At 34.5% G+C, this 72,089-nt stretch overlaps 7 protein-coding genes across 7 annotated transcripts; 1 reads left to right on the top strand and 6 right to left on the bottom strand.

Annotated features, from left to right (window-relative positions):
- Window positions 1-4,842: 4,842 nt before the first annotated feature.
- Window positions 4,843-5,744, bottom strand: K441DRAFT_718472 (uncharacterized protein; the record flags this gene model as incomplete). Its single annotated transcript, XM_067654008.1, has 1 exon — window positions 4,843-5,744. A coding segment is annotated over exon 1 (811 nt), but the record flags the coding sequence as incomplete, so codon positions are not given.
- Window positions 5,745-36,743: 30,999 nt separating this feature from the next.
- Window positions 36,744-37,481, bottom strand: K441DRAFT_659394 (uncharacterized protein). The gene has a single exon (XM_067648522.1). It carries the CDS (start codon window positions 37,337-37,339, stop codon window positions 37,127-37,129), a length of 213 nt encoding a protein of 70 aa, XP_067504445.1. The 5' UTR covers window positions 37,340-37,481; the 3' UTR covers window positions 36,744-37,126.
- A 1,277-nt stretch (window positions 37,482-38,758) lies between these two features.
- On the bottom strand, window positions 38,759-40,220 carry K441DRAFT_92064 (uncharacterized protein). Its single transcript, XM_067654544.1, has 2 exons — window positions 39,724-40,220; window positions 38,759-39,676 (listed from the first exon to the last, which is right to left on the bottom strand). Exons 1-2 carry the CDS (start codon window positions 39,990-39,992, stop codon window positions 39,109-39,111), a joined length of 837 nt encoding a protein of 278 aa, XP_067504444.1. The 5' UTR covers window positions 39,993-40,220; the 3' UTR covers window positions 38,759-39,108.
- On the bottom strand, window positions 39,929-40,947 carry K441DRAFT_92078 (uncharacterized protein). Its single transcript, XM_067654545.1, has 5 exons — window positions 40,927-40,947; window positions 40,558-40,872; window positions 40,409-40,498; window positions 40,020-40,283; window positions 39,929-39,961 (listed from the first exon to the last, which is right to left on the bottom strand). The coding sequence occupies exons 2-4, from the start codon at window positions 40,827-40,829 to the stop codon at window positions 40,274-40,276; spliced, it is 372 nt and encodes a 123-aa protein (XP_067504443.1). The 5' UTR covers window positions 40,830-40,872; window positions 40,927-40,947; the 3' UTR covers window positions 39,929-39,961; window positions 40,020-40,273.
- A 697-nt stretch (window positions 40,948-41,644) lies between these two features.
- Window positions 41,645-44,777, top strand: K441DRAFT_92034 (uncharacterized protein). The gene is made up of 3 exons (XM_067654543.1): window positions 41,645-41,940; window positions 41,995-44,687; window positions 44,745-44,777. The coding sequence occupies exons 1-2, from the start codon at window positions 41,856-41,858 to the stop codon at window positions 44,484-44,486; spliced, it is 2,577 nt and encodes an 858-aa protein (XP_067504442.1). The 5' UTR covers window positions 41,645-41,855; the 3' UTR covers window positions 44,487-44,687; window positions 44,745-44,777.
- A 2,374-nt stretch (window positions 44,778-47,151) lies between these two features.
- K441DRAFT_659389 (uncharacterized protein) lies at window positions 47,152-47,968 on the bottom strand. The gene has a single exon (XM_067648521.1). The coding sequence runs from the start codon at window positions 47,778-47,780 to the stop codon at window positions 47,223-47,225; it is 558 nt and encodes a 185-aa protein (XP_067504441.1). The 5' UTR covers window positions 47,781-47,968; the 3' UTR covers window positions 47,152-47,222.
- A 1,176-nt stretch (window positions 47,969-49,144) lies between these two features.
- Window positions 49,145-49,780, bottom strand: K441DRAFT_558920 (uncharacterized protein; the record flags this gene model as incomplete). The annotated part of the gene is made up of 1 exon (XM_067643427.1): window positions 49,145-49,780. A coding segment is annotated over one exon (636 nt), but the record flags the coding sequence as incomplete, so codon positions are not given.
- Window positions 49,781-72,089: the final 22,309 nt, after the last annotated feature.

Raw genomic sequence — 72,089 nt, 5'->3', positions numbered from 1 at the left:
TCTAATAATAGAACGCCCCTAGCAGTATATCTTTATAGACTTTTATAAACTACTTACGGACCGTAATAGATATAATATAATTATAATCCTAGTTAACTGCTTTAGCAAGCGCCCGTTCTTAATCCCTATTATAAGAATATTAATACTAAAGAGGCGGCCTAACTATATATCTACTACATCTACCAAATTTATAAACTACTAGATACTATTATATCCGATTACGGGCCGTAATTTATATTAGCTTTCTAGAATAAGTTTACTTAAATCTTAGGCATTAAGCTAAAGCTTTCTATGGTATACTATCCCTAAATAGATAGTTAGACGGAAATTATAAATTAATACTTAAACCAAAGACTTCGGCCCTTTGTTAACTACTTCTAAGATAATTAGGCTAAACTATTACCCCTAATAAACTACGCCTAAGTAACCCTACCTTATAAACTCTATAGGATTTACCCCTATCCAACTAGAAATAGGCTACTTACCCTATATAAGCTTTAACTAAAAAGGACCAGAAGGACCCTAGACTATACGCGAAAAATTATCTTATAAAAAAGCCTAGTAGTACGTTAAGCGCTTAGAAGAAGCTTAGATAGTAGCCTATATAAATCTAGAAAAGGCCTAGAAATTAATATAATAGTAGGCAAATAAGTGTAGGTAAGAGCCTAACTTTACTATAGGAGATATAGTCTAGGTTATAATAAAGAACTAAAAGACGGAACGACCTAGCCGTAAGCTAGACTATTAGATAGTAAGACTATATAAGATCTTTAATAAAATAGGTAACTTATATGAGGTTAAACTCCTAAACTTAATTAAAGTTTACCTGATCTTTTTACTAGATAAGCTATGGAAAGCTATAAATAACCCGCTACCTAAATAAAAGAACGAGCCCCTACTACTAATTTAAGTTAATAGCAATAATAAATAGGAAGTTAATAAAATACTAGCCTATAAACTAATATAAGGGACGCTATAATACCGTATCTAATAAAAAGGCTATAATTTAGACCTAACCTAGTACCCCGCCTAGAACTTTATAGACTACCCCTAAAAGCTTAAAGAATTCTATAACTAATACCCTAACAAGCCTAGACCTTTAAAGTACCTAAATAAGTAAATAGAGTGCTAGTATAGTAAAGATAATAAGCTGCCTATTAAGCGTAAGGATAAGAATACCCCATAAATATAATACGGATATATAAAGCCTAAGGGCAGGCTTTTTTAGAGGGGGGGTAATATTACGGCGCTGGTGGAAAATAGTAGATTGTAGTGGACAATCGCAGACAGTTTCTTACTATTTTAAATAGTCGCAGTTACGTAACTAGATAATCGCATAAAACCTTAAGCGGCGCTACCCTTCTTCCCTTTTTCTTTCTCTAGCTTTAGATTCTTGTTTATAGACAATCCAATTATATAGGCTTACGCGACCCTTTTACTATACTTGTGCCTTAATTAACTAAGTCGCTAACAAATAGATAAAGAGGTTAAACTAAATATTAGAGCAGTACCTATATTATTATATTAACTATATATAAAACAATTGGTTAACATTATTACTAGTTATACAATTTATATACAATACAATACCCAAAAAAATTAATGATATTACTATTTAAGGCAAATTATAATTATATATTAAAGATATTATTAACACTGTAATAAAGAAAGAAAATAACTAAAATAACTAAAGAAAGAGTTAAGTTAATAATACTTTACAAAAATCTCTAAGATATAGAAAAATTAGTATAGCGAAAAATGCAGTAATATTATAATTAAAAAAAGATCTAAAGGACCAGATTTTAAAGGGGGGATAAAGTATAGCTATTATATAAATTTTTTAATAGCAAAAGACTAAGCCAAAAACTAAATTATATTAAATTAAGACTATTTAAAATCTTTATAAAGATTTTAGAAATTATATATAAGTTAAACTTACTACTAAAGATAAAGATTTACCTAATATACTATGTTACTATATTAAAACCAGTATATAGAAACCTAAAATTACAAATTTATAAATCTAAAACCTATAGAGGTTCGGAAGAAGACAAATAGCTAGTTAAAAAAATACTTAATTATAAGCTAATTAATAATTAAAACTTTTATATAATTTAATAAAAAGGCTCTAATAAAACTATATAGGAACCAAAGGAGAATTTAAAATACTAAGGAAAAGATTTAGAAGTATTACTACTAATTAGATAAGGCAATTTTAAAAAAGAGTTAAAGGCAAACAAATTAGTTAAAAACAACTAATAAATCTTAAAGGGGAAAAATACCACCGTTAGTATATAAGCTGTTTCCACTTTAATTTAATTAAAATCTATTTTGGCCTCCCTATATTTAAGCTTATAAAAACCCTATTTAATTAAATAATACTCCTTAAACCTTACCTTTTTATAAACCTTTATAAGACGGGTTAACTAAGCAAATGTAAATAGTTAAAACTTAAATATATAATATTCAGCCTTTAGAGCCAAACATTAGGATTCTTAAGCAGTAGTAGTTTTAACGGATAAGTAATAAAGTTCTTTATATATAACCACTAAGTTATTCTTAATCCTTTTAGTAGCAGATTAAATATAAAACCCTATAATAGATTAAATAAAGAAGTAGAAGACTTTAAAAGGCAAAAAACGCATACTTAGTATTAAAGACTAAATTAATATTATAGAATAAGCGTATATTTACTTTTATACACTTAATACTGGACAAAAATTAGTGACTAAAGGGAGCTATAATTATAATATAAATAAAACCTTTCTAAGCACAATAAGAATAAAAAGGTATAATTTTGCTAAAAGACAATATCCTTATAATAATATAATTACAACAATTAGTGGAAGAAAGTAGAGTTGCCTTAGGTATAATAAGTAATAATAGTTAACAAATTAAATTAGAAAACACTATACCTCTAATTAAAGATTTAAAGATATAGTATATCTTTCAAAATAAAGCTAAAGAGAAGGGGGTAAGTATTACAACCCTTATTAATAGACTAGTAGATATACTACTAAAGGAGATATAGAAGGCACTAAGTGCTATATAATAAGTATTTAAGCCAATTAAACTATAGGACAAGGAGTAAGTAAGTAATATAAAAAACAAGTATAATCTATAATCTATAAAATCTGTAATCTATAAGATCTATAAATAGATTAATATACTAATAGGTTAATAGACTAATATACCTTAGATATTTTATAAAAGTCTAGTTATATACTTAAAGGACTACAGTCCCTACCTTAAATAGTTTCTCTCTCCTTATAATAAATCATTTATAATATAATTGGAGTTATATGTTAGGTAAGCACTCTACTAGTATAAGGGTGCAAAGAGACTTTAAGGAATATTTAAAGGAATAATATAAATTCTATCTAAATCTAAGGTATATAGCTCTTGCTAAGAATAAGACGTTATGTAAAAAAGAGAAAGGGATAACGAGAGAATTATATAATTAAATAGTTAGGGGTCTTAGTGGTTAATATATACGTATATACGCACGCGGTCTTTAACAGACTTTAATAAAATTTAATTAATCTAGCAGAACTTAGTAGAAGTTAATTAAGCTAGCAGAATTTAGTAGAATTTGGTTAAAGCGTTAGAATTTATCTATTAAGTGTTTTACTAAGACATTCCTACTATAACTAGGCTAGTCCCGTTATAATACCCCCCCTATTAGCTAAAGGTCTAAAACAATTTATAATTTTATTATGTGTTATATTTTTATATTAAGTAGTAGTATAGAGTTTTACTAGTTCTAATTATTAAATAGACTAATTAGAATTTTCCATCCCTAGAATAGAAAATCGCTATTAGCTTAATTAAGGTAGTAAGTAAAACTAATATCTTTATAGAGGGTCTTAGCAAGGCAAATCTAACTAATTAGATAACTTTAACTAGCGGTTAAAGTTCCTTAATATCTTGCGTATTATATAACCGTATTATAAATATTATAATATATTTTAAGTTCTTTTTAAATTCAAGCTTCTTGCTATTATATTTCGTGTATTTATATTAGGTAGCAGTTATTTACCTTTATATTATATTTATCTAGCTAGAGTATACTATAAAGGATAGTTCTTATAGAATTCTTTTACTAGGGAAGGCGTATTAGTTTTTGTATAATTACAGCACCTGTCGTACTAACCGCGTGCCTACGCGTTTGGTACGCTAGGTACGCGTTTACGCGTTTAGTGCACCAACCACCCGCTTACGCGTCTGGTGCACTTACAAAGCACTAAATAATTAGGGGGAGACGCATTAGTATATAGATTACGCAGTCTGCTTTAATACAAGAGACAGTCACCACCATCCAAAAGAGTATACGATACTACACGTATTTCATGCCCCTGGCTCTCAGGGGGCCTAATAAGTGGCCGAAATTGGCTCGTGCACCACCAACAAAAATGTATACATTTTAAGCTCAATATTGAGTCATCTGGCCGTCTGCTCTACGTACATCGTGTAATCTTTTAGTATAATAATGGTACATATGCTGAATACTCTTTTGGTCCATTTCCTCATGAAATATCCGTTCAAACCGTGTAAGGCCTGCCTTCTCTGTTAAACAGCGCTGCTTATGAAACTTTGCCTTCAATGGATGAGCTTCAGACTCGAGGATTGATAGATCTGGTGAGACACCTGGTAGTGTAATTACTGAATAGCCATTTCGCTTCAGCCAATCTCTCGTACCCTTACTCGTATGCGAAGAGTCTGCATCTTGACAGAGCGTTAAACCTTGAGAATGAAGATCAGGCATAAGCTGAGCTAGGATTTTCTTGGTGTATACAGCCGTAGTCATCTTGCCAACAGAGTTTGATACTTCGTACGTAAAAACCCTGCGGTAGTTGTACCCAATCGCTACAAATACGTTTAGAAGCTTAAGGTGGTTCTCCTCGCGTGCCTTTTCCTTCTCATCCTTTGTAGTAACGTGTTTGCGGTGAACATTCTCTGGTGTATAGCGGTACTTTCGGCCGCGCCTTCGTTTGATCTTCTTCGTGGTTTGTGGGCCAATACCGAAGTGAAATTCATCCGAGAAAACCACATCTTCAAAGTCCTTTGAATGAGGCCTTGTATCAAGCTGTATATCTACCCAATTAAGGCGCTCCTTTGCCTGCCTTGGGCTCAGCTCTTTTTCCTCAGCGCATACAGCAGTAATAAGATCTTCATCGCGTTTGCAGGCTTCACGGATAGCCCTAGCCTCGACCGTACGGTAGCCTCTTGGCTTGAAATGAGGGGTATTAGGTAGTGTAACACTTGCAGATTCTGCAATATCCTGCCACGGCTTGCCCTTTTCGTCGATAGATACCGTAGGATCGTCTAAATAGGCACCGATTGCGGCTGTATCTTTGCGTGTAACGTATGGCTTTCGACCACGAGGATCAGGTCCGGCATCCTCCTGATTATGAAGCGTTCGGGCTTGCTTTGAGCGGAGTATTTCGCTCTGTGTACGCTCAGGTATCCCAGTAATTTCGCGTACAAAATCTTTAGGAATCTGGATTCCTAGCTTCTGTTGAATAACCTTACACCATAGTACACCACATCGTGATGGCGTTTTCGGATGAGATAGAGGCTGTAAATGAAGCATCTCTGGTGGGGGTGTGAAATGACGAGCACGAGATTTGCGAGACCTAATAATACGACCCATATTGAAGAAGATTGGTACATTATTTGCCTAGGAAAATGGGTGAGAATCTATGTATTTATGTTCTTGTTGACGTGTGTGGCTTTTTAACCGCACGAGCCAATTTCGGCTGCTTATTAGGCCCCCTGAGAGCCTGGATACGACTCACTTATGCTATTAAATTAGTATAAATACTAATTAGTGAGCGCGCACAGATTAGTAATTACTTGACACCTCCCCTAAGCGATACTTAATAGCGACTACCCGTTTAATCCCAGTACGACCTACTAGAAGGTTGGAAGGTAAAGGATTATAGACTATTACTAACTCTGTATACTTATTTAAGTCTTAATACGGTTTACTAGAAGTTTATAAACGCGAATATAGACCTTTACGGAACCCCCTATCCTTAAACCTTAAACCCCTATTCCTACTACACCCTCCTTTAATACCTCCGACCTTTTTTTAGACCCCTTATAAAGACCCCTTACCCTTCTGTAAGCCACTACGGACCTATTAATTATCTTTACGGACCGTTATAAGACCTTATAGAAACCCCCTACCCTCTGCGAACCATTATGGACCTATTAACCGCCTTTACGGACCACTATAAGACCCTCCCCACCCGCTACGCACTATACTACATAGTATAGCAGACATAAGTAAGCAAATTAATAAAGGCTAAGAGAAGTAGAGTTAGGGAGTCAACCTTACGTCTATAAACAACGTTAATAACTATATTAAGTTTAAAGTCCTTAAATACGGACATTATAAGCTTATAAACGACGACCTATAGGAGCAATATAAGGAAGACTTTGCAGACTTTACGGAAGCTACTTTTAAGGCTTACAGCATTATACCTATCCGTAACCTACAAAACCTTTTACGTTACTAAGGTGTATAGGTTAAAAAGGACAAATAAGTCACTATTACACGGTCTCTATATAATATACTACGTAAGGAGGACTAAACGGAATGGACTAAAGAGTAGATTTTAGATTATATTAAAACCAGCAACCTCTTTACCTCCTTTAAACTTAATAGAATCTCTAGCCTTATAGCTAACCTATTTAACTAAATTCGTTCTATAAACCTAAGTAGTATTAGAATTAATCTTACTGGCTAAAGTATACCTAATACTTAAGTTACGGACCACAATACTACCGTAACCTAAATTACGGACCATAATACCCCTATAAACCAAAATACGGACTAAATTACCCCTATTATTTAAGCTATAGATCCGTAAACCATATATCCGCAAACTATATATCCGTAAGCTATATATCCGCAAGCCACAGATCTATAAGTTATAGATCCGCAACCTATTTAAGCGAAGATCTACGGTAAGAAGCTAGCTAACCTAGCTAAGCTCTATACTAACGAATCTAAATATAGCGGTGAAAACGACAATTTTAATTTTAAACTAACTATCTTTACAGACCTTTATTAGAAGGCCGATATTCCCAAATAGGAGTTTAGCTAAGCCTACTCTACTATACTGCGCGGCCTAGCCCTTAACTACTACTACACTAATTTTAAGAGCAACCCTCTTAGTGTCCCTTTTAATAAGCTATGCGAAGCTATACGTAACTACTTTAAAGGACCGGAATATAAGCGCGATATTCTTACCTAATAGAATGCAACTGTTGGTCACACAGGGTGACTTACTAATAACGACTACTTGAGTAGGTTACAGTGATGTTTGTTAATAAAGCTTATTTATTAGAATGAGGAAGGGCGAGGAGCTTAAGGCTCCTCGCCACGCTAGTGCCGCGGCTACACGTGACCACACGTAATATATTCCCAACACTAGCAACTCTTCTTTTATAGTTGCCATTTATATATAAAATACCGCTTAACTAGCGTAACAAATATTAATCCTCCTTACTTACTATTGCCATTGTAATATAAGTCTCGCTGTCCGAAAATTTGCTACTTATAGCGGCTCGTATAAATGCCTCCAAACTAAAGCTTATAAATTGCTATTTAGTGAAAATACTAAACTAAGGAAAAGAAGAGAAAGGAAAAAGAATTGTTTAAAAGTAGAAGTAGGTGGATATCTTATAAAGGCCGCTAAGACGCTAGTGGTAAGCGAGCTAATAGCGATTTTCCATCCTGGGGATGGAAAATCCTAATTAGCTAGTTGGAATTAGGGTCTGTAGAATGTCGCAGGTAGTATACCCTAGTACCGTTATCTACCTTACTAAGTTCTATAAGAACCTTCTAGCAATTCTTCTTTTATAGATATAGTGCTGTAGAAAGGCAGTAAGGTATTAATTTAGCTGCAGGTAGAAGTAGCAAAAGTCTATTTAGGTAGTAGTACGGTACCAGCGGCGGTAGTAATAGTGGTTAAGTATAGAGCTTGTCTATTAGTTGGTTGGTTAATTGTAGGCGTATAGGCATGATTATTTAGTTGGTAGATCGCAGGCGTATTAACGCAATTAGTATTGTAATAGTAGGCATAGCGGCGCTATCGGTTTGTTAATAGTATATAGTAGTACGGTGCCAGTATAGGGTCGGTTCCGTAGGCAGATCGGCACAGAATTATAGATACTAGCAGTTCTTTCTTTTATAGGTTGCCTGCGTGACTATGCCGTTCTAACTGCTCCCCCCCCCCCTATATTACTCTCTCTTCACGGTACCCTCCATAAGAACTTCCTGTCTGGATCACGCTGGTAGCTACCTCTATAGCTACCTTAGGAACTATAGAAGTCTTAGAATCTTTATAGAGGAATAGATAACTATTGCTGCTGATTAAAGATGCTATTTGCAGATCTGGGTTGTTGCGGAGGTTGTTACGGAGGTTGTTGCGGAGGTTGTTACGGAGATCGCTGCGGAGGTTCTTGCGGAGCTTAAGGTATGGGTTGAGATACGGCAGCCTTAGGAACTTGAGGTGTTTAATAGCCTGAGGTTATCTATAGTGGTTGCTGCGGAGATTCTTGCGGAGGTTCTTGCGGAGGTTCTTGCGGAGGTTTTTACGGAGGTTAAAGTGTCTCTAGTGGTGTATTACTTGGATTCCAGCATAAGTTAAGCTTTTTTTAGTGCTTAATCTCTTGTAAAGTCCATTTGTGCTTTTCTTTTGCGTTAATAACATGCTCCTAAATATTATCTCTAATAATACCCCCATCTATAGGGACAAATACTCTATTCTCCCGAAGAAAGTTATAGAAGTCTTATATAATGACCTTCTTCGCAAGAACCTATATTTCCTTTATCTATCTAATAAAGTCCTCCTTTATACAATACCATAGCATAGTATCCTTGTATTCGCTGTCTTTGTAGTATGCTATGCGGTATAATAGAAATCCGTTTAGATCCTATTGCTCGGCGGTTATAGGGTTAATGTCTCTATTCTATATCTCTAGGTTAATATCGTTCTTATACTTCTTTAGGTAGGTTAACGCCATAGTATATATAGAATTAACAGGGTGTCGTACGTTAAAGGTAGGTAGGATTTTCGGTTTTGTAGGATCTTGTAGGTTTACTATTAAGAGGTAGGCAATTTAAGATATTATTTAACGCGTTTTAGACGTTAACTTAGGACCCTAGGTTTAGTAACACTTCTAACCTAAAGTACTTAACTAAATCTTCGTAAACGCGGTTGTTCTACGTAATAGATATAATTTAGTATCTCCTAGTACTTAGTAACACTTCTATTACTAGTTTTCCGCAAGTTTAAGGTAGTATAGTATCGCCGGGATCCATTCTATATGAGCGCATATAGCACCCCTATACGAGACTGTCTCTTCTATTCGAAAACCTAGCTGCTCTATAGTTAACTATATATTTAACCACTAATCAGTATTGGTTATACAGGGTGACTTACCAATAATGACTACTTGAGTAGGTTACAGTGATGTTTATTAATAAAGCTTATTTATTGGAATGAGGAAGGGCGAGGAGCTTAAGGCTCCTCGCTACGCTAGTGCCGCGGCTATACGTGACCACACGTGATATATTCCCGATAGCAACCAAGCTACGGACCGTAATTAACAAGAATACCGAAAAATTAACTATAGAGTGTCTGCAAATCCTTATTAAAGACCTCTAGCATTTACAGCATGGCCTTAATGCTAAGCTTTAAACAGACGACTTTCTGCATAACAAACTTATTACGGCTTGCTAGGAAGTAGAGCCCTATAAGTATGCCTATTATAAGCTTATAGATACCTTAGCTGGCCTTATTAATAATTTACGCTCCTCTATTATAATATATGAAGTCTTAAACCCACTAGGTAGCACTTAAGCCTTTATTATAAATATTTAATATCTATAAATAGACTTAGACGTCTACTTTACAGACCGCCGCTACCGCTAGTAGTACCTATACCGACTAAGTCCTACCTATAACCCCTATAGCAACCCCTATATAAAAATATACCCCCACAGATAAAGCTAGAAGTGCTTTATATGCGGTAAGGAAGGATATTAGTCTATAAGGTATACCTAGGAAGAACGTAATAAGTTTAGGAAAAGACTTAATAGCCGTATTAACTAGTTTATTTTGGAATATAAAGGAAAGGAAGTAAAAGAGCCCCCTAATAAGTTAATAGAAGCCCTTATAATTAACTTTAACTTAGACGCTTAGGAATAAAAGACCTTAGAGATATTCCTAACTACTTTTAGACCTTTTACGGACAGCTAAGCCTTTAATACTATAACTGTATTAGCCAACCGCTCCTTTATACACTTAATTACGCCTAAAAACTATTCCGTAAGTACCCCTATTACGGATGTTATAAATTATAAGTAGGACCTATTTGTATATATTACTATAAAACGCTATACCCCTAAGGAATTCTACGGTGTTATAATTGATATAGGTGCCTTTAAGAAGTCTATCGTAGGTTATGGATAATATCTTATATATAGGACCACCACAAATAATAATATGGACATCGATATTACGTAAAATAGGGCTGTAAACGTCTAGTTTGGCATTGGCTTAACTATATTAATTAAATTAGTTGCAGTTAAGACCCTAATTAGCCTAGTTAACTTCCATGTAGTAAAAGCGGATACCCCTTTTCTACTCTATCTTGCGGACATAGATAGGTTATAGGTTTACTATAATAATGTTACGGATACTGTAATTAGCCCCGCAACTACCCTAGGAAGTAAGTATATTACCCTACTAATTATATAACAATTTAGATACCCGTTCCTTATATAAGGAAAGACTTTACGGACCTATATTTAGGAATCTTTTGACTATAACCTATACTACCTTACTAGTACTAAAATCCACCGCCTGTACCACCGTTTCGGCCACCTATTAGCTGAAAAGCTATATAGAGTCCTTAAACGCTTTAGACACGATAACGTTAATAGGAAGGTAATTAACTACCTAACTAAATACTGCTCCTTTTACCAGAAATATGGATATTCCTTAGGCCGATTTAAGTTTACCCTTTACAAGGACCTTAATTTTAACTATTTAGTGTATGTAGACATTATATACATTAACGGCAGCCTAGTACTATATATAATCGATAAGGTAACCCGCTACTAAGCCGCCTGTTAGTTGTAAAATATATCTATAAAGTATACTTGGGATATTTTACGGACCTACTAGATCAATATATACGTTAGACTCCCGCAGTATATCACCTACAACGCTAGTAGGAACTTTATTAGTAAGGAATTCCAGTAGTATACTATAGCTATGGCTATATTAATAAAAGCCGTTCTAGTTAAGGTATATTAGTCTATTAGGCTTATTAAGTGAGCTTACCTAGCCTTACGGAGAGCTTACTAGATTATTATAGATAAATATAAGGACATCTAAAAGAAACTGGCTCTATAGATAGCTATAAAAGCTATTAATAACACCGCTAGCCCTAACGGACTAGTACCCACCCTTTTAGTTTATAGAGCCTACCTAAAGATAAGCAACCTAGGCCCTCCTACCCCGTTTATTACGGAATGAGCAGCTATAATACAGAAAGTAATAGCTGAAATAGTTAAATTACGGGCCAAATAAGCTGTTAATAGCGCCCTATATTACCGTAACGGACCTAATATAACCTTAGTTTATAACCTCCTACTTAATTCTAAAGTCCTTATATGGTGTAAGAGCGGTAACTAGACCGGACCTTATTATCTACTAGCTGTAGAAAATGAGACGTGCTGTATATAGCTTTCTAGTGGGCTAACTAGCTTTAAAAGCACGTCTATAAAACCCTACTTTTGGCCTAAAAATACCTATAACGTTAAGCTAGACGAACTAGAAGTAACCGCTAAACTAGATAAACTAGAAGCGACTACTAAATTAAATAAACTGAAAGCACCCTTACCTACCCTAAAAGTCCCCTAAAAACCTACTAAACCTATCAAACCTACTATAAAGTATAGTTAAGGATGCCCCTAAAAGCACCCTATAACTAAAAACCCCGTAATAAAGAATTACTTAACCTTTATAGGAATATCCGCAAGGCAATCTCCGCCTATAGATATATTAGTTCTAGTATAGGAAACCCTATTTACGGACTTATAATGTAAAGAGATTAATGGACTACTTAAGAAGGGTATTTTTATAGTTATAATAGAGAGAGACGTTCCGTAAGGCGTCCGTATATTTAACTTACGCTTTATTAATAAAATTAAGCACCCTAGTACTAATAAAGCCTTTAAAAAATTAAGGCTTGTTATATAAGCTTATAATGACTAGGGAAAGGACTTAGTCCTTATGTAATCGCCTATAATTTAACGGGTTAGTTAACGGATTATACTTACGCTTACGCCTAAATTACAGCAAATTAAGCCCGTAGCCCTTTACTTACGGGATATCTTATAAGCCTATATATAGTCTAATACCTACCTAAGTAGGGACATCTTTATACGACTACCCCTTAAGCTTAATTTATAATTAGGAATAATTTTATAGGTTATAAAACCTCTTTACGGAGTACTAAAAGCCGGAAACCATTAGTTTAAGACGTACTACTAGCATTATATTAGTAACCTTAAAATAGAATAGTTAACCTATAACCCCTGCCTTTTATATACCCTATTAAACGGCCTTAGTATCGTTAGACTTTAAATAAATAATACCCTCTTCCTAGCAAACTAAACCTTTATGGATGCTAAAGAAACTAAACTATAAAAGGCAAAGTTCTTGGTAAAGCTGTAAGAGTAGTTAACTAAGTAGACTCTAATTAAGTTTAATAGAGGCTTAATTATATAAAAAGGTAACCTAATTAAGCTAACTTAGGAACGCTAAGCTTAAAACCTAAAGCCTATTATAGTAAAGCCTATGGACCTTACTAGTGCCCGCGGAGAGACCCGTAAGACCGTAAATATAAAGGACTAATACGCTGCATAGCGTGTAAGAGGCGCCTATATTGCTATAGTCTGTTAACCTAAATCTGCCTATAATTTATCCTTTGCGGCCTAGGTAATAGACCTATAAAAGGAAAATGTTAAATAGCTTAATAAGCGCATTTAGTGGTAAATTAATAATACAGTAAGGGGACTTACTTTTATACCACTAGACCTAAATTTCTTTAGCTTACTGGTATTTACGGACGCCTTCTTTACCAATAATAAAGACCTGTTATTATAAATCGGCTTTATAATTATACTTACGGACTATAATTAGGACGTAAATATACTGCACTAGTCTTTAATTAAGTGCAAATAAGTAACCCATAGTGTACTAGCTTCTAAACTATATGCACTAGCTTATAGATTTAATATAGCAGCCGCAATTAAATTAACGGTTCAGAAGATTCTATAACTAAAGTAGTTACCCCTAGTTTTATATACTAATTTAAAGTCCCTTTATAACTGCCTAGTTAAACTAGGTATAATATAAGAGAAGAGGCTTATAGTTAACCTAATATGCTTATATTAGGCCTATGAACGACATAAGATTATAGAGGTTAAATGGATTAGTAGCGGAGATAACCTAATAGACGCTATAACTAAGGCAAAGCTGTGTTAAGCTCTAAAAACCCTAATTAATATAAATAAGCTTAACCTAAAAGTTATAAAATAGGTAGAACGGGACTAACGGAGTACCTATGGTACGCCTACGGCCCGTTAAAAGGCCGTACGGCTTATTATACGGCCTATTTTACGGACTGTAAGCTATTAGGTGGAAAATGGTAGAAAGCTGCGATAGAACTTAGTAGACTTACGTAACCTGCCGAATTCTACTATATTCTGCTAGGGTAGTTAAATTAACCAATTATGATTTTCTATCCCTAGGATAGAAAATCGCTATTAGCTCGCTTAGCACTAGCGCCTTAGCGGCCCTTAAGATCTAACTTATGGCTAGCTTAAAGTACCGTTTAGAAGATAGCCCAGAAGGCACCTTAGGGGGGGGGGATTCCCTATATACTTCCTTTATATCTTATAGTTCTATTTCCTATATATTTTCTTTTATATTTTATAGTTTTATTAGAGTAATTATGGAGGCTATATATAGGTGGTTTTATTTTTCAAGTACCGCTAGTGTATAATTATAGCACCTGTCGTACTAACCGCGTGCCTACGCGTTTGGTACGCCAGGTACGCGTTTACGCGTTCAGTGCACTAACCACTCGCTTACGCGTCTAGTGCACTTACAAAGCACTAAATAATTAGGGGGAGACGCATTAGTATATAGACTACGCAGTCTGCTTTAATATAAGAGACAGTTACTACCATCTAAAAGAGCATACGATACTACACGTATTTCGTGCCCCTGGATACGACTTACTCGTGCTATTAAATTAGTACAAATAGTTTTAATTTGCTTATAAGGTTCCTAGGTTTATATCTTATATCCTTCCTATTTAATAAGAAGTTTAAATTATTTAAATTATACCTTTAATTATATATCGTTAATTAAGTTAATAAAGTAAGAACCGTTACCGTTATTAATAACTATAGAAGGTAGTAGTAGCACTTTATAAGTTATAGGTTTACCCTTTAAGGGTTATAGCAAGTTTACGTAAATCGTTAGGTATATTTTTATTTTAGTTAGTAGTTTAAGCTTATAAGTATATAGGCTTAGTTCGAGTAAGAAGGAAATATACAAGCAGCTACGACCCTAAAGACGAGAGACGATATAAAGACACAAGAAACTAGCTAAAGAATACCCTAAAAAAAGAAGCAAGGAATAACTGGAGACGGTTTATAAACGAGCATACTTCTAACCCGAGCCTCCCCCATAACAAGGGCCTTTAGGATATAGCGAAATGGGTAAAGAAAAAGGCAGGGCGCCTAGCAGAAGACCCACACCTACCACCCCTACGAAGAGCAGGAGAATCACAGGCCATAAACGATAACGATAAGAAGGCAAAGATCCTTATAGAAAGGTTCTTCCCCCAACCGGCTCTAGCAGACCTCAGTAATATCACGGGCGAAACACCGGTGACTCGCCTGCGGGTCAACAGCGACATAATAACAGAGGAAATGGCTAGAACCATTAGCCGCCTTTTAAATAATATAGCACTAGGACTAGATGGGATTTTAAATAAGGCCCTAAAAACCTATAGGCTACTTATAGCACCTTGGCTTGCAGATATAGCTAGAGCATGCTTTGCTATAGGCTACTACCCGCAACTCGGAAGATCTATAACAACAGTTGTCCTATAAAAAGAAGGCAAAGCAGATTACTCAATCCCAGGAAGCTACCGCCCTATTGCCTTAGAAAACACCCTTAGCAAGATCTTAGAAAGGGTAATAGCGGAACGCATAGTAGACATAGTAGAGGAACACGCCCTACTACTACAAAGCCAAATGGGGGCAAGAAAGAACCGCTTAACACTATTAGCACTTACGCTACTCGCTGCCACCATTAAATCTACATGGGCAATGCGAAAGGATTTTATAGTATTAATACTTAGCCTAGACATTAGTGGTGCCTATAATAATATACCCCACAAGCGTCTCCTGCATATCCTTAGGGCAAAGGGCTTCCTAGAATAGATTATATAATTTGTCTAAGGGTTTACAGGCTAGAAAGAAATATTACTAGTCTTCAGCGGATACTAAAGCCCCCCCATTACAGTTGCAATAGGAATACCATAAGGATCACCCCTCTCGCCTATACTCTTCCTTTTCTTTATAAGTAACCTACTCAACTCTTTTAAGGAAGGGGCGACCTAGGGAATAGGCTTTATTAACGACATAAACCTAATTATATACGGGCTAATAGTCGCAGAGAACTACAGAACACTAGAGAAAGCCTATAACACTTATATAGAGTAGGCAAAACGTTATAGAGTTTAATTCTCACTAGAGAAATACTAGCTAATCTATTTTATAAGAAAACGCAACTAATCTACAGATTTTTAGCATATAATTCGCATCTAAGGCTTTAGGGGTTAACTAGTTTAGGGCCTAAGGGTATTAGAAGTATAGGTAGACAGCAAGCTCCAGTAGAGCGCATATACGGCGCAAGCGGCCCGTAAAGGCCAAGTATAGTTCATCGCTTTATCTAGGATTGTCAATTCCATATAGGGTCTATGCTTCTAGAGGTCACGCCTACTATATACAGCAGTCGTCTGGCTAACTATAATATATAGATCCAGTATCTGGGCCATTAGAGAAACTAAGAAGGGCCCCCTAAAATCACTCCTTAAACTACTTCAAAAGGTCCAAACAGCCTACCTTTAGAGTATTACAGGCGGGTATAAGCAAACGGCCACAGCACTACTTAAGAAGGAATCTAATATTCCCCCCTTACAGTTACATATTAAAGCCGCTATAATACAAAAAACGCAAAATAAACATAACTCTAATATTATAAAGTATATTAAGACACGCCTAAGTAAACTATAGAGGGACCTTAGGGTGCCCCGTAGGAGAACAAACCAATAACCCTAAAGTAGGGAAGAGATATTAGAGAAACAGGTAAAGAAAGTAGAAGAAGAATAGTGCCACTTTAGGGCCTAGGCCTATATAGAGGAGGAAGGGAGACGCGCAAAAGGTTAGTAAAGATAACAGTAAGACAAAGAAAGAAGCTAAAGTAGAACACGCAAGAACGCCGGGAAACCATCTACCGTAATACAATACTAGTTGGACCAACACTAAAGAGGTAAATAGGAGTCGAAGGTATAGAGGCTAACTTAGGCAAGACGAACCCAAGCTATAGCATAGTTAACGCTATGGGGGGTAAATACCTAAGGGCTCTAAGAAGGCCTAACAAAGGCAGAAAATATAATAGCAACACTCTTAAGAACAGGAATAATAGGACTAAAAGATTGGCTTTACTAGGTAGGTGTCTTAGTAGGTAGCCCGAGATGCGAATGTAGCTAGCTAAGACAGACACTAAAACACGTAATACTGCTATGCCCCCTACGCACTAATTAAGAAATAATACTCTTAGCAGCTAGCACAGAGAACTATAATATACTACTCTTAATAAAAAAAGGCCTCAAGGCGGTCACCTAGTGGCTTATTAGTTAAAATATGCTAAATCAGTTCCGGGTTACAAAGGAAATGGTAATAAAAGGTAAGGGGGCGAGCAGTAGGTGCCCCCTAGTAACTCTACAGTAGTAGAGTAAAAGTTTATAATACTAGCGCGTCCGTAGGCTTGTTACGGCAGTAGTGGTTCCTAAGGAAGTTAAACAGTAAGGTAGTAGAGCACTACAGGCAACTTATAGGCGCTAAGTAGGCGAGTCCTAAAAGGCGGGGAGATAGATTACGGGGTTTTCTTATTTTTCTTAAATAGAGTTTTCTCCCTATATGTAAATAAAGAGTAGTCCGCGTGGGCCCAGTAGGGATCTGAATTAGACGTTAAGCAATGAATTATTATTATATAGGCTTAGTTTCTTCTTAATTTAGTATAGGCCCGTAAATTTCTAATTAAGTTTCTTTAAGGGCCGTTAAGTCTTTAGGTTTTATATATTTAGGTAAACTATATTACCTTCCTTAAAGTCTTACGCGGGAGCTTATTCTTTATTTATATACTATTCTTATACTATTTAAACGTATGTTAATTTACTTCGTAATAGTTCCGTTAACTGCTTTATTTAATTAGCGAAGTTATACGCGTTAATTAGCTAAATCCGCTTAATTTTAGGTTATAGTTTAAATCTAAGTTAAGGGTCTTATCTATAGGTAGGAGTAGTATATTTATAAATATTGTTCTATAATTACATTCGCAATTTTAGTTTAGCTATCTATCTTTAGGTAAAACGTAGTTAAGAGTTATATTTATATACTTAATTATTTATATAGGGCTTACTAGAAGTTTAAAATAAACTGGCTTCTATAGCTAGATATTATTAAGTTAAAAAGTCCGTGTAGTATAAAGATATACTTAATAAAACATTCAGCTACTAATATTGTATTAATTAAGTCTATAGGAATTATATATTGCATTTTTATAAGACGGTTAATAATTACTATAATATTTATAAACCTATTACTACTAGGCAAGTTAACTATAAAGTTGATTAAGATATCTTGCCATCTTTATATTAGAATTGGCAATAGTTAAAGTACTCCTTATTTCTTTATATAAGAAGTCTTTTTATAAACACACGTTCTATATACTTAAATGTATTTTTATATATAGTTATATATTACAGACTAGTAGTATACTTATTAAATAATCTTATAGGTCTTTATATAGCTAGAATGCCTTACTATAGGGGAATTGTATATAAATTTAAGTATCTTAAATTATAAAGGTGTAAGAGGCTAGTCTAACCGGAACGTATAATTATCTAATTAACAGTATAGAATAAGAGTTACAGGTAAGTAAAAGATAAGTTAAGGTAGAACGATCTTTATGTAATAAAGGACAAATGCTTTCTAACCTCTTCTATTTAGAGACTAATTACTAGTTCTTCTCTAGAGGAGAATTAGCTCCCTATATAATCCTTCTAAGACGCTAGTAAAACCCTTCGCCCCTTATTTATCTAACCGTATCTTCTAAAACGTAGATAGAATATAGATAAAACCTCCTACTATCTTACCTAATATATACCTTCTAGGGGATTCTATTACAATTACCTCCCCTTTAAGGGTCTTAGTCCTCTAAGACTTTGCCTCTACTAAGCTTTTATAGAGTTCCGGCTAAAACCACTAGGGAGAATTCTTAGTGGAAAGGTACTTTATAATGCGGCTTATAGTCGGTTCTTTACTAGCGTAGAACCTTACCTTATCCTTAGTTCCTCCGCTCTTCTTCTACTATAGCTCTTTATAATGCCTTTATAATGGAACTGTAATAATAATAATAAAAATTAGTTAGGATTTACCTTTTTTATTAATATAATAATTCATTGCTTAACGTCCGATTCGGATCCCTACTGGGCCCACGCGGACTACTCCTTATTTACATATAGGGAGAAAACTCTATTTAAGAAAAATNAGAAAACCCCGTNATCCATCTCCCNGCCTTTTAGGACTCGCCTACTTAGCGCCTNNNAGTCGCCTNTNGTGCTCTACTACCTTACTGTTTAACCTCCTTAGGAACCACTGCTGCCGTAACAAGCCTACGGACGCGCTAGTATTATAAACTTTTACTCTACTACTGTAGAGTTACTAGGGGGCACCTGCTGCTCGCCCCCTTGCCTTCTATTACTATTTCCCTTACAACCCGGAACTGATACCTTTTTTATTATAAGAGTTTGTTATAAGTTAATCTAAAGGTTGTCCTGTATAACGCGTCTACTAGCTACTATCCCTATTTACCTAAAATAGGTTTTAATAATAACATCTTTATTTTAATTTTTTTTTGGTTTATAAGCTATCCCCTCTTATACGTCTTTTTATTAATAACACCATTTATCTCGTCTTTTAGTAGACTGTTTTTACTATATCTTAGCTTTTAGCTTCTATATCTCTAGCTATTCTTTTATAACTACTCTATTCTCTTCTTATAACATATCTATAAGTAATAGGATCCCTATTTTATCTCTATTAATAGTACTAACTTCCTATAGTATTCTCTTATAATAGCTTATAGTCGTGCTGCGTGTCCCTAAACCGGCAGCGGTATTATTTTAGTGCCATCCCAAACCACCTCTATTACTCCTGCGGTAATCTCTCTAAAGTGCTACCGTTGTTGCATTTACGCGCTTACACTAGACCCGTCCCACGCCTATAAAATACCTTACTCCAGTAAAAATAAATTTAAGTATTCCTATTACCGTAGTAGGAGAAAGACCTACATTCTAGTATTTTCTATTCTATTTTATTCTAGATTTCACTAATTATATTAAATCCCCGCTATCTATATACATAAAACTCGTAAGCTCCATTATACTATCTGGGATTTCCGCCTATATTTAAATAACAATAAATAGGGATAGAAGGTATCTACCCTTACTTATAGGCTCTTTAATTTAATAAGGGTTTCCACTACTATAGAGACGTAATAATCTTAGATATATAGTGTCTAAGAGCGCATATACAAGTAGCTTACCCTTATAAATAATAACATTTATACTTTTACGCGGGCCTTTCTAGCTAGGTAAGTTTCTCTAGTAATATATTTAGGAACTTATGCTAATTCTCTTAGCTAACAGCTTTCGGATCCCTACTTAGATGCTAATTTAGAGCCTAGGAATACTAAGGATAGCGATAAAAGTCTAAATAAACGTTCTCCTCGCTAGTCTCCCGCCTATACTAATCCTTCTAGTTCCCGTTATTCTAAGAAGAATATTAGTGGAAGTGCTAATGCTTCTAGGGATAGAAGTGCCAATAATACTATTAATAATAACGTTAAAATGGAAGAGGAGGCTCCTATTACTGCTGCTAGTATTTAAGTTATTATCTAGCTCTTTCCTTCTTATAGAATAGCTTTATATAGTGCCTCTCGGGTGCCTCTAGGATGCCCTATTATTAGGAATTAACTTTATACTTTAGGGATGCCTTTATTCTAAGCTTTGGTGACAATTTATATAAAGGCAGTGCACTACTATAATCCCTATATATAATAAACGGGTGGTATTCCTATAGGTGCTTTATAATTTCTTAAAACTTTTAATTCTTTATAGGCTGTCCTTTTGCTCCTCTTTATACTATTAACTCTACTATATATCTCTGGTGCTAGACCAGATACTCTCTTTTTATCCCTAGGGGGTCCCTCTAAATCCCTAAGACCTTTTCTTATATTACTGCTGCTTATTCTTAAACAGCGTCTTCTTTAGATAGTATCCCTAGTAGTTCTCCTACAGATCCTATAGGCTTCCCCCTATAGGGTTTTAGGATCCCTATTATAATAGTAAAACGTTTCTGTTCTTAATACCTATAATTAACCTTATAATTTTAATTTGCGGGGTCTTCCCTATTATCTTATCTATGGCTTATCTAGAACCATTGCCAAATCTTTACCTTTAGTCCTTAGGAAGGTTTTAATTACCGTATTATATCCTAGCTAAAGGTACTCCTTAGGTTCCTAACTATTATACGCCTAAGAGTATCCTTTCTAATAAACCAAAAATTCGCGCTTTTTTTAGCGCCATCTTTAGTCTAAAATGTCTTCTATATTCCATTCTAGTTCCCTATTAATTTCACTAGGTAGTAGCGGTTCCACGCCGTTTCTTCTCCGGTATAGCTCTAGTAAGGAAATATAAAATATAGGATATATTAGATATAATTTCGGCAATTCCAATTTATAGGCTTAATTTCCTTTAGTTTTCCTAACTATCTTAAAGGGTCTAAGCTACTAGTAATCTAGCTTCTTCTTAATACATTTAATTTAGATATTTTTTATAAATAGTAAGACTTCGTCTCCTATCTTAAATTCTTTTAGCATATATTTTTTATTATAGTACCTTTTTTATATAGCTTAGGCGTCTAGTAAATACTTTTTAAGTTCTTCTTTACGAATTCTTATTTGCTTAATTCTCTCGGACGCCACTAGTGCCTCCCTTTTAGAAATAATATCCTTAATGTTCTATAGGTTATTTACTTTTACCCTAAACAATACTTTATAAGGGGTCATTTTTATACTACTATAGATGCTTATATTATACACGTGTTATATTAAAGCTAACTATAATATCCAATCATCCTATTAATAATTAATATAGTAGCGGAGGTAGTGTTCTAATAACATATTTAGACGCTCCGTTAGTCTATCTATTTATAGGTAAAAGGCGGTACTTATCCTTTGTTATATTTTTAATAAGAGATAAAATAAAGACTAGAATGCGCTATTAAATATAATACCTCTGTTAGATATAATTTCCCTTGGCGTGCTAAATAAGAGCTACTATTCTAAAAATAGGTCTGCCAATTCTGTTACCGTAATTATTATTATAACAGTAAAGTACCCTAAAAACTTTATATATCTATTAACGATTACTAAGATAGCGTTAGTAACCTCTTCCGTTCTTATTTTAGTAAGGGGTAAGCCTATTATAAAATCTATTGTTAATTCTAATATAGGTCCCTACGGAATAGGAAGCACTAATAACTTACTATATAGGCAATGTCTGGATATCTATACCCTTTAGTATATATTATATCTTAATATATAGTCCTTAACTCTTCGGACATTCTATCCCAAAAGTATTTCCTTTAAACGGCCTTAAGGGTCCTATTAGCACTATAGTAACCTCTAAGAGGGTTATTATAGAAGACCTTTAAATTTTTATTTTAAACTGCTTAGTCCTTTAAAATATATATAGCACCCTTAAAGTATAACAAATCCTTTTAGTCTTGCTACTATAGCTTTTTAGTAACTCCGGCTAAGTTAGTCTCTACTATATCTTTCTACCTCTCCCTAAAAACAAAGGCGTCCCTCTATTATACTTAAAAAAGAAGATCTAAAAAGGTTTTATATAGATTACTTACTTCTATTTCCCCTACTGCTATTATAAATATAAGGCGTGGCACGAGATGTTTTAAACTATTAGTGCCAGTAGATTCTCCTACTATTATGCAGTATACTATACTGCGGATAGGCATCTTACCTATCCCCCTTAGATCTAGACACTCACAGCTAATACGCTGTTAAGTTAAAGGTACCGCAATACCCCTAGCATATCCTATAGAATTCTCGCTAATTCTAAGATACGCTAACTTTATAATATCTGCCTAGCCTATAACCTAGTCTATAACTATATCCTATAGCTCTATAATTATAGCACTTTATAGCTGTATTGCTAGGACCTCTACCCTACTATAAAATTCTATAGTTCTAGGGAAAGAGTCTTCTTTTTTTAAAGTAAATTTTACAATATAGGGATTATTTCCCCTATACTGTCCTAGATCCTTCCTGTTTTATAATTTAAATATTTTAACAACCTATTAGCGGGATTTATCTTTCCTAGGCGGTACGTAATTTTAAAGTTATACTATAATAGTACCTCTACCTACCTAGCTTATTAACTACTTAACACCTTTATAGTTATAAAGTATTCTAAGTTATTATAGTCTGTAAGGACTTTAATAGGGTAATTACTTCCTATATAATAATATCGCTAGTGCTTTATTACTATAACTATTATAAGTAGCTCCTGGTTATACGTTATATAACGCTATTTTATAAAGGTTATTTTCCTTAACTAAAACGCTATAGGATGCTATTCTCCGTCTTTTAATTAAGATATAATTACCCCTAGGGTAAAGCCAGATATATCTGTTTTAAGGTATATATATAGCTCCTAGCAAAAGTATATTAGGATAGGCGCTAATATAAATAAATCCTTTAACTAGTCTATAGCCTACTTAGCAGCTTCCCTAAATATAAAGGGTCCTAACTTCTTACTATTCTTAGATCCTTTTAGTAGATTAGTAATTAGGAGTATAACTTATAAATAGTAAACAATAAATATTTAGTAGAAGTTCGCCGTGCCTAAGAAAACCTACACTTCTCTAAATATTGTAGGGTAGGGCTATTCCTTAATAGCGTCCACCTAACTTTTCTCTATTAATACTCCGTTAACGCTAACAATAAAGCCTAGAAAATTAATACTAGTAGCATAGAATGTATACTTTTTTAGGTTTATATAGAGCTTATATTCCCATAGTCTTTCTAGTACTATTTATACGTAGTACGTATATGCTTTATAGTTATTAGAGTAGACTATAATATTATTAAGGTAGACCATATATATTATATCTAATAGGCCTAGTAATGCCTTATTAATATAGGCCTAAAATATCGCCGGTGCGTTAATAAGCCTAAATAGTATTACTAGGTACTTAAAGTGGCCGTACCGTATTTAAAACGCCGTTTTCTACTTATTGCCGGCCTTAATCCAGATTTAATAGTATATATCCTTTAGATCTAATTTTATAAATATATTTGCGCCTAATAGCCTATTAATAAGCTCCCCTATTAAGGGTAACAGATAGCAATTCTTTATAGTAATCTTATTTAGCGCCTAATAGTTAATACAGAGGCAAAGGGTTTTATTTTTCTTAGGTATAAATATAATTAGTGCCTCTACTAGGCTTATAGAGGGCCGAATCCATCCTCTCTAAAGATTATCCACTATATGTTAGTGTAATACCGCTAGCTCGTTTTCTAATAGGTTATATAATAGTCTAAAAGGAGGTTATTTATCCCCTGTGTTTATCTCGTACTTAACTAATATAAGATTAAGTAAGGTTTATATAGCTTCTTTATTAGAAACATCCTCTAAGTTTATATATTTTTATAGAATCTCTAGTTCCTTAACTGCATATAGCCAGATATCCAAAAATAAATATCCTATATCCCTGTTCTTAGTATTAAGAGTAGTATATATAGTATATGCCCACCCTTCTTCTTATATATAGTTTAAGAAAGCCTTTTAATTTTAACTATAATGCGCGGTTAAGAATTCTGATATTAATATAAGGGTAAAGGCCAATTAATGTCTAGATTAACTTAGTAAAGCTATAGGTATCCTAAAACAAGGTTATATCCCTTAATTTTTACGGCACAGAAGCGCATCTTTTGCGTGTCCTATAGACTATCGCGGTCCTAGTTGGCCACGGAAAAAGCCTATTCCCTATAGTATGGAATTTAGTAGCCTCTAATACTTTAAATAGTGCGTACCTGTAAACCGCTAAGGTCTAAATCCAATTCTTTTACTAGTAATTAAGAAATGAACCTATAGTTGCGCCGCTGTCTATAAGGCAGTCTCGCGTTACCTATTTATTATTAACTTAAATAGAGACAGGAATAACTATATGGTAGCTTACTCCTTCCTTCTTTTACTAGCCTAGTATAAGGGAGTAAAGATCTACTAGGCTTTTTCTTTTCCTAATTAATCTAACTCTTATTTTTTTACCAGTAGAAGCGCTTTATATAGTCCTTTTTGCCGCAGTTATAATAAACACATAACTCTTAGTTTTACTTATTCGGATTAGGTCTTTACCTATTATTATTTTAGAGCTAACTAACGTTGCTTTAGGGCTTTAAAGCCTACTTATATTATTCTTTCGCAAAGTAGTTAGGTTAGAATCTACCCCTATTATTAAAGCTAGGTCTAGTCTTATGCTCTTTATTATTGGCATCTCGTTCCTTTTACTTGTCTAGATAGTCTCTTTTAGCATTCTTAATCCGAGTAGCTTTAGAGATAAGCTTTTTTTAAAAGGTAGGAATTTCGCCCTTCTCCTATATAGCCTATTAAATCTTAGGTCGTAACTTAGCAAGTAGCTAGTAAAGTTATATAGTATTATTCTATAGGTCTAAGTAGGGTATATTATCTTCTAGTTCTTCTAAGTAGTTTATAAACTAGACTATACTCTAACCTTCTCGCTATTTAGCGTTGTGGTATCGCTAGTTATAATCTTTTCTTTAATCAGTAGGGTTTTAGACCTAATTAACTAACCAGGACTTAAGTTCGCTAAATTTAAAGGGTATAGTAAGTTTCTTCTTATAGCGTATCTATAAACCCTTAACAGTGCCACGTAGGAAGGTAGAAGCAATTAGTGTCTAATTATACTTATTAGAGTAACGTTGCGGATCTAGCCAAAACTTGCATTAACGGATAAAACAATTATAGTTCCAAAGACTATTACTATAGTACTTATTAGGTTCCTTTATACGGAATTTAGGTTTTTCTAATATTATAGCGTAGTATGGCGTTGCCCCTTTAAGTCCGCTTTATGTCTAGGGTATTTATACTTCCCCTAATTGTCCTTATAATTGTTCTTAGTAGTCTTAATATACTTATCTTAATTATATCTCTAACTCCTTTGTTTTTTATAAGGTCTTGCGTAGTGACCGCTCTAATAACTCCCTAGTGGTAATTGTTTTTAAGGGTCTTATAAGGTTAGACGGACTAGCCGTGGCTTCTTTATAGGAAGAGGGAATGCGTTCCTCTAGAGAGACTCTCTAAGCCTCTTACGGTAGGGGCGTCATTTTAGGGGGTAAGGAGGTATAGCCCGTTATCGTTAATTAATAGCCGTACGTTCCTTCCGTAAAGGATTATAAGCGATTAGAATTATAAGAGGCCAGTTTAACTAGAACGTATAATTATTTAATTAACAGTATGGAATAAGAGTTATAGGTAAGTAGAAGATAAGTTAAGGTAAAACGATCTTTACGTAATAAAGGATAAATGCTTTCTAACCTCTTCTATTTAGAGACTAATTACTAGTTCTTCTCTAAAGGAGAACTAGCTCCCTATATAATCCTTCTAAGACGCTAGCAAAACCCTTCGCCCCTTACCTGTCTAACTGTGTCTTCTAGGACATAGATGGAATATGGATAAAACCTCCTACTGTCTTATCTAATATGTACCTTCTAGGGGATTCTGTTACAAAAGGTTTAAAATTTAGAACTACTGTCTTCTATTAATAGTATAATTAATTATTATAAATTTTATATTTAGCAAGTATAATATCCTTATACTATTATTTTCCTATTTAAATCGCTTTTATTATATCTACTAACTATATATTATTCTTATATTTATATTTTATTAACTTATTAATTTCTATTTCCTATTTATTAACTTCCAATTTATTATTATTAAGTTCCATATTTAGAAATATAGGATATAGTTTCTTAAAATATTTAGGAGGCAATAAAATCCGTAATTAATTTATAATCCGTTCGTCTAAAGCGTTTATAGGAAGATCCTATAATTATTATATTAATATATTAGGCTTCTAGTTAAGTTTGCCTAGTTAGTATATAATCTTAAAGTTAAATTATAAGAGGTATTCGGCCTAATAAATTTGGCGCTATATTAATTATTTTATACTTATAAAGTACTATAGATTTTTATAATCCGTTATTACGCGTATTAGGAATAGCAATTTTTTAAGTTCTAAACGCCATTATTTAAAGTATCTAATAATTATAAGCAGTTCCTTATTATATATCTTATAGTTTAATTTAGTAGGGGCGAGTTTCTGGGAGAGAAAGGCTACTAGGTATAGCTTACCGTTCTTATTATATTATAATAACACTCCTTTTAGTACATAATTAGACGAGTCCGTTTTAATATATTTAAAGTTAGGATTAAAGTAGGTAAGAATTAGAGCAGTTATAAAACGATATTTTAGGTTATTAAAAACTTATTTATATTTAGTAGTTTATTTAAATCTTATATTCTTCCTTATTAAGTTTACTAATAGCTAAATAATTTTTAAGAAGTAGTTAATAAATTAATAATAGAAATTTACAAATTCTAAAAATCCTTAAATATCTTATATACTACTAGGACTTTCCTAGTTTATAATTATAGTAACTTTTTTAAGGTCTATTTTAATTCTGTTATAGGATATAATTAGGCCTAAGTACGTAACTTTAAACACGTAGAATTTATATTTTCTAATATTATATTATAAGCCTATATCTTATAGGCGTTTAAGAACTATTTAGACGTGCTTTTAATGCTTAGAAAGCAAGGATAAGTATATTAAAATATTATTAATATACGCGGTAATAAATATATTAAGGAATTTGCGAAGCGTGTTATTAACATATTACTAAAATATACCTAGACTATTCTTTATACTAAATAGCATTACTAAATATTTAAAGAGTCCCTATTATATATAAAAAGCTATATACTTTTTATCTCCTTCGCAGACGCAAATTTAATTATATTGGGAATGAGGCAAGTTGCCGTCGCATAAAGCATATTGCCGTCACGTGTCAACGTGGCCCTAGCGTGGTAAGGAACCTTAAGTTCCTCACCCCTTTCCTCATTCCTATCAATAAGAATTAACTAACATCACTATAACCCTACTCGAGTAGTCGTTATTAGTAAGTCACCCTGTGTTTCTAACACTAATTAGTGGTTAAATACATAGTTAACTATAGAGCAGCTAGGTTATCGACAGAAGAGACAGTCTCGTATAGGGGTGCCATATACGCTCATATGGAATGGATCCCGGCGATACTATACTACCTTAAACTTGCGGAAAACTAGTAATAGAAGTGTTACTAAGTACTAGGAGATACCAAGTTGCGTCTATTACGCAGAACAATCACGTTTATAAAGATTTGGTCGAGTACTTTAGGTCAGAAGTATTACTAAACCTAAGGTCCCAAGTCAACGTCCAAAACGCGTCAAACAACATCTTAAATTGCCCACCTTTGGACAGTAAACCTACGAGATACTACAAAACCAAAAATCCTGCCTACCTTCAATGTATGACACCTCGTTAATTCTACCTACTATAGCGTTAACCTATCTAAAGAAATACAAGAAAGATATTAACCCGGAGATATAGGACAGAGCTATAACCAACTTTGTAACCGCTAAGCAATAGGACCTAAATAAATTTTTAGTATACCGCATGGAATACTACAAAGATAGCAAATACGATAATACCGCGCTATAGTATTATATAAAGGAGGACTTTATTAGATAGATAAAGAAAACATAGGTTCCTATAAATAAAGATATCGTATAGGACTTCCATAACTTCCTTTAGGAGTATAGAGTATTTATCCCTATGGATGGGGGTAATATTAGGGATAATATTTAGGAATACGTTATTAATGTAAAGGAAGAGCATAAATGGACTCTATAAGAGATTAAGCACCAACTACGCACTATAAAGAAGCTTAAATTATAATAGAACCCAAGTAATATACCACTAGAGACGCGTTCTAACTCTATCGCTCCAGGCACAAGTTCTAACGTTCTATATCCATCGCCTCCACCTCTATCTTTAACTCCCCTATATTAACCAGCTTAACCCATAGCCTCAATTAATAACCCCTAACAAGTGCAAGATCCCCTTACTTCGCGGTCTAATAACCTTTAAACTTCGCCGACTAGATCTATGTTACCATTACAGCCTACAATACAATGCAGCTAAACACCAATTAGAGGTACCTTAAAAATACTTATAGAGCTCACAAAGCTCTATTCAGAACAGGAGAAAAAGTTTAGCGGAGAACTATATAATATCCTCAATTTAAAGTTACGCATCTTCTACGACTATTACTAAAAGGTTGGACTAGAACCCAATTAATACCACATTACTTATTTAGTCATGCTTAAGGGCCAAGCTAGTACCTTCTACTATAATCGTTTAGCAGGAAAAGGATATAATTTTAACCAAATAATATATAAAACAAGATGCCACTTTAAAATAGAGGAGAATAAGCAGTAGTATATATCGGAGTAGAGAGAGACTACCTTCCTAAGAATTATTGCTATAAACCCAGGTGCCTCTTAACTCAATTATCTTTAAAAGCTCTTTAATTAACTCTAAATAATTTAGCGTGGTTTATCTAAATCATATTAAGAGGACTTTAGCCTACGCGATTAAGTTATTAGCGTATACTAAGGTATTAAAGAATATAACCTTACTCTCTTTAACCCTGTAAGTACTTACAAAGGAGTATATACTTAATTAAAATCCTCTATTAGCACCGCCCTACGCTCTTAAAAAGTACAGCAATTTAACGCCTAACTCTAACCTACTTTAATTAACCCGGCCGACTAACACGATCACAACTAGACTAATTAAACATATAGTGGTCGTAGTAGGGGATACAGTAGAGGGTATAATTAACGTCAACTACAAAGCAATTGTGGAGGTCCTTATAGAGGTTCATTTTATAATAATTAGTAGAAGAAATGCTACATTTATAAGAAGCCAAATTGCTAGTTAACTAGACACCCCCTTAATAAACAAAAGAAGGCATATAATAAGTTTCGCCAAAGCGCACGAAACGTTAGAAACTAAGAAGTTACTATAGCCTACTTCCAAAGCTTCCTGGTTTAATATAAAGGCGAAGAAGATCTTAAGGGTAAGATTAACGAGGCTAAATAGCTCCTTATAGATATAGAAATTAAGGACTACTCTCCTAACTAATACTTTACCAAGTATAGTAAGGTAAATGGCACATAAACCGTTGCTATCCTTAATAACTAATCTACACTCCATTCTGTCACAAGGTCAGATATCTTTAATAAGCCAAAAAAAAGTTCTGCGTTCTCCTTTAACAACAGATACTTGGCAAACGTCTTTTATAGTATTATACCAGATACTAGAGCCGCAGGAGTATTTATAGTAGGAGAACCTTAAGTCCGAGCTCTTTAGCAGCTTAATAGTTCTGTTTAGATTAACTAATTAACGGCAGGCTAATATACAATTCGCTTTAGCAAGGGTATTATAATCTCTCTCGGCACAATTAAGGTCCAAACCCCATTAGAATATATCACTTTCTACGTTATTCCCGCAAATACCCCGTTCCTATTCTGCATCTAAGATATAGATAAATTAGGCGTTAAGCTTAACAACCTTAAGAATATACTTATTTAGGGAGATAATCGGGTACCTGTTATACGCAAGTAGGGTCACCCTTAGTTACTCCTTTAACAGCCAGAAAGGAGCGTTACTTAGAGCCACCTAACTAAGTTAGAGTTACGTTAACTATACTATCGTTTTAGCTACCTATCTGTTTACCAATTGCTTAGGGTCCTTTAGCGAGCAGATTATAAAGTTAAGGTTAAGGTAATTAAACATCTTATAAAGTACTGCCACTACTGCTAAATAAACCAGAAGTCCTCTGGCCGATTTAAGTTTACTTTTAAAAACAACTATAACTTTAACTTCTGTATTATTATAGATGTTATATATCTTAGCGGCAAGCCAGTACTCTAAGTTATTAACTTCTTAACCTCCTTCTAAGCCGCACGCTTTTTAAAAGATATATTAACTAGGAATATATAGGATACTCTTTAATTATACTAAATTAATGTCTACCTAGGACCCCCTAATTAAATTGTTTATAACATAGGAAAGAACTTCTTATCTATAGAGTTTCAATAACAGGCAAAGGCAATGACAATTAAGGTTAAGGAAGTCCCTATTAAGGCACATAATAGTATCAGAAAAGTAGAATAATATTATACGCTATTACGCCGCGCATATAAGATTATTTCTTTAGAACTAGAGGGTACTAGCGAAGAGCTTATCCTATAAATAGCTGTTAAGGCTGTTAATAATACCGCTGGCCCAGATAGGCTTATACCTACGTTACTAGTCTTTAGCGCCTACCCTTAAATAACTAACGATTCTCCATTATCTCCCTCTATTGCGTAATAAGCTAAGGCTATTTACAAGGCAATAAAAAAGATATAACGTCTCTACGCTACGCGCCAGGTCAATAACGCACTAGGAATAAGAAATGGCCCAAATACCTTAACTACGCTTAATCTGCCACTCTAATCGGAGGTACGCGTATGGCGTAAAAAGGGAGGATAGTTAGGCCTATATAAACTCATTATAATTAATAGTTAAACTTACACTCTTTAGATGCCCCATAAACCCACTTAATTCCGCTTAACTATTATTAAGCCCTACTACAGGGATAATAGCTCTAAGCCTTTACAAAATGCCCTAGAGGATACCCTAAAGGAGAACCATGATTAACGTGCTCTAGAAGGCGAAGGCGATTCTAATATAATTATAGTAGACGTACCGCAACTATGACGCGGTAGAGGTCGCCTAAAGGGATTATAAAATTACTAACATTTTGTTAATTTCGAAGAGTAATTTATTACCGCTATCAAGAATAGAGATAAACTATTAATGGCCTTTATAACAGCTAAAGAGAAGGCTAACTTTAAACTCGCAAAACAGCTCTAAAAGGAAGGCCGTATTATAACTCTAGGAGCTCCTTTCTAAGCATCTAACAAGTAGAAGATCGACGGTCTTATTATAAGAGGAGTCTTTAAATTTAAGAAATACGACCCTACTAAGTTCAATAGAGTCCGCATATTTAAGTTAAGAATGGTTAATAAGATTAAAGGCAAAGCTACTAATACCCTATTTAAGAAGTCAAGGCTAGTTATTTAAGGTTATAACGATGACGGTAAGGAAATAATCCTTATGTAATCCCCTATAATTTAACAAGCTAGTTAATAAGTTATTATTACGCTAGCTCCCTTCTTAATAAAAAATAGGATAGCGGTTTATTTACGAGATATTACTCAGGCCTATACCTAATTAGAGACGCGCCTTTAGCGCTTAATACTAGTATACCTTCTAGAGCAAATTCGCCACCAATATCCTAAGGATACAATTATGGTCGTACTTAAGCCATTATATGGAATTGCAGAGGCAGGAACTTATTAGTAGGCTACCTACAGCAAGCACTATAAGGAGAAGCTTTTAATAACTACTTCTATATTTAATTCCTACTTCCTCATTATAACTACGGGAACTCTATTTAGAATTATCGGCATATAAATAGATAATATAATTATCTTAGGAGACGACCAATTCTTAGCTCTCAAAGAAGATAAGCTAGTAAAGGCAAACCTTATAGCAAAGCCAAAGGAAAGACTTAACTTAGTAATACCATTACTCTTTAACGGATATATCCTCTCCCTAAATAAGGGCTCCATTACTCTACGCCAGAAGGGTTAAGGTAAGAAGATTAACGTTATTAATATTAATTCTCTAAAGTAAGAATATGTGGAGCAACGCGCTTGCGGAGCTTATATAGCTTCTATCTATTAACCTAAGGCTTCCTTTAATCTCTCTATTGCTACTTAACACCAGAAACTAACTAAGGATAACGTTCTTGCCCTAAATAAGTGTCTTTTTTAGCAAATAAACCATCTTAACAGGGGACTACTCTATATACCTATTAACCTTCCTACCGCCAAGCTCTTTATATTTGTTAATAAATCATTTATAAATAATAAAGATTTTAGCTCCTAGCTAGAATATAAAATTATTATTGTAAACGAATCTACTAGAGAGAATAACTTTACAATCCACGGCAACCTTATTTATTAGAGCTTAACTAAGAGCAAGCATATTACTTAAAGCGTTCTAGCGTTAGAGATATATAGAATGGTCGGCGGAGTTAATATAGCAATTGCAATTAAAACTACCCTTAAAATAATTACAGACCGGCTTAAACTTCCCGCTATTCCTATAATCATATACACCAACTTATATTCCCTCTATAAGTATTTAGTCAAGCTTAGTACTATAAAGGAGAAGCGTCTTATAATTGATATTATGGCACTTTAGCAGTCCTATAAGCGTTAAGAACTCTTTAAGATCTAATAAATTAATAGCTAAGATAACCCAGCAAATATAATAATAAAGGCAAACCTAAACAAGGCACTAGAGACGTTTATTAACATAAATACTCTACATATATAAATTAAAGGTTAGGTTAAGAGGGAAATTTAGAGAAGTTAAGATCTTATAGAACTTTAACCACTAGTTAAAGTTGTTTAATTAGTTAAATCCTTACCAAGAGCGCCGCGCCTAATTAATTTAGGTGGCGGTGTGGACTTCTGCCAACTAATTAGGATTTTCCATGCCCGGCATGGAAAATCGCCATTAGCTCGCTTACTACTAGCGTCTTAGCGGCCCACCCGTCTTCACGTTATCCACCAAATTCTACCAACTGCCGCATTATCGTATATCGTCTAGTTTTATTATATATTATCTAGTTTTATTACATATTATCTAGTATTATTATATACTGTCTGTTTATATATATATATATAGCAACCATAAAAAGAAGAGTTGCCAGTATCGGGAATAAGGCAAGTTGCCGTCGTATAAAGCATATTGCCGTTACATATCAACGTGGCCCTAGCGTAGTAAGGAACCTTAAGTTCCTCACCCCTTTCCTCATTCCTATTAATAAGAATCAACCAACATCACTGTAACCCTACTCGAGTAGTCGTTATTGGTGAGTCACCCTATGTTTCCAACAAATTAAAAGTAGCGACTATATTAAGCTTTATAAAATATTATACTTTTATTAGGTAATTAAGCGTTTCTTAAAGTAGGGGGATTAGATATTAGTTTTAAATTATAATTACATTTAGGGCTTAATAATTAATATAGAATCTTAAGCCTCTTTTTAGTTTTTTAATAAATAGTACGGGTAAAGTAAATAGAGATTAACTAGGGCGAATAAATCCTTTTTTTTAGGTGCTTGTTAAAATATTATTATATTATAAATAGTTCTTTTATAATATACTATATAGCGGACTAAACTTTAGTGTTATACTAGGCTTAAGTTCTATCTTAAAATTATACTTATCTTAGCGGAGGTAGTTAGTCTATAAATTATTTTTTAAACTTATTAATTAGATTGTAGTATTCTTTAGGTATAAGAGGTTAAGGGTTAGTATATTATTTCGGTTTTAGTGCTTTCTTAATATCTTTTATTATTATAGCGAAGATTTTATCTTTTTATCTTTTTACTAATAAGATAAAAGGCGCGGCCTATATTATATAAATTTTAAGGGGTTTTAATATATTATCTTTGTATTCTTTACTATAATTGGCAGTTATAGCTTTATTATATTAGTTTAAGGTTTATAGTAGGGGCAGCTTATATTATTTTTAATTTAAATAGTTATATATATATTTATAAGGTATATAGTATTTTAAGTAATAACTTTAGCAGTAGGTTATACGGAACTATAGTATTTCTTTTACCTAACTAATTAAAGGGTTATATTACTTTAGCTATCTATATTTAAGTATTATCTTATATTACTTTAAGGGGGTTATAAATAGGGGAATATATTTAAGGTATTTACCTATCCGTAACTTTATAAGAGCGTAGTATATTAGTTTACTATATATTAAGGGTTTACTATTAAAGCCTTATAGGCCTTATAGTTAATTAAGTTGTTTTAAATTTAGGTATTAGGTTTTTATATAGTTTATATTAATAAAGCCTATATTAGTAGCTCTGCTATCTATTAGAATTTATACTTCTTTCTATTTTTTAAGTATTTAAATTTCGCTAAGTATATTAAGGGAGTTGTGTTATATATTAGCGTAGGAAAAGCCTAGATATTTATACTCTTCTACTTCTTATCCTAAGGCGTAACTTAGCCTTAGAATAATTCGTTTTCTAAGTTAACTAAAGGAGAGATACTTTATAGTAACTAAATATAATTTATAAAATAAGTACGATTTAAGGACTAAGAGGAACTATAGTAGACCTTTTTAAAAGGGTAAGTTTGGTAATTCCTTTAAATATATCCCTTTTTACTATATCTAAAGCATTCTCTATTTACAGCTTATATTCTTTATTTATTAATTCCTAAGGGTATATAGGATTAAGTGGCGTTAAGGCCTATAGGGTTATATATAAAGCTTTTAGGTTTTAGAGACAGATCGCGCTTTAAGGTATATACTAGTTTTATAAAGTTTTAAACGTAAAGTATAGTTGGCTTTAGAGAATAAGTTTATTTATTATATTAGAGGTCTTTATTAATTCGTTAATATATTATAGTAAATTTAGATAGGGTTTTTAGCAGTTCTCTACCTACTAATTAGGCTCTAATCTTATCTAAAATAGCTTATTAAAGAGTAGCAACTCTAGTGGCTTTACCCCAATCTAGTTTACTAATAAGGCCTAAAAATTCTAAAAAGAAGCTAGTAAAATCTCGGTTTCGTTATTATAGGTTTTTAAGTTTAGTAATAGCTATATATTTATAGCTAGCGTTTTTATACGTTCGTTCTAATAGAGAGATAAAGGTTTTAAAATTAGCGAAGGTGCCATTATAGAAGAATAGGTCTATAGTTTATGTAGCGTCTTTATTTAAACAAGATATTCTATAGCTAACTTTAGTAGCTTTAGTAGGGTATTAGTTATAGTTTATTAAGAGTTTAAGACGAAGCTTAGTTATAAAAGGATGTAGGTTATTTTAGTTTCTATTAAATATTAAAGGGTTAAGGAGCTTTTTAGATTTTATAATAGGTACTAGGTTTATTATAGGTATAAATTAAGCTACCCTTACTAATTTAAGGTTTATATTTAACGGGCCGTATTTAAATATAGTTATTTTGATTTTGTTTATAGGTGGTATTAGGGTCTTTAACGCGAGTGCTTTAATATTATGGAGTTCTTCACAGACTATAATAATCAATTATTAATACTAGGCTTCTAGTATAGCCCGCTGCTAAGCTAAGGCGTCCGTAAAGGACTATTATATTATAGTTAACTATTCCTTAACCAGGGCTATAATACTTGTAATTAACGTATAGGATTTAGGTTTGTTTGCTATTTTAATAGTAGTTATATAGATATAACATAATATAAGGGCGTAAAGAGACTTTAAGGAATATTTAAAGGAATAATATAAATTCTATTTAAATTTAAGATATATAGCTCTTACTAAGAATAAAACGTTATGTAAAGAAGAGAAAGGGATAACGAGAAAATTATATAATTAAATAGTCAGGGGTCTTAGTGGTTGATACGTGCGTATATATACACGCGGTCTTTAACGGACTTTAGTAGAATTTAATTAATCTAGTAGAACTTAGCAGAAGTCAATTAAGCTAGTAGAATTCGGTAGAATTTAGTTAAAGCGTTAGAATTTATCTATTAAGTATTTCACTAAGACATTCCTACTGTAACTGGGCTAGTCCCATTACAACTAGTTATAATGTCTTTTTATATTATTATATCTATATACCTAACGCCTATTAACAAGTCTACCGTGGCTTTACCCACAAAGCTCCGTTACAATCTTAGTTAATCTTTTTTAGATATGGAGTAGTAGCAGCTATAGTGGCTATAGTTATATATAGAGATAGTTAAATAAAGTTTTTATATCTAACAAAGGTAGCCTATAGGGGTTTTCTCCCCTTAATATGCTAGGGGTTTTCTTTCCTATATAATATATAAGTTTCCCCTAAGTATATAGTAGTCTATATAGGCCGTATATAAGATTCGTAATAGATATTAATTAAAGATTATACTACTATTAATAATATATAATATTATTGATTCTAGTTTAACGTCCAATACAGTCCCTGTTTTAGGTCCATGCAAACTAATTCCACTAGTTTAGGTATTAAAAACCTCCAAGGGAGACATAAGAGGTAATATAGCATGTACCCCTCTAAGTAGCACGCCCGTATCACATTAACGGGAGGAATAATACTATTAGGTCGCTGCTCTGAGACTCCCGTGCGGGAGTGTCCTGATTGCCTATCTTGCCCTGTCTGCCACTTATACCATGCTTCTACTTGAATTGAAATTGCTGTAAAGTTGATGTCGCTTACCATGATCGCCCTATATGTGTATGTGTATACACCTGCAGGCCTCCTGCTTGCAGCATGATTTCCACCCTAAAGAAACAGCGGGACAAATATAAGAACTAAGCGTTTTGTCCTAGGGCCTCAACCTAGGTCCCCTATCTTGTATCTCCTGCATCCGATAAGTGCGCTCAGCTTGGTACTACTAGTAGGAGGGGTCCACCGAGCCCCTACAACTAAGTACTTATACTGCCAACAGTACCAGAATATAGCTGGGTGGATTAAGGTATAGAGGAAGACGGAATACCGCGCGGTAAGTCCGGGCTGTTCGGGTAGGGTGGGGAATGAGAGGCTCATTACAGGCCTCCTGGGGCGTATACGGTTCGTTCGGTTGCCGCGTGTGTAGAGAATTGCCGTATAGTGTAATCGTATGCCGTACGGGAGGAAGGGAGGACGCCGGTTGTAGATGCCGTGATTCGGGTAGACCGATGTACAGACGTAGTGGTCGTTTTTGAAGCTTCCGTTGGGGCTCACCCTCCCAGCGAAAAATTCTCCACGCCACCACCACGTCGCAGCGCCGACGCTGCGCAGCTGTACACACGTCTCTGCATTTGCTCTAGCAGTCAATTGGCATGATCCTGATGGGACGCCAATGGTAGGTGCAGAGGCCGATTTTCATGGAGTCCTAATATACAATAATATACTGAGTATTTTAAAATAATTTTTAGTTTATTTCATATTTTATATTTTGAACCTATAATTCTACACTCCAAGTAAAGATTTTTTGTTTTTATTATTATTATTAATTCTTTGTTTAAGGTCTATGCAGACTTAATACCACTATAAGGTACAAAAAACCTCCAAATGGAATATAAAAGGTAATACAGCATATACCCCTCTAAATAGCACCTGTCCTACATTAATGAGACTCCCGTAAGGGAGTATCCTAATTGCCTATTTTGCCCTGTCTGCCCTTTGGCGCCATGCTTTTACGTAAATTAAAATTGCCGTAAAGTTAATATTATATGCCTGCCCCTGCTCCCTTAACTGCTCTCTCTCTATATATATATACGCCCACAGTCCTCTTACTTGTAGTATAAATCCAGCCCTGTATAACCTTCTACCTTAAAGGAACGGCAGGATAAACTAAGTGTCTTGTTTTAAGGCCCTAACTTAGGTCCCCTATTTCCCAGGCATAAGAATATATGGGGGGATAATAAAATACTATATATTTAGTAAATCCAGGCTGTTAGGTAGGATGGTATAAAGGGCAAGTAATTAAAAGACTTATTACAGACTTCCTGGGGCATATATGGTTTAGTTACTATGCCATATGGGTGCCATATAGTGTAATATTGTTTGCTGTACGGGAGGAAAGGGATGCTAGATGTAGATGCTGTGATTTGAATAAGCCGATATACAGACATAATGGCCGTTTTTAATTTTTCTGTTGAGACTCACCCTCCCGGTGAAAAATTCCCCACATCGTGTAGCCTAGATAAATACGCAATCCTACACGGAGAGCACACTCTGCGTGTTGCGTAATAATTAATTGCTGAAACTAGATCCTGGCCCCGGTGGGCCCCCCGGTCCTCTCTCTACCTTTTGGTCTCTCTCTCCTCTCTCCTTCGACAGATATGTCCGAAGTACTGGTTTCTGAAGACACGAGCCTGCGTGTTCCGTCCCTCTCTAGACACGTCTGTCAATCGGTCGCCGACTGAAGCTGCGCGGTAAATCGACTGTACACAACACACGTCTAAGTCCTTTATCTCTGTTGAACCTTCCTCCTTGATAGCTACAACCAAGGTGTTGAGCACTGCTCCGCCGAAGCAGGCCACAGTCGCACCGACGCAACAAGACTATCCGAATGTCAAAGCCTGTCCGCCTCCCTCTAACAGGCCTATCTGGGGCTCTTCAATATGGCTGTCCAATTTGTCGAGATTCCGTCCTCCGGCACGCCGCCTGACTGTACGAGACAGGAAAGGAAGGGATGCTGAGGGCTGTTTGTTGTTGTATTGAGCGGGACGGTCAATCTTGTGAGGGCGGCAATTGTTACGAAGGAGCCAGCGGATAGTCTTGTCTATAGCTTCATCTATCCAGGGTAGACAAACCAGCATACAATACAGTCAATATCTTGCTGATTGGTCAAATGCTCTCCATCTTGACCGCTCCGTGTGCTCATGCCCTCCAGTATTCCTGAGGTAATCCGAATCATCTTTTCTCTCATGAGCCTCTTCATTATCCTCATCCCCATAATCCTCTTCGCTCTCGTCCTCATAGTCCTCTCCATACTCGTCCTCATAATCATCTTCGTGTTCGTCCTCGTCCTCTATATCTGGTTTCATAGCTTTGTCAAAACGCCTACTTGACAGATCCGAGATGATGTTCCAGACTTTCTCAAAATTAAGTACGAATAAACGTATAGAGCTAGGTTTAACATTCCCAAAATCATAGACTTTCACATTATGTTCGACAGTATAGATTTTTCCAAAGTTGATTCGGGACATCTTATCAAGCCTCTCACCGTGGACTGTGGTCTTGACTCCAATGGGCTCCATCATACCTTTTTCATTTCCGACAGGTAATTCGTTATGACGCGGCTGTGGAGGCGCTGCTCCGGTATAGACTATGGAGTGGTCATGCTTCACTACATTCCTTTTGGCGACGCCATGCGTGGCGTACGTTAGAATAGGACTAAATATTGATCAGCGAAATATAACCATGCCGTTCGATTTACTTACAGGCACGAGCAGCAACTGCGTCCTTCCCTTACTACCACAAACCATCGAATTTTGCTGATGACAGCGTCGTCAAATCTTCCTACACTAGAGATTGAAATGTTATCATCGATATCTCTAGGGAGCTCCGGCCAAAGGATTTTGAAGACCTGTTTATAATCAGTCGACGCTTGATTTCGAAAGGTATTGAGTGAATATGACTTTTCCCACTGCAAAAAATTCAGATCCCGGTCGTCTGATTCTGTAAACTGCCAACTGTCAGGTAGTTCCATGTATGAGTTTTGAAAAGGGGGTCGTACGAGGGTCTAATTGCTCCCTATCTTGGGGCGTCTCTCTAATCCTTCGATATGATCTTCCACCATCTCTAAACAATCCGGGTTCGGTGAGTGTCTCGGCAGGTCCAGTATTGAAGTTTCGTCGTAAAACCCCTGATTCAACGTTTCGATGTGATAGCGTCTTAAATATTAGGGAGTCCGTGTTCATAGCAACCTCCGAATGTAGCCCAGGAGAATAACCATCGCGCACGCTTGAAAGCCTTTGAGTCTGCTGGTTCTCAGAGGATACTGCGTTATGTTGGTTAGATTTTGTATGAATAGAGTCGGTGTATTGGTAGGGAGGGAGGAAAGCTTCGCCTGCTGTATTAGAGCCATCCTCTTGGAGCACCTGGGGATTTCACATACAATCGGACTCTAAGTTTAGACCTGTAAAATTTTCGCTGAGACGAGGCACAGCAACATCTAATGACTCTGCTCCAAGCACTGATGCAGACTGAGTATTGCTTAAGAGTGAACAATGTTAGTGAAGTGTCAGAGCTCAAGTGGGGATCATATTGTATACCTTGGATAAAGTCTCTTGCCGCTTTGATAGATCCAACAACTTTCAGACTCAGACCAGTAATAATATTCATGCTTGCCGCTTTGATAGATCCAACAACTTTCAGACTCAGACCAGTAATAATATTCATGGCGACCCTCATCCCACGTCCAGAAAGGCTGGGAAGCCATGTTAGTATAGTAGGCGAGAAGATATGGGAGGCTAGCAACAGTGTGATACTGAATGTTTTCAGGTTGCGATGCTGCGCAATGTCCAGCACGATTGCGCACGGACATCTGCCGCACTTTCGTAACAATAATTTTTTACGCGCTAAGTTATCTACAGTCCTTTTCAACGCCTATGAAGAGTCATGTGTGCGGTTTTTGATATTACCTGTGCTGTCACTCAAACATGGGTTGTGCATAACCAATAGTATGCATACTGATCATTATGTCCAGCATATCTTAATCTCATAGGCTCTATATATATTATTTAGCTGTTAGGAGTAAGAGACTTTGCGGCATTTTTACAGTCATATTTTACATCACTCACACGTGGCACCAAAACTGAAAACGCACGACATATCGATTTGCATGCTCAAATTATTTTAGTCTCTTGTTGATCCTTTGTCTCTAAGTCGTATGGCAAGAAATTTTTACTTTCAATTTTGGCCACCCCACAGATTTGGGGCCATATGGTAATTTGTCCCGTCATGCAACATGTCCTGTGAGAATGGACGCAAGCTACAAGTTGAATGACCTTACTATAAATTTAATAAAATTAATCAACTGTATTCTGACGTGAATTGGAATCCTCTTTCACAGCCAGAAAGTGGAATCAGTTATGATAACTCACAGCTTCTGTGAGGATGGGGGAGTCGGCAGCTACGAGATAGATTTTATATCCGCCGGGAAAACGTGTCGCATTCAATATTGAGTCTCAAGCATTTAATAGCGCTCAGATCAAATAATATAGATAATAGATAAAGGTAGCCTGCGGGAGTGCAGTTCGTCAGCTTTCCCCACGTTTTAGGGTCAATAGACGAATACGAGGGGGTGGCACGGTTAAGTGGGTTGGTGATCGGGAGGCTAAAGGCCTTCAGCCTGGCGACCTTCATTCTTCGGCGTAAATGCCTTGTTTGTCTATTGTTTCGACAATGAGGTGCCATGGCATTATGATATTAGTTTTGACTACCACGAAGGATATAGCATTCGATTCCGGGTGCTGCCTTTACGGTAGACTTTGATCTTCACGTCGGACGGTGTCGCTGTTTGATGGCTCTCACAGGGTAGGCCGGTGCTAAGATTAGAACCATCGCGGCAATGGAATATAAGTATCCTAAAGAATGGGCAAGGGATTTGGAAGGCAAAAATACGAGGTGGTACTGCTATCGATGGGACGACGAAGGTACGAAGTATCCCTTCCGGCAGCCGACTTAGACTAATTGGTATTATCTCGCAGGCAAATCGGAGAAATTTACGCTTGAACAATACCTATCCAGCCCTGAAAAGTACAGAGGAGCTCCCCTCCCACCGAAGAAGACGGGAAATGGCCGTCGCCTACGATCCCGTTCACGGGAAGATAGAAAAGCGAAGAAACCGAGACGGAGTGAAAGACCTCAGCTACGGGAAAGAAGTTCGAATATATCTTTACCGAGCCAAGAAGTTAATGCCGGAGGTACAAGTGGTACGAGTAAACAAGGAGAGGCCCACGATGTTGGAGAAAATGCATCTCCATCGAACAATGCCAAACACATTCACCAAATCGAGTTGGCACACTCGAAGGCCGAACAAGTCTCAAAATCTTCCCTACTGTCAGAGCTCTCATTCAAAGCGACCGCAGACGGACCCCCACTGGGAGTAAATACTTCCATAACGAATATATGTCATCAGATGTCGTCCGACACCCTACAGGAGATTTCCCGGCAAGTGACCGAAGCATTGCCAGCTTCCGACTTACGCAACTTCGATGCTTCCTTCGCCATCAAGTGGGACCTATTCGAGCATTGGAAAAATAACCTTGGCGAACGCCGCGATCTCAGTCCGGTTCTCACAGTGAGTGGTTCAGAGAAAAATGCCTACGCAGCGACTTGCGAAGAGTATTTGAAAATGTACTGGCCAGATCTTGGTTTGGAGCTACTGCGAATTATTGAACGGTCTATGACTGAAGATCATCCCTCGTGTAAGATTTACCCAATAGCGGAGAAACGCGGACATGTCAAGCTTTCCATTGCTAAAAAAGAAGCCGAGAGCGGCGCTTTCAATGTGCATGCATCAGGGCCTAAAGAAGTTCTAGTAAGCATAGCACAACAGCTTGCATGGCTCGCTGCAAGTTTCAGAAAACCCAACAATGGCAGACTTGCCTCCTCCCCCGTTTCTTTCAAACATCTTCCAAAAAACAACGAAATATGGTTCAGAATACAAATCTTAGAGTTGGAGTCCATCGGCGAAGCCGCCAAGATGTGCTGGCACCCAATGTTCTCAAACTATGTCATTGCGCGGGGATTCCCTATTCCCGAACGAGATTTCGGAAATGGCGTTGAACTTCCATTCAATTTAATGGTAACGCTAGGCCGTATCTGGTATCCCACAAAGTACCTAGACCATGTCCTGTTGAAAGGATTCTCTACCATTCTTGTGCCAGTATTGAGGAAGAAGGACTCAATTCAATGGCATTTTATCTCAAACAGCGATCAGGAAGAACCAATCTCTACAGAAGCGATGGAACAATACTGCAATGCAGAATTCAAGGGCGTCGACCTACAGTTAATGAGAGAGATGAGAACTTTTCTGGGATGGTGTAAAACTGCTGGCATCTATTTAGGCACAGAAGGCTCTGGCTACGACAAAATAACAGCTTCCGGTGCGGTTTCTGCAGGCACAGAAGCTCGACTCTCTCGGGAATTCCCTCTAAATATTGGTTCCGAAGGAAAAGGCTTTTTTGGCTTCAGCTTAGGCGCCAAGATCGTCCTCGACAACACCACATACGCTGAACTTGACCATGACGACCGATTGCTTGTTGGAGAGATGTTCAACTCGAAGAGAGACGTAACTCTCCTCTACGACCTCGGCACAAAGCAAGGTTGGCTCGTTTCACAGCTGAGTGTCAACCTTCACCTTGTCCATGCTTGGGCATCGGCACAGTTTGACAAGGAAACTTTGTCCCCAAAGATCCCGCACGCTGACGTCTCTAGCAACGGAGGCGAGGCTGCACACAGCGCTGTAAAGGAACACACAACACTAGAGCTTCGCGAAGCGTACGCTAGCGAAGAGAGGCTATTCTTGTTGGATATTATGAAAAGCATGTACAAGGCTATGAGGTCTAGAAAGGAGGCCGTGTTCAAGAAGAAGTCTGAATCGTTCAGAATTCCAGGGCGTCCCACATTCTCGGCTACCCTGTACGGCTGGGATTTCACTGAAATTACCAAGGGAGACGGCATTCCTACGAGAAGGAAAGTGAATATCGATCAAACAACAAGCGGTGGGTGGGAGTCTATTATAGATAAGAATCCAAAAATATTGGTGTTGTTTTGTAGAAACCTTGGAAATCCCATACGGCCGGTTAATAGGGAGGGTCTCTGCACTTCCTGGAAGGAGACTCCACCCAACAGAGATTACTTAACAGCAAGCATTCCTTGTATTCATGCGCTTACCGAGATACACTCCGGCGAAGATGGCCCTCCAAGATTGACTTCTTCTCACTACTGCCATAAATCACCCGGAGGACAATTATTCGAGCCCTGTCGGTTCAGTGCCGCCTTACCGTGCAATCGCCTCCTGCAACTGCATCCTACGGCCCCTAGCGATCTACTTCCACTTTTTTCAGAGGGATCAAACGGTGCCGTCATTGTCGGGCAGGTAAAACTCTCCAAGAAGCCACTTTGTAAACCTCTACCTAATGATGTCGATATCAACCGAGCCATTCCTAATGATCAGCATGCCAGCAGCAGCTAGCTATCATGAGTGGAAAGCTACAGAGCCTATTGGTGTTCTTCCCAGCCCAGATATCCAGACAATAGACGGAGAACGCAACATATTCAGAGCCTGCCCGCTGTTCTTTGCCATTGCTTACTCGAGTAGATCTCGTAAATGCACCCCCCTGGATGGCTGCATACAATTTTTAACTGTAACGCAATACGACAATAACTAGTCTTTGTACGTTCCTGGTCATGATTTTCCCACCATGCTAAGCTTACGTATCTCGAATCATAGCAGTGCAGCGGAAAAGACAGCCTTTCACCATCCAACATTGAGGACAACGCCATAATACGAAACGGGTGCCGCTTGAGAGACTCAATGGTATGTTTAATGATGGCCCGGTCGCGGATCACTGGATGAAGTCACGTACGTATTCTAAGATCAACATCGCGGAACGAATGACCCGGGTCAAGCATAATTGCCCAATCGGTTCGGGAAGCAGTGTCAGGGAGGCAAGCCACCACTTCGGTCAGAATCTAGATCCTCACACATCCACGGTAGCTCTCACTAGTTTAGCGAAGACTTTTCACTAATTAAGAGATCTAGATGATCTAGATTCAATTTGGTCGTGTATATATAGAGCACTATCAGTAACTTTCTAGAATCAAGCTTCGTTTGATCAAAGTGCTCTCCCTGAGAAGCAGGATCGTGGCCCAGAAGTGCCGAGCAGTAGCTAACTTGCATAAGCAACCCGGGCAGCACTTGGGCAGAGGACGAGCCGAAGGTGAACAACGCCTCAGTAAGGCGGTGATGTACGCTATATGAATTGGATCAAGGGATACATACATTTATGGCGAACTGCCTAGTTTAGACTCTAAACTTGTCTCATCCATATGAAAGAAAATTTGCAGGTAAACGCTAGTCCAAACTCTTGAAAACCCCTCTAAAAGCTAGTTTCGCCGTAATATAAGGGGTGATCAGGTCCTAGCATGACTCATTGATAACAATCTCCAAGTAAATGCCCATCTAAGAATCGTTAGGGTTCATACTATTATCCAACCTATTTCTTGCGTCACGCTACATTAAGAAAACATAAGATGTTGTTCATTACCAGCTTTACGTTACCCAGTCCCGAAACCATTATCGCCTATCTCTCTTTTCTCCACCCCTTAAGTCCCTCCCTATCTCAACCGCCAATTCCTTAAAGAAGCCTTTTGTCTCCCAAATTAGTAAAATAGTTAAAATAGTAGAAGAGTAAAATACTTAAATAAAAGATATTACTATTAATATAATTTTACATTAACCTAAATTAGCGTTTTGTAATTAATTTCTAACGGCATACCCTATTAACTATACTACTTTTTATATAGTGCAAACCTCATCAATCCGTTTAAATAGAATTAGCGTTTAGATTGCCATGGATTACGGCTCAAGTCGTTTGGATTGGTGTCGCTTGTACCCCACTAGTAGCGTATTTAAAGCTAATTTATTTTCTACATGAAGAGTATAATATTCCCCACGTTGTTTATTTTAAATTAATGTTTTAGAGATAAATACTTCGACATTTAAACTATTATATACTTATAAATTTATTGTAAATATAATAGTAAAACTGTAACGGCTTGGAGCTCTAGTTTTCCTCCGCGATGCCAGTTTGTCGGCCTGGCGTCGATCAATACACCCTATCAAGCGTAGATCAGGGGTACCTTTGATCCACCCAATTCGTGTATTTAATGAGGCTCCAGAGCCTCTCGCAATAGACCAGAGTTCTCATCCTTGATTGTCCTGTTCGACACAGTTGTAATTGTTGAATCGAGAGGACGATCGAATAGCTAGATACATCTAGACGTCATGATTCGTGACAAAATCACTTTTTAAAAATAATAATCCTAGTTTTAAAAGTAGGGATTTTGAATATATTTTAAGAATTAGAAAGCTTAGTATTATATAATATATTTAATATTAATTCAAATACTAAAATACTAGTTCTAGTTACTGTAATATAATGGAGAACTCCATCTTTCGGTGGCCTCCTGACCTTCATCACCCTCCGGATCTGGTTGACCTCGATTCTCTTAGCCTGGAATCGAGTATGGAAGGCGTGAGCGAGCAGGTGGGAAATTGACAGCGACTCGATTCCGACTCGAGGAATTACCTAGAGGTTAAATACACAAAGGCAGACGAGCGCCAAGAAGGCTGCAAACAGGCAGTGTAGGCAGTGACTAACTAGCGTAGGCAGCAGTACCAATCAGTGCTGCTCGGTCACAGAAGGCCAGGCCGGATGTCGAATTACAGCCTGGAGAAGACGCAGTCTCTTTTATTTAGCTTTTCTGAAGGCTCTTTGTAAGCTTTGCAGTGTGGGTATTGAACGAGCGACTTTATTGTAAATCTATGGAAATCAAGTGGTATATATACATGAAGACGGCGTAGGAAATAAGGGGTAATTGACCGAGTCAGTGGCCGAGTCGGTGAGCGAGTCGGTGAGCGAGTCAAGGTGTACATGGTGATACGAGACAAGACAAGGTAGTGTTTTGGCAGGGTACCGTAGTCGGTTACACTCTTTGATAATGAAGGAGACATAAAACAACAGAGAGCAGCAACAATAAAGATTCCAAGCCTAAAGGAGTGGCGGTACAAGTTAAGTCAAGCGCAAATTAATCTCACCTCAACAAAAAATTCCAAGTCACATCTCAATATCATACCCCTTCCGACTCTGACACCTTTTCCTAAGGATAGACTGGGTCGAGGACCTGGCTGCTTTCCATAATTCCATTAGGGTGAGGGTTGTTTCCAATCGTCACCCGTAGGCTGCGTAGGAGGTACATCAGGGTTCCTGGGTGTGTTATATTTGTCGGGCCCTGCCCAGTCAGTCGACCACTTAGCGCTCCATATTTCCCTTGAATCATCAAAATCCTGCATCTCAGGGTTGGGCGTCCCATCTTCATTCATGTCTACCTGGACTAGTCGGATGTGACCGACTTCTCCAGGCCGACGTACCAATTCGGGCAATTCAAAGGTCCAGAAATTGGAACCTTTGCCGTTCGCGTAGGGCTTGTTGAGGGGCCGGCCCCTTGGAATGGCGACATATACGTCCCCTTTTACAACCCGTCCGAAAGTTTTGGAGTACGACCAGAATTTCCACGTCTCACCGGCAGCTTGGTAGGGCCCCATTTCTGCCTGTTTCTGCGGCTTATCCCTCCATGTATTGGCTAACATTTTTCCCTGTACGTTCTTTGTCCATTCGTCAAACGCGGGGGTTCGATCGAATCCGCTCCAGAAAACCCAATTGCCGCTGTTTTCCCTCTTCTTTTCTTTAGGTACGTTCCCCATTCTAGTCTTTATGCCGTCAATGTCAAGGGGTGGCGGAGGGGGCGGCTATCCCGTGTTACAGCGACGCCAAGGGGTCCATATCGCAATCCAGCTTCTTTTCTTGCATCCCATACCTCCTTCCGTCCCTCCCGTTTGGCTAGTGCTTTTATCAATATTTAATACTTATTGATAAGGAATTAGTATTTTTCAACAACAGCATAATAACATATTATTGAATAATAATATAGATATTTAAACGCTTTTTAATTTATATTGAATTCAATAACATGTTATTATAGTGTTATTGAAAAATACTGAATCCTTATCGATAAGTATTGAATATTGATAAAAGCACTGCCGTTCGGCCCATACCACCTTGGCCGGTCGTATCCCCTGGTGGGTCTGCGGGGCCCTGCCCGCCTGGTCCGTTTCCATCACCCGGGTGACCGCCACCAGGATTATCCGGGCTGTTTTCGTCGCCATTATGTCCGCCACCTCTGCTGCCGCCGCCTGCCCGTCGTCCAATGGTCTCGATAGGGTCTTTGGCGCAAACGACTCCATAGTCGATTGCCTCATTGTCGCCATAGCGCGCAGGGACGCAAGGGGTCATGCGACCATTCGATCCGAGGATAGGGGCTGAAAGGAGACAAACGAGTGGCGTTGGGGATGAGTTGGCGCATTTTGAACTGTAAGAGATGGAAGTGGACTTCGACCTCAACGAAAGAAAGTAACGAGATTGCAATGAGATGTAGATAACGAAGTGGTGTTTATAAGAGAGCTGAAATGTGACTGTTGATCTTTGTGATGGTTTTTCTGTGGAGATCCGGCAGTGTTTCGATACTTATACAAAGCACATCCACACTTATGCTCGTCTCCTCCACGTAGCCATTAATCGAAGGAAAGGCCGATGTGGTATATTGAGACATAGTACACCCAATGTCGTGCTAGAAAGTGTCTTCTCTACCCAAGGGAAGCAGTTTTGACTGGTGGTGTCCTTTGGAGGAAGAGATATCAGAATCGGACTCCTTGGGGAAGTTCTCAGTATCTCTTAATGAAGACACCTAGGAGGCCATACGGCTATGCGGGACTAAGAAAAAGCACGGAGCTGGAGAAACACTGAAATTGATGACAAGGACGATGGAATGCAGAACTAAGATACAGAGGTGGTATAGGAATTGAGAAGATGTGGATTAAGACTTGGATCGATCAGCCTTTGGCCACTTCTGTAATGCGTACTCAGGCGTAAACCAGCTCCTAAATCCCTCAACCGAAGGAGGCGGAGTGTCGGCTCTCTCGTTCTGCAAAGTAGGAGTAACATACGCTCTCTCAGTCGGCCAAGACTGGAGATGCTCCTGATACAATGGAGGCAGTCTCTGGTCCTGCCCTCACTGGTCGATGATCTCTTTCCATCCAGGCCATTCAGAATTAGGCTCCCAAGATATTTTAACGTCAAGCTCGCCACACAACGCCACAAGGCTGAGTATCCGCTCAGTAGCTGTGGCTCTAGCTTCCGCCGTGTCCTCATCTTCGCCTCCGTACAAGTAGATCCGGAATCGAATGCTGACCACTCCCGGGAAGCTGCAGATATACCTCATTACCCTGTCTCTATCGTAATCCCAACAGGACGGTGGAGAATCTGGCGGGAAGTCCCAGCGAATATGAAGGTGTCTGACACGGTCGAAGGCGCGTGGGTTGTAAGTCTCTAGCCAATCCAGCACAGCCGTTTCACGTAACGCGTTTAAGCTGGCGATATGTAGAGCGAAGTCCGACCATAGGATTTGGTAAACCTCTTCGTAAAGTTGCTTGTTGACACGCATCAGTCGAGCCATTGGCTCTTTCCCCCAAAGTGATAGACGGCCCCAGACCTGCTTCTCTAATTTAACAACCTCGACCCTTGAGAAGGTAGGATGCAGCTGCCTGTCAAACGGAAGGGATTTGCGTCCCAGCGGATATGGATGGCGCTCTTCGATTTCGCACATGAGAGCTTCAAAGAGTATCTCCCGATGAGTCTCTAGAGGTAGGTGAGCGGATGGGGTCGCATTTTGCGGGTCCCTGGCACTGAAGGGGCGCTTGCAACAGCTTTGGACATGGTCGACGGAATTGGTTAATGAAGGACAAGCTGACTACCCATAGCTCGCGGTATAAGGGATCATGGTCGACGGAATTGGTTAATGAAGGACAAGCTGACTACCCATAGCTCGCGGTATAAGGGATGACAGTGAATGGTGGCGAAGGGCCGGAATTGTGCGGCGTGAAACAGTTGATGGGCTGATTTAGAGAGACTGCGCAAGAGGGTTTAATGACTCGAGAGAAAGTAAGGAAGTGCAGTAGTGGACTGATTTCGAGGCTATCGAGAGATCAACGGAGTCTAATATACAAGAAGCGGTACTGCCAAGTCCTGGGACCATCTATCAGCCACGTTGCTCGAATTATGCGAAGGCAATGGCCATGAGACATGCTACGATGTTGCCTGAAGGATCGGGCGCATGGGCTTTTGAGCGCCAGCTTCAAATATAGGGCTGAGGGGATAGCGAGTGGGAACAAGAGGGGCCGTGTGCGGACGCAATGCTTGGCTAAGCAATTCTAAGCTAGTGTGACTTGCCAAAACATGAAGGAGATTTACCTTTCCTTTTTAGGACTAGCGGTTTTCTCCCCATAAGGTGGGTCTAGGGGCATAGACCGCCTAAAATCTTGTTACTCAGGCGACAGAGCCCTCATACTATAACTTTAGCAGACTTGTTAAGGATAAATTATCCTATCTAGTTAGGCGGATAATAATCCTATCCGAGGATAGCCCGGATATCGGATAATATCCGGATAAGGCTTAGCATCCGTAGAATTTTAACTATAAAACTAAATCTTTTATTTTTATTATATAACGCTATAAATATAGCTAATACTAGTGAAACTTACTCTAAAAACTTTGATAATAATAATTCCTCTAAAGTTGGTATACTTTCTACTCTTTTAAGCGGCGTTAAGACCGAAGCTAATACTGGTTTAATCCTAACTACTTATACAATATAGACCTCGAGACAAGTCTCCTTAATTTATAAATATACTCGTACGGTAATAAAGGAAGAAAAAGCTTATACGAAGAAACGCTACTTTTATAAATACTATCCTCCTTAAGACCTAAAAGGACACTATTTTTTAACCGTTAGATTATAAGGCTATTTTAGAAAATATAATATTAAATGGAATCTAGTAAAGAATTAGGAGTGTATAACAGCGAAAGATTAAGGGGAGAGATCTCTTTTAGAACTATATTAGAAGCTTCTAGCGAAAGGAGAAGTTTAAGGTCTTAAGGGCGAGGTTCTGAAGCGTACGATATATTAAAATACTATAGAGCAAGCACTTCTAGATCTGATTATTATATAACGGCTTTCCTTCTTATATATGGAATAGCTAGAGTTTTATGCTTTTGTAAAAGTATTAAATTAAGAAGCACCCTTAATTATCCCTATATCCTACGTAATGATTATAGGCTAGATTCTTAAATACTTTACTAAGAGTTAAGATGTTATACGAAAAGTACTTTAATCTGCGAAGATAAATATTTACCTTGCTATAGATATCTGGACCTCTCTAAGTTATACCCTTCTTCTTAGAATCTATACTAGCTTTATTAATATCTAGGATAAATACCAGAACCCCTTAATTGCCCTTTATATAGTATTTAGTTAGAGTGGTATAGATTAATAGGAGGCGCTTCATCCAGTTCTTATTGAGTATAGCATTAAAACAAAGATTGGAGCTCTTATTAACGATAATGCCGGATTAAATAATGTTCTCTATTATATAATTAGCTAATAGCTTAGCCTTAAGTATAAAATTAACTGGATTGCAATATATTAAAGAATTCGCTGTTAGGGCATCGGCAAAATATGGTACCCTTTCAATGGCCTCAATGGTTGGTGGTTGACGCAATTGGCGCGCAGTTGAGGGCATTTGGCAACTCGACCGACTAGCCTATGTCGTGTTTTTTTGACACGCAGCCTGCGCGCAGCCTGTGCATAACCTACGCGCAACCTGCCAGCAATCTACGCATTTGGCAACCATAATTATATTTACCTCTTTTATACTAATAATATATTTTAAATAAATAAAAGCTATTTTAAAGCTATTTATAAGGCTAGCAAAATAAATATTATTATTTTAGATAATTTAATATAATTGTTACGGACGCTTTAAGTACGATATTATAACTACTTGGAGAAGAGTTAGAAGAAGCTAGTTGGTTAATATAAGCACGGTCTAGGATGGAACCCGTAGAACCATATGACGAAGAATGGTAAGCGAGTTACATAATGTTATACGCAGTATACGCAGTGTACGCGATATACGCCTACGTATAATATATATAATACGTATATTACGTATAAGGAGAATTTTATAGGAGTATGGTTGTATATTTAAGGACCTTTAATCCCTACCTAGATAGTTCCTTTCTTGTAGTAATTCTTAGAATATAATTAGAGTTAATCTGTTAGGCAACTACTCCACTAGTTATTATTATATTGTTAACTTACTTGTAATACCTATATACCTAGCCCATTAATAAGTTTACTATAGTTTCTACTATAAGGCTTTATTATATAATTACTACTATAGTTATAGTTTTAATAAGTTAAATAATATGCTACTAAAAGCAGCTATTATAACGCTATTAACGGCAGCAACTATTTTAAGATTAGGTAGTAACACTAGTATAGTAGATACTAATTTATAACAACCTATAATAGTAAAATAGTTATAAGCAATAGTTAACTAGTTAATAGAAGATAATGTAGCACTTAAAAATAGGATTAATAGAATAGGAGTAGTAAAGGTTAAGTTACTATTAATTAAAAGGTTCTTAGGAGAGAGATTAAAGCTTAAAGGATTCCTTATATAAATATACTTTATGGTTATATAAGAGGGAGTAAAGCTAGTAATAATTATGGATTAAGTAGTATACATAGGATTATTCTTATTAAGAAGAGTATTTAAATAGTTTAAGCCTTACCTTATAGAGATATAAGTAAACAGAATAATAATAACAAACTAAGAGGTATAGTTTATATTCTTAAGTTAGGGAGGGTTTATAGAGCGACTTATATAAATATTTAGAGATCTAGAGGCAACAACTATAGCGGAAAGGAAATTCTAAGATATTATATAATAAACCTTAGTAATTAAGTATATAATATAGTTCTAAACGCTAGTAATATAAGTTAAGTGGAATAATAAGGCGCTTATAGCATAGTATAAATAGGGACTTAAGGCTAAAGTCTAGGATATAATTATTTTAATAGAAGATATAGATACCTTAAAGGAACTAATAGATTAAGTAATAAAGATTAATAATAGGATCTACTAAAGGGAATAGGCTAAGAAGGGCTAGGATAGAGTTTTATAGTTATATAAAATATAGAGTACGTAATAACCTAAGCTAAATTAGAAAATATAGTATAGCGTAGAGCTAATAGACCTAAGTAGTACTAAAGAAACCTATAAGAGATAGAGTAAGAAACTATAAAAACCTAAAGGTTAAGGATTAAGTAATTATAGGACTAAGGAGTATAGGCTAAACTAAAGATCTTAGTAGTAGAAGACGTTTAAGCGGACTTTATAATAAAAGTAATGGTTTAAAGAGGGAGCTTATATAAATTACAGAAAATAAAGTTATTTCGCTAGAGACTATAGAAGTAGTTAGAGTTATTACGTAGTAAAGGGAACTAGACTAGTAGTATATAATATAGATATATAAAGGGATAATAGTATGCTATAAGAAATAAAAGAATATTTAATTAGAAGTTTTATGTTTTATTATAATAACGTATACCGAATTTATAAAGATACTAAGTATAGTATAAGCTATTAGCTATAAGAGCTAGAGTTAAGAGGATTTAAAGGAACTAAAGAGTTAAATAAAGAATAAGATTAACTCTATAAGCTAGATTAAGATATTATAGTAATATACAGATAATAATTAGTAATAATAATAATAGAGTTAGAGTACTTATTAATTAATAGCGATAAGAATAGTAAAGGAACTAACTAGGGGTATTTAAACCTTAATAATATAATAGAAGTAGAGACTAAGACCGCTATAGAGTAAGGTTTAATAACGGGTATTATAGCACCGTTAAATATAGTATTAATTACTTTATAAGACGGAAGGAGTAATATTTAGAGATAATTAAGTAAGTAGATAACTGCTAGTGCTAGCTTACTATTTAATAAAGGCAAAAGGCTAAAGGCTTAAGATTTTTAAGATAAGATAAGAGATAACTAAGATTCTTAAAATAAGATAAGGTATGCTTAAGGACCTATAATAGACAAAAACCAATAGGATAGAGTAATAGCTTAGTTTAGTAATATATAAATAAGCTTAAGATAAAGTTTTCTAAAGATATAAGACTTTTAAGACGAGATAAGTAAGATTTAGGACTTTTAAGATAAGATAAGGACACTAGTAAAGCCTAGTTAAACTAAGGCTAGAGCGTAACTTAAGTAAAAAGTAAGCTTAAGGTTAAAGAATTTAAGGGGTTAAGAATTTGGAGTATAAATAAGGACACCTATAAGAAAGAAGTAAGAAACTTCGCTATAGATTAGGGAATCTATAGTATAAATAGTAGTTAGATTAGGAGATAAATATATAAACCTAAAGGACTTATTAGGAGAATATAGTATTTAACCTAAAGATTAAAAAGTTAATACGGCGATTAAGAAGTAAGAGAACTTTAAGGATTTAGTTATAAGACGTAAATAATAAGAAACTATAGATAAGTTTAGAGCAAGAATCCTTATATAGTAAGAAAAGAAACTAGATATAAAATTTAGTATATTAGGTTATATAAGGGATAGAGCACCTATATAAAGAATTACTAATAGGCTAAGAATAGGCATACTAAGAGCTAAGTAGTTTACTAAACTAGAAAATAAAGAGGATTTAGGGATTCTTACTAGGTTTAAAGAATAATATATAAAAGGCTATTATAAAGTAATAATAAGAAGATACTTCTTTACGGATAGACTATATATACTTTAGTAGCTGTATTAAAAGTAGTATAGGTAACAATATAATAATAAGTAGAAAGATTTCTATATATAGTTAGATAAAAAAGTTATCTAAGACTATCTAATTATAGAAAAAGCGATAAATTATATTAAGAGAGCCTTAATTATAATATTAAAGGATCTAGAGGAATAATTAGAGGACTAGAGAAGTAAAAGGCGCGTCTTAGTACCTATAAATAAAGTTATAATATTTAGATTAGTATAATAGAGGTTTAAACTTAAAAATAAAGATAAGTTAAGAGTTAACCTAAAGTACCTAGTATACTATACGCTATTATGGATTATATATATAAACGATATATATAAAATATATAAGAATTTAAAAGAGAAGAACTAGAAATACCCTATAAGGATATATTAAATAATAAATAAATAATAGTATAGAAATGCTAAGTATATATATAGCTGGTATTTAGCAGAAGTCTAAGAGGAAGAAAGTTTAATACTTTAACTAGGAAGGTTCCTTATAGAAGAATGCTTAGATAGATAATAATAATAGAAATGTCTAAAGAATACCTATTTATAGTATATTAAAGATAAAAAGCGAACTAGGTATTAGCTAAAGAATAAGTTAAGTATAATAGGATTAAGTAGCTAATAATTAGGAAAAGTAAAGGCCTATAAGACTAAAGGGAGCTAATAGTAGAGCCTTAAACCCTTAAAGAAATTTAAGGATAATACCTAAACCTAAGAGTTAATTAGTAAGATTAATAGTTTAAAGTATTAGTAGATAGTGGAGTAATATAAAACTATATCTTACTAATAGCAGTTAAAAGGATAGAGCTACTATATAGACAAAAAGAGCACCCTTATTTATTAGTAATAATTTTAGGAGATCTAATAGCCTATAGAGAAGGTATTATTAATCTTAAAATAGGACTAATTTAGATAACTATTAAAGGGAGATAAGTTAAGATATCTTTTAATATATTACCATTAGAGAATAATAAGGTAGTATTAGGAATACCTTAGTTATAGGAATATAATTTAAAGATTAATTAGGTTATAGGTTAGGTTAATATTAAAGATATATAATAACGTAAAATATAATAATAAACTAAGTTAGTATAGTATTAAGTTAGAGCAATATATAAGGAGACTAATTAAGGATTAAGCTATATACTAAAGAAATACTATAAGTATAGTAAGAAGCTATAGTTACTAGAAAGTAAAAAGCTATTAGATTATATAGTATGGGACTATAAAATAGAGCTAGAACTAGAAATAAGTTTAAGGTTCTACCTAACTTATAAGTTAATAGAAAAAGAGTTATAAGCACTTAAGGAGTTTGTCTAGGAAAATCTTTAAAAAGGATATATTAAACCATTATAGTTATTAGTAGGATATCTAGTACTATTTATACTAAAGAAGAATAGAAAACTTAGGCTATATATTAATTATAGATAATTAAATAGCATTACTAGGAAGAATAGGTATTCTTTACCCTTAATTAGCGAAATCTAAAATAGGATCGGCAATATATAAATTTTTATAAAGATAAATCTAAGATAGGCGTACTATTAAATTAGAATTAAGGAGGGCGATAAATAGAAGGCAGCCTTTAGGTTAAAGGAAGAACTATATAAACTACTAGTTATATAATTTAGGCTTATAAACGTACTAATAATATTTTAAAAGCGTATTAATAATATATTAAGAGAATACTTAAATTAATTTATTATAGTATACCTTAATAATATTATTATCTACTTAATAAGTAAAGAAGAATATAGAGAACACATTAAATGGGTTTTAAAGAGACTATAAGAAGAATAGATGCTAGTAGTAATTAAAAAATATAAATTCTTTACTAAGAAGACAGATTTTATTAGATTTATTATTAAACTAGGCTAACTTAGTATAAATCTAAAGAAGATTAAGGCTATAGTAAATTGGTAAGAACTAAAAAATATAATATAGTTAAGGTTATTTCTAGGGTTCTGCAACTACTATAAAAGGTTTATAACTTAATAGTTAAAGAATATTAAGCCACTTATAAAATTAATAAAGAAGGAAGAACTATAGGTATGGGGAGAGGAATAAAAGGAACTATTTAAAAGAATTAAATAGTTATTTACCTAGGAGTCAGTTCTTAAAATCTATTACTATAGTTAGAGATAGTAGTTAAAATAGATATATTAGACTATATACTAAAAGCGTACTTTTTATAGAAATATAAAGATAGATAGTACCTAGTGGCATACTATAGTTAAAAGATAATACTACTAAAACTAAACTATAACATCTATAATAAGGAGTTATTAGGTATAGTTATAATACTAAAGAAATAGAAATTATTCTTATAAGGTATAGAAAAACTATTTATAGTTAAAATGGATTATAAGAACCTAATAGGGTTCCTAATAATAAAAGAACTTAATTATAGATAAGTTAAATAGGTAGAAATGCTTATAGAATACTATTTTAAGATTTAGTATATTAAGGGTATAGAGAATATATAAGTAAACGTTCTAAGTAGAAAGGCTAAACTATAAAATAATAAAAAGCTATTAGGGGCTTTGTTACAAAAGGATATAGATAGATTAATTAGGTATAATTATTTAAAGATTATAGTAATATAAGAAAAGAAGACCTATAAATTACTAGAAATTAATTAGATATAAAAGATCTTAAATATATAAATAGAGGATCTAGACTTAGAGTAGTATAAAAATTAAGAAGTAATATATATATTAAGATCTATTATAAAGGAGTTTATTAAGTTATTTTATAAAGGACTAACTTAAGGATATAATAGAGCTATAGGCTTAGTATTAAGACTTTAAGAGGAGTATATTATTAATGGAATTTAGAAACTAGCTAGGTAAGTTATAAAAGAATATTTAAATTACTAAAGGAATAAACTAATAAGGTATAAGCTATATAGAGAACTATAACCTATTAAAATACTAGGGAGATTATAGGAGGTCATATTATAAAACTTTATTATTAAGTTACTAAAGTTAAGAGATCCTATTACTAGGTAAGATTATAATATAATTTTAGTAATAATAGATAAGCTTATAAAGTAGGGATACTTTATAGTATATTTAGAAGAAATATTAGTAGAAGATATTACTAGAATCTATATTAAAGAAGTATTTATAAGATATAGAGTACTAAGTAAAATTATATTAGATAGAGATTTAAGATTTATAGTAGTATTTTAGAAAGTATTTTTAGTAAAGTAAGGAGTTTAAGTAGTAACTTTTACCGTATATTATTTATAGACAGATGGTTAAATGGAAAGATTAAATTAGATACTAGAACAATATCTAAGGTATTATATTAATTATATATAGAATAATTAGGTATCGCTATTACTAGTTATATAGTTTATATACAATATAATACTATAAGAAGGAATAGGCATATTACTATTTAAGGCGAATTACGGATATAAGCTAAGGATCTTATTATCGCTATATTAAGTAAAGAAGATAAGTAGTATAGCTAAGTAAAGAATAAAGAGTTTAATAAATCTTTATATAGACCTTACGGAAATAGCTAAGGTGGTATAGTAAAGGATAAAAAGGTACTACGATGCTAAGAGATCTAAGGGACTAGATCTTAAGGAGGGAGATAAAGTGTGGCTACTATATAAAAATTTCAAGAGTTAATAACTAAGTAAGAAGTTAGACTATATTAGACTAGGACCTTTTAAAATTATATAAAAATTTTTATTAGTTATATTTAAGTTAAACCTACTAGCTAGGATAAAGATCTACCCTATATAGTATATTATAATACTAGAGCTAGCGTATAGGAATATTAAGCTACTAGTTTATAAAGTAGATATATATAGAGGATAAGAGGAAGATAAATAGTAAGTTTTAAAGATTATTAGTTATAAGGACGTAGACGATAAAATATAATATAAAGTAAAGTAAATAGGCTATAATAAGACTACCTAGGAACTACTAGGGAACCTAAAAAACGCTATAGGAAAGGTATAGAAGTATTAAAAGAGAAAAGGTTAGGTAATATTAATAAAGAGAAATTACTAAAGAATAAGTTACCTAAGGGGGACCTAGGAAGAGCGACTACCGAACTATTTAGAGTTGTTTCCTTTTTTATTAAAAAGAGAATCCGTTTTTTTATTACTAAGTTCCTATAAACCTTATTAAATAAGTTTTGACTTCTTTAAATAAACCTTCTTATGGATATATTTTAAATGCTAAAGACGAGCGTAAGCTAGACGCTAAGCTTTAAGAATATATGCGGACTCTTTTAAGGTATATTAGACCGTAAGCAGCGCTAAGGATAGCTTACTATTAAGCTTCGTAGCGGTAGATTAAATATAAGACCCTATAATAAATTACTTAGGGAACTTAAAGACTATTAAGAGTTATAGGACGCGTATACTTAGCGTTAGAGGTAAAGCGAATATCGCAGGACGATTAAATGTTTGCTTTAGTGCACTCCGAGTAAAAAGAGGGCTGTTAAGATAATAGGCTCGCCATCGCGATATATACTAACCCCGCCTTTAAATAACAAGAATATAGAGATGGTATAATCTTATTAAGTAATAGTATTGCAGCAACAGTATAGGCACGACGTTGCGCTTATGAAGAAGAAGGTGCTTTAGGCATTATAAGTAATAATATTAACTAAATTAATTAGACGGACATTACATCTCTAGTAAACGACTTGGAGATATTAGGTATCTTTAAGGACGAAGATAAAGAGGGAGATAGTGTTACAGACGCTTTAAGTACGATGTTATAACTACCTAGAGAAGAGTTAGAAGAAGCTAGTTAGTTAATATAAGTACAGTCTAGGATAGAACCTATAAAACTATATAATAAAGAATAGTAAGCGAGTTATATAATATTATACGTAGTATACGTAGTATACGCGGTATACGCCTACGTATAATATATATAACACGTATATTATATATAAGGAGGATTTTATAGAAGTATGGTTGTGTATTTAAGAACCCTTAATCTCTACCTAGATAGTTTCTTCCTTATAGTAATTCTTAGAATATAATTAGAGTTAATCTATTAGGTAACTACTCTACTAGTTATTATTACGTTATTGACTTACTTATAATACCTACATACCTAGCCTATTAATAAGTTTACTATAGTTCCTACTATAAGGCTCTGTTATAATAATATAGCGATAGTTCTCTTCTACCTATTTACCTATTAACTTACCTATCTACCTATATTGCCTACCTGTCTATATTGCCTACCTATCTATATTTACCTACCCGTTAGTATTTACTTACCTATCTATATCTGCTTACCTATTTATATCTACCTACCTACCTATATCTACCTACCCGTTAGTATCTATTTACCTATTTATATCTGCTTGCTTATCTGTATTTACTTACCTATCTATATCTGCCTACCTATCTATATCTACTTACCTATCTACATCTGCCTACCTATTTATATCTACCTACCCGTTAGCATCTACCTGTTTGTGCCTACCTGTCTGTGCTACCTTAATTCAATTGATTAATTGAATCGTTTATAGTGTTGGCTGGCTAGTCGTTGTCGTCTAGCTTTGGCGACGGTCGTCTGGTTCTGGCGACGGTCGTCTGGCTCTGGCAACGGTTGTCTGGTTCTGGCGACGGTTGTCTGGCTCTGGCAACGGTTGTCTGGTTCTGGTAACGGTCGTCTAGCTGGCGACGGTCGTCTGGTTCTGGCGATGATTGTTTGGCTCTGGCAACGGTCGTCTGGCTTTGGCAACGGTCGTTTGGTTTTGGTAACGGTCGTCTGGCTGGCGACGGTCGTTTGGTTCTGGCGATAGTCTGGTTCTGGTGACGGTCGTCTGGTTTTGGCGACAGTTGTCTGGTTCTAGCGACGGTCGTCTAGTTCTGGTAACAGTCGTCTGGTTCTGGCGACGGTCGTCTGGCTGGCGATGGTCGTCTGGTTCTGGTAACGGTTATCTAGTTCTGGCGACGGTTGTCTAGTTCTAGCAACGGTCCTTTGCTGGCTGCCGTTCTAGTGCCTCCCTAGGTAGGGAGGATATAAAGAAGGAAGGAAGGGTAAAAAATAAGGTGGCTATATAGGGTAGAGGTACGTGTAGAGGCTATCGGGAATATAGCGGGGACCTGATGCAGAGCTTCGTGTAGAGCCTCTATACGTAGAGCTTCGCGCAGAGCCTCGTGCAGAGCCTCTATACGCAGAGCTTCTCGCAGAGCCTCGTGCAGAGCCTCTGTACGCAGAGCTTCGCGTAGAGCCTCGCGCAGAGCCTCGCGTAGAGCCTCGTGCAGAGCTTCGTGCAGAGCTTCGCGTAGAGCCTTGTGTAGAGCTTCGTGCAGAGCTTCGCGCAGAGCCTCGTGTAGAGCTTCGTGCAGAGCTTCGCGCAGAGCCTCGTGCAGAGCTTCGTGTAGAGCTTCGTGCAGAGCTTCGTGCAGAGCCTCTGTACGCAGAGCTTTGTGTAAAGCCTCGTGTAGAGCCTTATGCAAAGCTTTGTGCAGAGCTTTATGCAGAGCCTTTATGTATAGAGCTTTGTGCAGAGCCTCTGTACATAGAGCTTTGTGTAGAGCTTTGTATAGAGCCTTATACAGAGCCTCTAAGTAATAAGACTATAAGATTGTATAAGATTGTATAAGATTATATAAGATTATATATAATAGTTAAATATATAGTATATAACTTTACCTTAATCGCACGTTAAGAAATATACAGTTAGCTTTTAAAGTTGTTAAGTAGGTTAACTNCGTATTATTTAACTTTTAAGTAGGTTAACTGCGTGTTAAAGGATATGCAGTTAGCTTTTAAAGTTGTTAAATAGGTTAACTGTATATTAAGTTAGTTAAATTGTATATTAAGTAGGTTAACTGCGTGTTAAGTTAGTTAAATTGCATGTTAAGTAGGTCAACTGCGTGTTGAGTTAGTTAAATTGCATGTTAAGTAGGTCAACTGCGTGTCAAGTTAGTTAAATTGCATGTTAAGTAGGTTAACTACGTGTTAAGTTAGTCAATTGCGTGTCGAGTTAGTTAAATTGCATGTTAATTACGCGAAACGCGAAAACTAAAGTCTACTTAAATCTCATCCTGCGAATATTTTCCCAATAGGGCATATTATTAATCTTATTATTTAGGCCTTTCTATTTAGTTTAAAGAAGGATAAAAAGCTTATAAACTTATATAATAAAGAGGATAAGGAATAGAATAAAGAAGAAGAAGTGTAATGGAGCCTTATAGCAGGAACTACGGTAGACTTGTTAATAGGCTAGGTATATAGGTATTATAAGTAAGTTAACAATGTAATAATAACTGGTGGAGTGGTTGCCTAATAGATTAACTCTAATTGTATTCTAAGAATCACTCTAAGGAAGGAACTATCTAGGTAGGGATTAAGGGTCCTTAAATACACAACCGTACTCCTAAGAAAGTCATTACTCTGTTTACTCTGTCTACTCTATTCGCTCTATTATAGATCTCGTAGATTATACAGATTATATAGATTATATCACGTAACTCTACTTACTATTCCTCGTTATATAATTCTACGGGTTCTATTCTAGACTGTGCTTATATTAACTAACTAGCTTCCTCTAACTCCTCTTTAAGTAGTTATAATATTATACTTAAAGCGTTCGTAATACTATCTCCCTCTTAATTTTTATCCTTAAAGATACCTAGCATCTCTAAGTTATTTATTAGAGGTGTAATATCTGTCTGATTAATTTAGTTAATATTATTAGTAGTAGTAGTAACTCTTTAATTAACGTTTAATACGGATCCTACTGGCCTACGCAGACTACTCCGTTATAGGGGGAAAACTTGTAATTTACATAAAGAAAACCCTGTAGTTGGGGGAAGGAAAAACCCTATAAGCCACCTTAGTCGGATGAAAAACCCCAAATTGCTATATTTGCATATAGTGCGGCCCTACAGGCCTATAGCTACGTCCTCCTCTTTAGATGTTTTGAACTCCTTAAAAACTACTACTTCCTTCTCTAGCTTATCCTAGTTGGGGTTCACTACGTCCCAGCTAGGCCTTGCCAATTAATTACTATACTTATTATTTCCTATATCTTAGCCATCCCCTATATACTATTTCTTGTCTAACTATTACCATATACGCTATACCTCCCCCCCCCTAGGGCCTATTAAAGGCATAAGGGGGATTTATCTATAAACTACTACTATACTAAAAGGTGAGCGGATATATGTGTATATACCTAGGTATCTTTTATACCTAGGCCCTAGTTACTAGGCCCTCGCCAAGGGTTACCACTCCTTAAGAGGAGACAGGAAAACTATACGGTATTATCCAGGCTGCTAGGTAGTATTTAATAGTTAATAGTAAGTAACCGTATGCTCCGCGGGCGATCGCCCTAGGGGTTAGGAGGGGCCGTATATTTGCTCATTTTTGTCTATTTGCGTTCGCTTATACGTCAATATAAGAGGTTATTAATGCTTTCTGTTAGGGGTCGGGGGATGCTATTAAATGCTATGCATCCATATTGGATCGTACAGGTGCCTTAATAGGAGGATAGTGTAGTAGCTGTTATCGTAAGGGGTACCAACGGTGGTGGTTTTCGAGATCTCACCATCCTATATAAAAACTTTTCACCACCGCCCATAATACTCGCAACCACCTCCACCACGTCGTATCGCACGCTGTACAACGTCTCTGCGTTAGCTCTAAGTCTGAACTTCGAAGACTTAGGTTTGTAGCCATCACCACATATAGGTGTAGAGTCCGTTTTCGACGACCTAGTTAATATTATTACTTATAATGCCTAAAGCACCTTCTTCTTCTTTAACTCTTTATTATACGCGTATAGTTTCTTCTATACTATCGCTTAGTGAAGTAATACTATCTCCGTGTTCTTATTACGCGAAAAAGGGGTTAGTCTATATTACGTTGGCGAGTCCTTTATCTTAATAGCCCTCTTCCTATATAGAGTGCACTAAAGTAAACGTTTAATCGTCCTATAATGTTCGCTTATTTCCTAACGCTAAGTATGCGTATTTTATAACTCTTAATAGTCTCTAAGTTCCCTAAGTAATTTATTATAGGGTCTTATATTTAATCTACCGCTATAAAGCTTAATAGTAAGCTGTTTTTGGCGCTGCTTATAGTTTAACGTGCCTTAGAAGAGTCTATACGTATTTTTAAAGCTTAGCGTCTAGCTTATGCTTATCTTTAGCGTTTAGAATATATCCATAAGAAGGTTTATTTAAAGGAGTAAAAACTTATTTAATAAGGTTTATAGGAACTTAGTAATAAAAAAATAGATTCTTTTTTAATAGAGAAGGAAATAACTCTAAGTAATTTAGCAGTCGCTCTTCCTAGGTCCCCTTTAGGTGACTTATTCTTTAGTAATTCCTCTTTATTAATATTGCCTACCCTTTTTTCTTTTAATACTCCTATACCTTTCCTATAGCGTTTTTTAGGTTCTTTAGTAGTTTCTAGGTAGTTTTATTATAGCCTATTTACTTTACTTTATACTATATTTTATTATCTACGTCCTTATAACTTACAATCTTTAAAACTTACTATTTATCTTCCTTTTGTCCTTTATACGTGTCTACTTTATAAACTAGTGGCTTAATATTCCTATATACTAGCTCTAGTATTATAATATACTATATAGGGTAGATCTTTATCCTAGCTAGTAGGTTTAACTTAAATATAACTAATAAAATTTTTTATATAATTTTAAAAGGTCCTAGTCTAACATAGTCTAACTTCTTACTTAGTTGTTAACTCTTGAAATTTTTATATAGTAGCCACACTTTATCTCCCTCCTTAAGATCTAGTCCCTTAGATCTCTTAGCATTATAGTACTTTTTTATTTTTTACTATACTACCTTAGCTGTTTCTATAAGGTCTATATAAAGATTTATTAAACTCTTTATTCTTTATTTAGCTATACTACTTATCTTCTTTACTTAACGTAGCGATAATAAGGTTCTTAGCTTATATCTATAATTTGCCTTAAATAGTAATATGCCTATTCCTTTTTATAGTGTTATATTATATATAAACTATATAACTAGTAATAGTAATACCTAATTATTCTATATATAATTAATATAATACCTTAGATATTATTCTAGTATCTAATTTAGTCTTTTCGTTTAACTATCTGTCTATAGATAATATATAGTAAAAGTTACTACTTAAACTCCTTACTCTACTAAGAACACTTCCTAAAATACTGCTATAAATTTTAGATCTTTATCCGATTTAATCTTGCTTAATACTTTATATTTTATAAATACTTCTTTAATATAGATTTTAGTAATATCTTCTGCTAATATTTCTTCTAAATATGCTATAAAGTATCCCTACTTTATAAGCTTGTCTACTATTACTAAGATTATATTATAATCTTATCCGGTAATAGGATCTCTTAACTTTAATAACTTAATAATAAAGTCCTATAATATAACCTCCTATAGTCTCTTTAGTATTTTAATAGGTTATAGCTCTCTATATAGCTTATACCTTATTAGTTTATTCCTTTAGTAATCTAAATATTCTTTTATAACTTACCTAGCTAGTCCCTAAATTTTATTAATAATATATTTCTCTTAAAGTCTTAACACTAAGCCTATAGCTCCGTTATGTCCTTAAGTTAGTCCCTTATAAAATAACTTAATAAACTCCTTTATAATAGATCTTAGTATATATATTATTTTTTAATTTTTGTACTACTCTAAGTCTAAATCCTCTATTTATATATTTAGGATCTTTTATATTTAATTACTTTCTAGTAATTTATAGGTCTTTTCTTCTTATATTACTATAATCTTTAGATAATTATACCTAATTAATCTATCTATATCCCTTCGCAATAAAGCCCCTAATAGCTTTTTATTATTTTATAGTTTAGCCTTTTTACTTAAAGCGTCTGCTTATATATTCTCTATTCCCTTAGTATACTAAATCTTAAAATAGTATTTTATAAGTATCTCCGCCCATCTAACCTATCTATAATTAAGTTCTTTTGTTATTAGGAACCCCGTTAGGTTCTTATAATCTATCTTAACTATAAATAGTTTTTCTATACCTTATAAAAATAATCTTTATTTTTTTAGTGCTGTAACTATACTTAATAACTCCTTATTATAGATGTTATAGTTTAGTTTTAGTAGTATTATCTTTTAACTATAGTATACTACTAGGTGCTATCTATCTTTATATTTCTATAAAAAGCACGCTCCTAGTATATAGTTTAATATATCCGTTTTAACTACTATCTCTAACTATAGTTAATAGATTTTAAGAACTGGCTCTTAGGTAAACAACTATTTAACTCTCTTAAATAGTTCCTTTTATTTCTCTCCTTATACCTATAGTTCTTCCTTTTTTATTAATCTTATAAGTGGCTTAATATCCTTTAACTATTAAGCTATAAACCTTCTATAGTAGTTACAGAACCCTAGAAATAACCTTAACTATATTATATTTTCTAGTTCTTACTAATTTACTATGGCCTTAATCTTCTTTAGATCTATACTAAGTTAGCTTAGTTTAATAATAAATCTAATAAAATCTATCTTCTTAGTAAAGAATTTGCATTTCTTAATTGCTACTAGCATCTATTCTTTTTATAGTCTCTTTAAGACCTATTTAACGTGTTCTCTATATTCTTCCTTATTTATTAAGTAGATAATATTATTATTAAGGTATACTATAATAAATTTATCTAAGTGTTCTCTTAATATATTATTAATACGCTTCTAAAACGTTGCTAGTACGTTTATAAGCCTAAATTATATAACTAGTGGTTTATATAGTCCTTCCTTTAACCTAAAGGCTGCCTTCTATTCGTTGCCTTCCTTAATTCTAATTTAATAGTACGCCTATCTTAAATCTATCTTTATAAAGATTTACGGGTTACTAATCCTATTTTAAATTTTGCTAATTAAGGGTAAAGAATACCTATCCTTCCTAGTAATNCTATTTAACTGTTTATAGTTAATATATAGCCTAAGTTTTCTATTCTTCTTTAGTATAAATAGTACTAGATATTCTACTAATAACTATAATAGTCTAATATATCTTTTTTAAAGATTTTCCAGGATAAACTTCTTAAGTGCCTATAACTCTTTTTCTATTAACTTATAAGTTAGGTAAAACCTTAAACTTATTTCTAGTTTTAGCTCTATCTTATAGTCCTATACTATATAATCTAATAGCTTTTTACTTTTTAGTAACTATAGCTTCTTACTATACTTATAGTATCTCTTTAGTATATAGCTTAATCCTTAATTAGTCTCCTTATATATTACTCTAACTTAATACTATACTAACTTAATTTATTATTATATCTTATGTTATTATATATCTTTAATATTAACCTAACCTATAACCTAATTAATCTTTAGATTATATTTTTATAACTAAGGCATTCCTAATACTGCCTTATTATTCCCTAATAGTAATATATTAAAAGATATCTTAACTTATTTTCCTTTAATGGTTATCTAAATTAGTCCTGTTTTAAGATTAATAATACCTTCTCTATAGACTATTAGATCTCCTAAAATTATTACTAATAAATAAAGGTGCTCTTTTTACCTATATAGTAGCCCTATCCTTTTAACTACTACTAGTAAGATATAGTTTTATATCGCTCTACTATCTACTAATACTTTAAACTATTAATCTTACTAATTAACTCTTAGGTTTAGGTATTATCCTTAAATTCCTTTAAGGGTCTAAGGCTTTATTACTAGCTCCCTCTAGTTTTATAGGCCTCTACTTTTTCTAACTATTAGCTACTTAATCCTATTATACTTAGCTTATTCTTTAGCTAATACCTAGTTTACTTTTTATCTTTAATATACTATAAATAGGTATTCTTTAGATATTCCTACTATTATTATTTATCTAAGCATTTTTCTATAAGGAATTTTTTTGGTTAAAGTATTAAACTTCCTTCCTCTTAAACTTTTGCTAGATGCTAGCTATATATATACTTAGTATTTCTATACTATTATTTATCTATTATCTAGTATATCCTTATAAAGTATTTCCGGTTCTTTTCCTTTAGATTCTTATATATCTTATATATATCGTCTATATATATAATCTATAATAGCGTATAGTATACTAGGTACTTTAGGTTAACTCTTAACTTATCTTTATTCTTAAGTTTAAACCTCTATTATACTAATCTAAATATTATAACTTTATTTATAGGTATTAAGACGCGCCTCTTACTTCTCTAGTCCTCTAATCGTTCCTTTAAATCCTTTAATATTATAATTAAGGCTCCCTTAATATAATTTATCGCTTTTTCCGTAATTAGGTAGTCTTAGATAACTTTTTTTATCTAACTATATATAGAAATCTTCCTACTTATTATTATATCGTTGCCTATACCACTTTTAGTATAGCTACTAAAGTATATATAGTCTATCTATAAAGAAGTATTTTCTTATTACTATATTATAATAGCCTTTTATATATTATTCTTTGAACCTAGTAAAAATTTCTAGATTTTCTTTATTTTCCAGTTTGGTAAGCTACTTGGCCCTTAGTATGCCTATTCTTAGCTTATTAGTAATTCTTTATATAGGTGCTTTATTCCTTATATAACCTAGTATACTAAATCTTATATCTAGTTTCTTTTCTTATTATATAATAATTCTTGCTCTAAACTTGTCTATAGTTTCTTATTATTTATATCTTATAATTAGATCCTTAAAGTTTTCTTACTTCTTAATTACTATATTAACTTTTTAATCCTTAGGTTAAATACTATATTCGCCTAATAAGTCTTTTAGGTCTATATATCTATCTCCTAATTTAACTACTATTTATATTACTAATTCCCTAATCTATAGCGAAGTCTCTTATTTCTTTCTTATAGGTGTCCTTATTCGTACTCCAAATTCTTAACCCCTTAAATTCTTTAACCCTAAGCTTACTTCTTTCTTAAGCTGCGCTCTAGCCTTAGTTTAACTAGGCTTTACTAGTGTCCTTATCTTATCTTAAGAGTCCTAAATCTTACTTATCTTATCTTAAAAGTCTTATACTTTTAGGAAACTTCGTCCTAAGCTTATTCGTATATTACTAAACTAAGCTATTACTNTANNCTATNGGTTNTNNTCTNTTATAGGTNCTTAAGNNTNCCTTATNTNNTCTTAAGAATCNTANTTNTTTNTTATCTNGTCTTAAGAATCTTAAGCCTTTAGCCTTTTACCTTTATTAAGTAGTAAGCTAGCACTAGCAGTTATCTACTTACTTAATCGTCTCTAAATATTACTTCTTTTATTTTATAAAGTAATAGATATTATATCTAATAGTATTATAATACCCGTTATTAAACCTTACTCTATAGCGGTTTTAGTCTCTACTTCTATTACATTATTAAGGTTTAGATACCCCTAGTTAGTTCCTTTACTATCCTTATCGCTATTAATTAATAAGTACTCTAACTTTATTATTATTATTACTAATTATTATCCGTATATTACTATAATATCCTAATCTAGCTTATAAAGTTGATTTTATTCTTTATCTAACTCTTTAGTTTCTTTAAGTCCTTTTAACTCTAGCTCTTATAGCTAATAGCTTGCACTATACTTAACGTCTTTATAAATTTAGTATGCGTTATTATAACAAAATGTAAAACTTTTAATTAAATATTCTTTTGTTCCTTATAGTATACTATTATTCCTCTATACGTTTATATTATATACTACTAGTCTAGTTCCCTTTACTATATAATAACTCTAACTACTTTTATAATCTTTAGTAAAATAACCTTATTTTTTATAATTTATATAAGCTTCTTTTTTAAACTATTACTTTTATTATAGAGTCCGCTTAAACGTCTTCTATTACTAAGATTCTTAGTTTAGCCTATACTCCCTAGTCCTATAATTACTTAATCCTTAACCTTTAGATTTTTATAGTTTCTTACTCCATTTTTTATAGGTTTCTTTAGTACTACTTAGGTCTATTAACTCTACGCTATACTATACTTTCTAATTTGGCTTAGGTTATTATATACTTTACGTCTTATATAACTATAGAACTCTATTTTAGCCCTTTTTAGCCTATTCCCTTTAATAGATCCTATTATTAATCTTTATTGCTTAATTTATTAGTTCCTTTAAAGTGTCTACATCTTCTATTAGAATAATTGCATTTTAGACTTTAGCCTTAAGTCCCTATTTATACTATACTATAAGCGCCTTATTATTCCACTTAACTTATATAGCTAGCGTTTAGAACTACGTTATATACTTAATCGCTAAGGTTTATTATATAATATCTTAGAATTTCCTTTCCGCTATAATTGTTGCCTTTAGATCTCTAAATATTTATATAAGTCGCTCTATAAATCCTCCCTAACTTAAGAACATAAACTATACCTCTTAGTTTGTTATTATTATTCTATTTACTTATATCTCTATAAGGTAAGGCTTAAACTATTTAAGTGCTCTTCCTAATAAGAATAATCCTACGTACGCTACTTAATCTATAGTTATTACCAGTTTTGTTCCCTCTTATATAACCTTAAAGTATATTTATATAAGGAATCCTTTAAGCTTTAATCTCTCTCCTAAGAATCTTTTAATTAATAGTAACTTAACCTTTACTACTTCTATCCCATTAATCCTATTTTTAAGTACTACGTTATCTCCTATTAACTAGTTAACTATTACTTATAACTATCCTACTATTATAGGTTGTTATAAATTAGTATCTACTATACTAGTGTTATTACCTAATTCTAATGTAGTTACCGCCGTTAATAGCATTATAGTGGCTACTTTTAGTAGCATATTATTTAACTTATTAAAACTATAACTATGGTAGTGATTATATAACGGAGCCTTATAGTAAAAACTATAGTAGACTTATTAATAGGCTAGGTATATAGGTATTATAAGTAAGTTAACAACGTAATAATAACTAGTGGAGTAGTTGCCTAACAGATTAACTCTAATTATATTCTAAGAATTACTACGAGGAAGGAACTATCTAGGTAGGGACTAAGGGTCCTTAAATACACAACCGTACTCCTAAGAAAGTCGTTACTTTATCTGCTTTGTCTACTCTATTCGCTTTATTATAGATCTTGTAGATTATACAGATCACACAGATTATATTACGTAACTCTGCTTACCATTCCTCGTTATATAGTTCCACGGGTTCCATCCTGGACCGTACTTATATTAACTAACTAGCTTCCTCTAACTCCTCTCCAAGTAGTCGTAATATTGTACTTAAAGCGTTCGTAATAAGAAGAGGAAGAAGAAGAAGTTATATAATAAGTACCACCGCTAGTTAAAAGGAAAGATAAGAGGAAAAAGAAGGATAAAAAAAATTAGAAATAGTATCGGACGAAAAGTGTAAAAGATATTAAAATATTTAAAATATTATAGGGCTAGTAGGAAAGCTTTATAACCATATTGTTTATATCCGTAGCTTAGCTAACCATATAACATAGTTTATTAAACATACTAGTAAAATTATTCCTCTTAATAATTATACGAGATGGAATAGCTAGTTTCTTATATTATGTGTAGCTCTAGAGGATAAGGTAAAGGCTAGGCTTTAACTCTATATAGAGTACTATAAGGACGATTTCCTAAAAGATAATATCCTCTTAATAAGCGAATAGATACATCTTTGTATAATTTATAATTTCCTTTAACCTTTCTATAAAGCAACTCTATTTCTTTAAGGAGATTATATAATACTAGAGAGGGTTCTAAAATTAGTTAATATTCTTAAGGATATAATATAGACCGCATTGGTATATTATACGATACTTTTAACGTTTCTTTAGCTAATTCTTTCCTTCTAGGTAATAGCTACTAAGGCTAAGATAAGTTTATGGCTGCTTAACTCTAACGTGCTAAGGAAAAGCTTGCAAAGTATATTAAAAAGCTAAATAATTCTCCCTACTATCTAGCGGCACAAGTTCTTAACTTAGAGTATCGTACGGCTTTCTTAAAAGATTAGAATGATTATATTACCATTAAAGGAGAAAAGAAGCTCTTTAGCGTATAAAAGCTCTAGGAGAGGTTCTGCGAGAAAGCGATACTTTTAGGTTTAACTATATCGTACATAACTAAGAAAACTTAAAAGTCGCCTTTAGAGTCTAAAGAAAACCTCTCTGCCTTCTAGAAGGCTTATCTTTAGTATTATTTAAAGCATACTCGTCCATAGAGTCTAAATAAGTTTAATAACTATATTAACAAGAATCAAATTCCGCTTAATAGCCGTATAATAGCTATTTAATAGTAGAATTAGCCTCTTTAGCGTACGAGATTTCTACGACTCTTATAGCTTATAATTAAAGTTCTCT

Source organism: Cenococcum geophilum (genome assembly GCF_001692895.1).
Source record: "Cenococcum geophilum 1.58 unplaced genomic scaffold K441scaffold_19, whole genome shotgun sequence".
NCBI lineage: Eukaryota > Fungi > Ascomycota > Dothideomycetes > Gloniales > Gloniaceae > Cenococcum > Cenococcum geophilum.
The sequence above is the reverse complement of the archived record's forward strand: the minus strand, read 5'-3'. Positions and strand labels throughout refer to the sequence as shown.

Excerpts from the sequence above, each read along its gene's own strand:
- K441DRAFT_659389 (XM_067648521.1), bottom strand. The coding sequence starts at position 47,780 with ATGGGGAACGTACCTAAAGAAAAGAAGAGGGAAAACAGCGGCAATTGG.
- K441DRAFT_92064 (XM_067654544.1), bottom strand. The coding sequence starts at position 39,992 with ATGGAACTACCTGACAGTTGGCAGTTTACAGAATCAGACGACCGGGAT. Across the intron at positions 39,677-39,723 it reads CGCAGTTGCTGCTCGTGCCT|TCCTATTCTAACGTACGCCA; the intron begins GTAAGTAAATCG and ends ATCAATATTTAG.
- K441DRAFT_92034 (XM_067654543.1), top strand. The coding sequence starts at position 41,856 with ATGGAATATAAGTATCCTAAAGAATGGGCAAGGGATTTGGAAGGCAAA. Across the intron at positions 41,941-41,994 it reads CTATCGATGGGACGACGAAG|GCAAATCGGAGAAATTTACG; the intron begins GTACGAAGTATC and ends ATTATCTCGCAG.
- K441DRAFT_659394 (XM_067648522.1), bottom strand. The coding sequence starts at position 37,339 with ATGAGCCTCTCATTCCCCACCCTACCCGAACAGCCCGGACTTACCGCG.
- K441DRAFT_92078 (XM_067654545.1), bottom strand. The coding sequence starts at position 40,829 with ATGTCCGTGCGCAATCGTGCTGGACATTGCGCAGCATCGCAACCTGAA. Across the intron at positions 40,499-40,557 it reads GGCAAGAGACTTTATCCAAG|CAATACTCAGTCTGCATCAG; the intron begins GTATACAATATG and ends TTCACTCTTAAG.